We start from the raw sequence: 66,496 nt of genomic DNA, 5'->3' as shown, positions 1-66,496 counted from the left end.
GGTTTAGTAGTTGACATTTGCTGAATATGTCAAGACATAACTGTGTTAGGAGGTTTGGGGGAAGGGGAAAGTGGGCCAGGCAGAAATGAAAACAATATTTTACTATTTGCTGATAAAAACCCTCCCCCCATCAGAGCAGGAGTCAGTAGCCAGGAATAGGAGCCCAGGGTCAGGAAACAGAGTCAAGGGTCAGAGCCAGGTTACCTGGAACAAGGCAAGGCTGGAACAAGCAGCTAACAGACAGGAACAAAGACTTTGAACAACCACCACTGCTCCTGCTGCTGGGAGTAAGCTGATCTGTGGACTCTTCCCACCAATCAGGCAGGGCAGCCAATCAAACAGGCCACTACAGGCCAGCTGTGCTGGTTAGGTTGCCAGGAGACTATGTGGGTTTCCTGATTCCTGACACAAAGTCCCAAAACTATGGCCCTTTTTGGTAACATTTCGCCTTATAGTTAACCTCACAATTGTAATGGATAGTTGAATTTTCCTAATCTATCAGGTTCAGCCTGGAATCAAGGTCTCCAGTTGTGAAACCCTCAGGCCTTTAATTCACTTTGTGATAAGAGGGTCATTACATACTGCTGAGACTCAGAAGCGTCTTCATTGGCTGGATTAGGTGATTGCATTATCCTGAATTAATATTGACTGATGAAAAGAAGCTCAAAGCAAGAGGTTTGTTTCTTGATAGTTTGGCTGATAAAAGTCTCCTTGGTAAGGTTACTAGGCCTTTACCTCCCAATGATCTGTAAACCTACCGTAACTGCATCCCCTACACCAGCTCAGAGCCACAGGGTCAGAGAGCAGCTGCCTTGCAAACAGCTAGTTGCAGAGAAGCAATAGCAGCAGATAGGCCAATACACAAGGGATTCTCTGCCCCTGCTTTGAAGTGGGAAGTGAGAATGAGACCTGGCGGGGGACAATTCCACTTCATAGACTTATCCAGGACTGTGAATTATGCCCTGCCATATGCACTTGAGGACCAGTCCTTTAAAGTAGAAACAAGGCACCAAAGACATGAAGGAGTCTGGGGGCACAGTGCTTCCCCATGTGAATTAGTTTGAGCTTTTACATTTCAACACCTTTCGAGGTCTCTTCCAGTTCTAGGAGATAGGATATCTCCATATATATTTAGAGGGGGAGGGATAGCTCAGTGGTTTGAGCATTGGCATGCTAAACTCAGGGTTGTGAGCTCCATCCTTGAGGGGGCCACTTAAGGATCTGGGGCAAAATCAGTACTTGGTCCTGCTAGTAAAGCCACAGGGCTGGACTCAATGACTTTTCAGGATCCCTTCCAGCTCTAGGAGATAATAATAATATATGGAAATATACCTATTTATAACTTCCAAGAACAAAATAAATAAAATATTAGATACATCTGAAAAAACAGTCTGGAGGACACCCCAGGCCCCCAAGCTTGCTGGCCCAGAATATATTTCCCTGCAGATGCAACCATTGATGCCCTCACAATCAATCTAGTTGTTAACACAGTAAGACCTCAAAATGCCCCTCGCGGCTGTATGAAAAAGACTGAGTTAAAGTCCATTGCCAGACTAGCCTCTATGTGTCCTGTTACAGGGTCTAGTGTTAAAACCAGCATGCTTTAGCACCATCTTTTCCCAGCTGAGGGCAGATATTTCTGGGGCTGGACCTTGCCTTAGTCTCCTTTGAAGATCCCACCCTGTACTAGAAAAAAACCAAAACCAGTCAACACAAAACCACCACAACCAACAATATCCTAGTTTTTATACAACTCTTTTCAGCAGTGGATCTCAAAACACTTTATCACCATAGGAATTTGAGCTTGGTCTGTTCTCTGAAGACCGTTCACCAGGGTTTTGGCTAGTCTAAGTTTCAAATGACTCACTGCGTGCAGTAGCTGACACTGTTGTGTGAGATAGTTGGCGGCAAAGGCATCTTTCATTTTCTGAGGGAAGCATCTGAGGTAGAGGAGAGGAGACAATGGTGCCTGCAGCTGACAGCAGGCTGACATTGCTGTGTTATGTAATATGTTTAAAAAAATAAGGTGGTTAGAAAAGACAAAAATCTTCTTGCCTTAATCAGAACTCCACCACCCTAGGGAAGAGGCTTCCAACACCACCCTCAGGACGCTGTTCCCTAGCGAGTTCAATCTCTCTGCTAGGAAATGGTGCCTGCGATATCGGACTCAGCCTGGATTTTCCATCACTTCATTTCAAAAGCAGTGGCAGAATAAGAGCCTCTCACAGCCTCTGCTGAATTCCTGTGAGAGGTAAATCAAGGCAGAGGATAGGCCTCAGTCTCAAAGGAAAGGAAATCACATACTCTGCCTTCTCTCCCCAGTCTCTGCTGGGTTGCAATAAAAGTGTGACTCACCAGAAAGCTGTGGAAGATGGAAATGTGTTGTTTGGACTCAGTCACCTGACCTGGGTCAATGTCACATGGCTGGGTCAGTATCCACAGTCAAGGAGGCCTAACACTAAAAATACAAGCACTTAGATACCACAATGACAGGGATGGATGGATAGATTAGCTAGAATGATTTTGGACCCCTCTTTCTGTCTGGGAGTCTGTCCAACTGTGTTCAGACCCTCTCAGATCCCCAGCGAGAGGCAGCTAAGTTTAATTAGAAAACCCTTCTCTGTAGCAACATATTTAAACTGAGTGACTCATACTGTGAGAGGAGAATATGAAGAAAACGCCGGCATGTGGCAGTGATTACTGCTAACTGGTTTAAATTATGTGGCCTGCAGCTGGCAGTAGAGGGGGAATGCACAGCATCTTCAGGCTGCCTTTGGTGCTGAAAAGGCTATTGCAATTAATGCCCTAATCTTCTGGTTTGTTAGCTCAGAGTAATGCTGTGGGGGATGGGACTGGAACGACCACTCTTCTTCGCACCCCACAGGGAGAAGAGGCAAAATACCGATTTAGATGCTTCACATTTTTGGCAGCTGGATAGTGGGGGAATTTGGGCTGGATCGTTTTTTGTGATTAATGATTTAAGATGGAAACCTTGAATTTAGATTAATTTGTCCCCATGGAATCAAAGCCTAGAGATCCCTGCAGCATCCCTAAAATATACACACTGCTACTCTTCATTCCACTGCATCTGTCATGGGTCATTTGCGGCTTGTTTCTTGGTTACACTGAATAAGGAAGAAACACAGATGAGCTGGATTTTTGCCCCAAAGGCCAAGAGACAATCAGCTCCTCTGGGCTTTTGTTTGTGATCTCCATTCTTGAACTTCATGCAACCTTGAGGAAAATCATGAATGGTGTGGAGAAAGTGAATAAGGAAGGTTTATTTACCCCTTCACATAGCACAAGAACCAGAAGGTTTAAAACAAACAAAAGGAAGTACTAGTTCACACAATGCATAGTCAACCTGTGGAACTCATTGCCAGGGAATGTTGTGAAAGTCAAAAATATAACTGGGTTAAAAAAATAATTAGATAAGTTCAGGGAGGGTTGGTCCATCAATGGCTATTAGCCAAGATAGTCAGGGATGCAACCCCATGCTCTGGATTTCCTTAGCTCGTGACCGCCAGAAACTGGGACTAGGTGACATGGCATGGAGTCCTGTTCATTCCCTCTGAAGCATCTGGCACCAGCATTGTCACAAGACAGAATACTGAGCTAAATGGACCATTGATCTGACCCAGTGTGGCCAGTCTTATGTTCTTAGGAGTCATTTCCCTTTATTCCTGTAATTTGATCAGACAGGGAACAAAGACATTTGTTTGGGGATTCATATCATAGATACATCACAATAAGAACTGACTGCATCTCCAGGGATGCTAACTGGGAAAATTTAAAACATCACAGAGTGAATAGCCTTTTAAATGTTTCTCTAAGGCACGCAGCAAACCCATCACAAGTGGGAAAGATTTGCCTGACCATCCATCCACATTGACGGATTCTCCCTCCACGTATGAGAGGCTTGTCAGTGCTGGAGCCCAGGATGGAAAGATAGCCCTGACATGTATTACACCGAATAAATACCCGCCCTGCAGAAAGCAATGAGTAATGTGGATTTACTAGAGAACAGTGAGCACATTTTCCCAAGCAGCATTTTTATATTGATTGGAATGCCTGAAGGAAAAGCAGAGGGTATAGCTGGATGGCAGAAATCATACAGTTTCAATTAGGCAAAGGCTTCAAAGCCTCCCCTACAAGGAGTAGCATATGCATCAGCTCCAGTAGCATATGCTTTTTCACACAATGCCCAAGTAACGTGTGGAACTCACTGCCACATGATATATTGAGGTCAAGAGTTTAGCAGGACTAAGGAAAAGGTTGATCCCTTAAGAATATGTGCCAGCTAGTTATGCTAGACTATCTGTTCAGCCTTGTACTTAGCTGTGACATTGAGTGCCTTTTCCAGACCTGAGGAAGAGCTCTGTGTAACTTGAAAGCTTGTCTCTCTCACTAACAGAAGTTGGTCCAATAAAAGATTTAAAAAATTTATTAAGATGTTAAAAAAAAATAGTGAACAGAGTTTGAGCATAGAAGTTTCTGGTTATCAGGGAATAACACAGATTATCGAGGGTGCAAAGTTTAGCTTAAAATCAGGTGGCATGAGGAATACATAATCTGCAATATCCCCGATTGGGGGTAAAAGGTTGATGGGTCAAAGTACAGACATTGAGATATGAGGGTATGAAGTTCATAGAGTGGTTGTGTTCGGGTATGGAGTATAATGAGTGGATATGATGATGAGGATGGATTGACCCTCATTTGGTGAGATTTAATGTTTAGGGAGTTTATGGTTCCTGTTCATATGATCCAACGGAGAAGGTCACTTGGTCCCTTTCTTGTAGTGGGAGAACGATGTCTCCTAATGTCCTGGGACCAACACAGCTACAACAACACTGCATATAAGGAAAATCTTGGACATTTACAGGGATAACAAGAATAACCAGCATTATAGCATGGATTAAAAATAACCAAGACTTGTGGAAGGGCTATAAAGCCTCCTTTTTCAGGGCAGGAGCCTCGACATCTCTCTGTCAAGAGGGTACTTTCCCTGGGGGTAGGTTATCCCATCGCTGACTCCTGAAGGGTTCCTGCACTTCCCTCTGAAGCAGCTGGTGTTGGCTACTGACAGATATGCGATACTTGTCTAGTTGGACTCATAAGCGCCAACTTTCTCCAGTGCCGGTGGGTGCCCGTGCCCCCCGCCCCTTTCTCCACCCCTGGCCCCGCCCCGACCCCACCCTTTCCCCGCCCCTGGCCCTGCCCCCATTCCAACCCCATCCCCAAAGTCCCCACCCTAACTCTGCCCCCTCCCTGCCCCTATTGGATCCCTTCCCCAAATCCCGGCCCCGGCCCCACCTCTTCCCCCTGCGCACCACGTTCCCCCTCCTCCCTCCCTGTCCCGCGAATCAGCTGTTTCACGGCACAAGTGCTGGGAGTGAGTGGGGGGAGAAGCAGGACGCGGTGGTGTGCTCACAGAGGAGGCGGAGGTAAGCCTTCCGTGGGTGCTCCAGCCCCAGAGCCCCCACACAGTCGGCGCCTATGGTTGGACTCCTGGTCTGGCAATTCCCATGTTCCCAGAGAGAGTGAATCGTCAAAATCTGTAATAGGAGTCTAGGGAATTGTCTGTATTACTGTCAGGGAGTCTGGTGAGATGGCTTATCTTCCTGGGTCTAGCATTTGGGCGTGCCTCAGTTTACTCATCTGTAAAATGGATTAAATTATACTGACCTGCCTTTGCAAAGTACTTTCAGATCCTAGAATGGAAAGTGCAAAATCAAATCATTTAATTTGTTAAAAATAAACAGTCAGAAGGGCTGTGTGTGTTAGGAAGTCGGTATGAAGTAGTGCAGTAGAAAGGCGGCATTTGTTCAGAGCAGCATAGACATTTGCTGCAGGGACATAGATCACTATCAGTCAAATGGTCATGTAGACTCTTGGGTGCCATCTGGTGGACACATGAGGGAAGGTTCTTAGATGGAGTTAATTGTCATACAGTGATGACAATGTACAGTGGCCGAAGAGCTGTTCCACAGAGTCCATGTAAAAATTCGCTCAGTGGCATATTTTCTGGATTTAAATCCTACCACAATTAAAATGGGGTTTAATGTGTTTAAATATTGTTAGATCAAAAAATTGTCTGGGCAGATGTGAGCTGCCTTGTGGCTCTTGTTTACTGGAATCTATTTGACAGATTTGCAAAGTACAGAATTCATAAGGTGCAGCCTGATCGCAGCCTGGATGTGTCACACAGGGGATCATAGCTCAGACTGTTAGATTTAGCCTCTTGCTCTCAGGGCGATGGTCTAGGAGGGCTGTGGAGGGAGCACCTGATCCTGTAAAATTCAATTCAAAGGTGAGGCAAGAAAGGAAAATCTTGGTTACCTTCCTCTTCCGGCTCTTGCAGAGCATCTTGACTTATCTGGGTCAGTCCCTTAGATGGTGAGCTCTTCAGCATAGAAATTGTCTTTAATTTTTGTCTTATAAAGGGTTGAGGGCACTGTTGGCACATACCACATAATGACAACAGGCCAACAAACGTCCAGCCAGGGATTTCACAAAATGCTCATTTAACAAACAAGCAGGACACAATGAACTTGTAATAAAGCTCCCTAACACTTACTACGGAAATGAATTTTATTAAAAGATAATTTAATATTCAAGAATACAAAGCAACATATTAACATTAAATACACATCTTTTGAGGCACGATGTGGAGTGAGTGGGTGATTTCCCCCATTTTCTGGCCCAAGCTCTACAACTGCTGTGAGTAAATCCTTAGCGTTTCTTTTAGGATCTTGTTAAGAAACAGGAACAAACAAAAAGATCAGGGGTGGGTTAAGAGAAAAAAGAAGGTGGCCAACTTTATCAGAAGAAAAAGAGAGATGTTGAGCAGACTTGGAGAGATGTAATATTAGCGTTAACCATTTGCCTATGGCTGGGGTGGCCAACCTGAACCTGAGAAGGAGACAGAATTTACCAATGTACGTTGCCAAAGAGCCACAGTAATACGTCAGCAGCCCCACATCAGCTCCCCCCCACACAGCTCCCAGCACCTCCCACCCATCGGCAGCCCCCTCGATCAGCACTTCCCCATTCCTCCCCCCCACCTCCTGATCAGCTGTTTCATGGGGTGCAGGAGGCTCTGGGGAGGAGCGAGGGCACGGCAGGCTCAGGGGAGGGGGTGGAGTGGGGGCAAAGCGTGTGGCAGAGTCGGGGGTTGAGCAGTGAGCACCCCCCGGCACATTGGAAAGTTGGTGCCCGTAGCTCCAGCCCTGGAGTTGGTGCCTATACAAGGAGCAGCATATTCACTTCTGAAGAGCCGCATGTGGCTCCGGAGCCACAGGTTGGCCACCCCTGGCCTATGGCTTCCTGGTTCAGACACGAGTAGCTCAACAGCTGCTCACTATTGGAGAAATTCACCCCTATGCAAAAGTAGCTTAAATGGGTGGCTAGTCCTTGCACTGCCCTCTGCACGGTGTGAATTTCACCCTGTGCATAACCAGAAACCAAGAAAATCCATATCAGTGGATCACAGTATGCACCCTATTACAATAAATCACCCCAAGTAGCTACTCATCATCTTATTTCACGTAGATCAGTGTTAGCTCATTACATAATATTCATGTATCATCTGGGTCCTAATCTTGAGATTTTTACTCAGACAAAAGTCACATGGACTTAGTTTGGTTCTGACACCATCAGAATAGGGCTCCATGGTGAATATCACTGTGCATGTGGGGGTGTCTTAGTGTGATCCTGATATGGAAGATGTTGAGAACCACCAAAATACAGACTAGTCTTGCTTTGGATTAGTGAAAATGTGCCCTTCTGTAATGGGTTCAAGGGATTATGTTTGTGACACAACAGTTAGAGATGCTAGAGAGTGAGGGGTCTGTTGGAAAAGCAGAGAGATGGAATTAAGATAAAGTAACACACTGAGGCTGCTCACTGGTTGGCACAATCTCGTCTCCTTCCTAAAAGACACATGATTTTATCTGTTTATAGAAAATAGAAATTGCAGCAGTGGAAGCCCCAAACCATGTCAATATACACTGCTTCACTGGATTTGTGCTGAAAAATGAGGGATGCCGTGAATTAAACAAATCAGTCTGTAGGTTCAATAAAGTGACCATTTGTGAGTATTTCCTCCAGTGGCCTGATCTTTACAGTCATTTCCTCTCTGCCTAGGTGTCCACAGCCAAGTAACTGTGCTCTCTCTGTACTGCCTCACACTGTGCTAAGCTGTGTATCACACTGAACCCATCCCTTGCAGAAAAACTCCTGGCACCAGTCGCAGATGTTTGCTTTCCATGAACAGAGCTTCTGGACTTATTTCTGAATGCTCTCTTGGAGTTTGCTAAACAGTAAAAAAAGCAAATTCTGGGCTGACCCACAGCCTCCTGATAATTCATAGCAGAGGTCTTTCCTGCAAGCTCCATCCCTAACAGAGATGCTGGGATTGGGTCCTCATCTCATCCCCTTCTCTGTCCCTGCTAGGGTGAGCAAAAAGCAAGTGTGAAAAATCAGGACAGGGGTTTGGGGTGGGGGGTAATAGGAGCCTATATAAGAAAAAGACCCAAAAATCAGGACTGTCCCTATGAAATCGGGACATCTGGTCACTCTAGTCCCCACCATTCAGCAGGCAGGCCTATCTCACTTTCCAGCAGTGCACTCCTCATTGTTCACAAAGGTTTTCCTGGGATGGTGTCCCCAGGTCAGGGTTTGGTTCGGGTTCAGTGCAGTCTATGCTTGTCCTTTCCAGAGAAACTTGAGGGGACCCTGTGGAAGTGTTGTTGGTTTGAAACTTGGAGACGATCCTGGCAGTTTCCTGGGTAATCTCAAAATGTCTGAGTTGCTGTTTTCCTCCAGAACGTCGCTGCAGTGTGCTGGACTCTGGTGAGCTACTCCTGCTGCTGCCTTTCTTCTCCTGGACTTCCTTCGTCAAAGGGCTGCAGTCTGTAGGATTGCCTTCTGCATCAGACTCCATCAGAGGGCTTGACAGAGCAGCAGCCATCAAGGACAAGCTGGAAGGTTTGTGAATGATTGGCCTCATTTTGGCCTGTGCCGGTCGAGGATACTTCACAGGCTGCCGGCTGAAGTACCCCCTGGGTTGCGTCCCTAGAACTGAATCAGAATCTGGATCTGGCTTTTCGTGCACTGATTCCTCAGGGTCGTCCAGCTCAGAGCCATCATTTCTATTCAAATCTGAACAAAACATTAGAGAGTTATTTTAAAAGGCGGTTCCCCCTCAGCCACAGGTTGCCCACCACTGGCCTGGAGCGTGCGGCCTAGCTAATGTGACAAATTGGACGAGTACAAATCCCTGTACAAACACACAAGTGGAGGCCAGTCCCCTGTTCAGTGCTGGGGACTGAGCCGTCTCTCTTAATGCTGGTGTAAATGGTGACAAGTGAGGAGAGACATGGTGTGAAACGGGCACAAGTGAGGGGAGATCAGGCGCTGCGTTTTCAAGTCTGTGAATCCTGCCTACAAAACCTTAGAGAATCGACTCTGGTGGGTAAGTGTAGGCCTCCCGGCCTCTAGCAGCAGGGCTTGTGAGGAGTGAAGGAAAACCCCTTCCTGAGAAGGGCTCATCATACACTGAAACCTAATGGCATGCTAGCCCGGTGGCTGTGATGGAGTGGGCTGCCTAGATGGAGGAAAGTGGCAGGGTGATGCCATGCCTTACCCCATACACAGGGACACATGCAGAGACAGGCAGACACAGAAGCTGTGAAAGTTCAGTAAACACAGATCAAGCCAACCCAAAACCTGCTCCATGACCATGTGCCCCTGCTTGACATTTACCTAGGGGATCTGTGCTCAGGGTACTGTGGGCTCCCTCCATTGTCAGCTCATTGATGGCTTCACTGGAAGATGACTTATCAGACACGTAGAGCTCACTTGAATCATGCTTGAAGGAGAAACTCTGTAGGAAAAAGCCAGGACTGTGAACCTGTTTCGACAGGGCTCTCCTTTCAGATTAATTACGATATGCAGTTCCCTGAGTGCTGCAGTAGCCAAGGGAACAAAGATAATCGGCTAATGGTGAAAATATATTGATCTCCATTTCAGCTTGCCCAGTGCAAAACCACAGTGCTAAAACTGGCAGGCTCAGCAAGAGAGGGAGAGGCCTCTTAGAGCTGGGGCTAGGACCCCGTTTTACTGGGTGCTACACAGACACAGAGTGCGGGACAGTCCTGCCCTGAAGAATGTAACTAGAGAAAGGCTGTGAGGTGAAACAGTGGGGGGAGGTGATTTGCCCAAGGTCACACAACTGGTCAGAGCCGACAACAGAACCCAGGTGTTCCAAGTGCCAATTCAGTGCTCCGCCCTATGAATCATGCTGCCTGCCACAAAAGGCACCTCAGGAGCAGGGGTTGCTTTCTGGCAGGATAAATGAGACCTGTGCTAAGGTTTACATCCATGTATCCTACACACTATTAAAACAGACCCTTTTAGAATGAAGGGGCGGTAATTCTGCCTTGGAGTTGTGGGGAGATCAGGTTCATTCTCTGGGTTTATGGCACCTTCAGAAAACCCTGCATGGAAGCACAGCCCCATTATTTAGAGCCACCTGTTCCTTATGCTCGATATAAATCAGGAATGATCCAATTAAAAGCTTGGTGAAGAACTGATTATGAAAATGGCACTAAATTCATGTCACCTCCCTGGTTCACTCTGCAGGTCATGATGCGCAGCATTAAGGGGCAGCAGCCACATTATCTGTCATGCTGTAGCCTCACTCAGTGATTCCTTTGCCGGTCCTTGTGCAGACGGACAAAGTGGGGGGAAGCAACAGAAACATAACCATTAATTACAGCAAAGTAATTACTATTAGATTGAGCCTGAGATGGCTGCTACAGTGGGGCCTGAACATCATTGCTCTTATGAGCCCAATTCCCCATGGAAGTCAGTGGGAATTTGTTCAGGGATTTATCAAAATCTTCACAATTTGGTTTTATTATTATATTGAGAACTCCTATAGAACTTAATTCCCCCCCTCCCCCCAAATAATTTTTGACCTTTCCTGTAGAATTTATAAAAAGCAACAGAGGGTCCTGTGGCACCTTTGAGACTAACAGAAGTATTGGGAGCATANGTTATCATGAAAGTATTCTTTGAGTCGGAGGCGGCGAAAGTAGGCTTCCAGATCACCACAGAACTGTATCATGTCCGTGGGGGTGCTGGGGCAAAAGGAGAGTCCCCGAGATAGGACAGACTCTTCTGCTGGGTTGAGTGTGTAGCTGGATAAATTGACGATATTGCTGGGTGAGTTAGGGGTACCCCTGTTGTGGCCCCATGTGGCAGGTAGGATTTTAGACAGCTTACGGTCCTTTTTCCTTTGTAGAGAGGTGAAGTGTTTAATGTAGATCTCCTGTCTTATTTTAGTAAAGTCCGTTTGTGTGGAGGGTTGGTTATTTATGAGAGTCTCCAGGTTGGAGAGCTCTTTCTTGATGTTTTTCTGTTTGCTGTATAGGATGCTGATCAGGTGGTTCCTCAGTTTCTTTGATAACGTATGGCATAATCTCTCACTGTGGTCTGTGCAGTATGTAGATAGCAATGGATTTTTCACCTTCAGTCCATTTGGTATGATGTCCATCTGTTTGCATTTGGAAAGGAAGATGATATCTGTCTGTATTTGTGCAAGTTTCTTCATGAGGTTGATAGATTTCCATTCCATACGGCTAAATGCAGTGCCTTGCATGGTGTCAAGTATCAGAGGGATAGCCGTGTTAGTCTGAATCTGTAAAAAGCAACAGGGGGTCCTGTGGCACCTTTGAGACTAACAGAAGTATTGGGAGCATAAGCTTTCGTGGGTAAGAACCTCACTTCTTCAGATGCAAGTAATGGAAATCTCTAGAGGCAGGTATATATCAGTGTGGAGATAACGAGGTTAGTTCAATCAGGGAGGGTGAGGTGCTCTGCTAGCAGTTGAGGTGTGAACACCAAGGGAGGAGAAACTGTTTCTGTAGTTGGATAGCCATTCACAGTCTTTGTTTAATCCTGATCTGATGGTGTCAAATTTGCAAATGAACTGGAGCTCAGCAGTTTCTCTTTGGAGTCTGGTCCTGAAGTTTTTTTGCTGTAAGATGGCAACCTTTACATCTGCTATTGTGTGGCCAGGGAGGTTGAAGTGTTCTCCCACAGGTTTTTGTATATTGCCATTCCTGATATCTGACTTGTGTCCTGTAGAATTTAGTAACCATCCCTGCTGTAGAATTATATAGGATGGTGTGACAGGGCATCTGCCCCGCACTGGCCATGATAGGGTTAAAACCCAGCCTGAAGGGCTACAAGGAAACAGCCAATTCGGGCGGTGGCTGCATGGCTGGACCAGCCAATCAGGGCCCAGCCAGCCCATATAAAAGGAAGCCGTAGGCCAGAGCAAGAGAGTCTGCTGCAGGAAGCCCAAGCGAGGGGATTGGCTTCCTAGAGGGCTGGAGAAACTAGTACTGTGAACAGGGCTGCTAGGACTTGCAGGCCCAAGGCCCTGGGAAGAGGGTGAAGGAGCCAGAGGCAGGAGCCGAAGGTGCTGGGGCTGTGGGGAAGTGGCCCAGGGACTTGAGACAGACTGGTGGAGAAAGAAAGGAGGGGCAGCGGGAAGCTGTTATTTACAGGGTCCCTGGGCTAGGACCCAGAATAGTGGGTGGGCCTGGGTCCCTCCCTTCCTCCCCGCCACTCACTGCTGAAGAAGCGGCCAGGCTACGGACTGCCAAGCCGCTGCGAGGAGCGGCTAGACTGTTGCAGAAGGAATCCCCTGGAAGGGGGAACCTGGATTATGACACAGCCGGAGGGCTGTGCCACAAAGCAGAGGTGGAGAGATTGGAACTGTAGTGGGTCTGCAGGAGGAGACAAGGACAGGAGAGCCACCACCACCGGAGGGCACACCCACTGACCAGAGCTAATTCCCAAAATGGCCAGCAGGAGGCACCAGTGTGGTGAGTGACCCTGTGACAGATGGTTTAAAATAAAACCCCTCCAAACTATGGAAAGGGGATCATGGCCTATTATATTCAGTAGGTTTTTATAAAGCCCTATTAGCTTCACCTCTATTAAATTATATTGGACTTTTCCATATGGGGAATGGAAGTCAGGTGCACTTTCAGATTAATATCTGCTTTCAGCTGGGATCACAGTCCCTATAATTCCCTTAGGCCTCAGTGACTAGGAACCATGGGGAAAGCAGTACCACTGCCCAGCAGACATGAACGTGACTATTAAGAAAACAAAGCCACACGCACTCTCTCGCTCTTCTCCCCACGCCCCTTCCTTCTTGGTGGCCTGTACACAGGACGGGGAGACAGATACTGATCATTCACGCTTCGACTCCCCCTGTGACCTTGGGAAAGTCACTTTCCCTGTCTCTGCCTCAGGTAATTCAGCTATAAAATGTGGGTAACACCCCTGACATAGCTCCCAGGAGGTATTGCCAATTACCTCAAGTTTTAAAGTGGTTTGAAGAGGAAGGGTGTTAGGCATTATTGTGAGAGAAGTGTCGGGCAGATGGGGAGGGCTGGAGAGGTGTTAGCACTCAGCAGCACAGAAACACAGCCTATCTAGCAAAAACAACAAGGAGGCCGGTGGCACCTATAAATCTGTTAGGCTACCAAGTATCTGGGGTAGCCGTGTTAGTCTGTATCTACAAAAACAACAAGGAGTCCGGTGGCACCTTAAAGACTAACAGATTTATAGGTGCCACTGGACTCCTTGTTGTTTTTGTAGATACGGCTACCCCCGATACTTGGTAGCCTATCTAGCCACAGCTGAACTACGCCTCAGAGGGAGGCAAGCCCAGCAGGTCTGGGCTGGGGATCCTGCTGTATCCTTCTCTATTTATACCATCATCTATTCCATGAGCTGTAAAACTTTCTACTGAGAGACACAGCAACGTCCTGAGTAACGTAGTCTGGAGAAACCCACGTCTTTTCTGTAGGAATCGGACTCTTTAAAATGTGCAGCAAAACATCCTTCAGAGCTGTCTGGGGAGCTGCTGAGGGATCTGTAGCTTGGAATTTCTTCCAGTTCTCCCATTCCACAGGAGTTGCCCATCTGCTCTTTGCTCTCTGAATAACCCATGGATGCCAAGTGGCTTCACTTTCTGTAAGATCCTGTTTTCCTTGCTAATCCAACTCCCTGTGACTATAACAGGGTCACAGGGCCCAGCTCAGTGTCTCCGAGCTGTACCTCTGTGGTCACACCCTGGGCTTTCTCAGTGCTCTGCTTCTCCTCTTTGTCCTTCTCTGCCAAGGCTTCTTGCGAAGTGTTTTCATACAAAGATGGAGGCAAGTCATCCATCCCAAAGACCTTCTCGTAGCTCAGAATGAGAAACTCCACAATCTGGGCCTGGTACCCAGAGTCTACAAGGCATGACATGGAGACATCGCACCCTGAGCCGGGCCGGATCAGCGTTGGCCCAAAGATTATCCCCAGGTTGTTGGGAGACATCTTGTTCTCTTCGTATCTCTGAGCCACCCTGGGAAAGGAAAACATCATAGTTAGGGGCCTCTCAGCCCCATTGCAGCGCGTGGGAGGGATGGAATGGGCGGTTAGTGGGGGAGCTGATGGCACCATTTCCTGGTACAGATATACATCCTGACCCTGGCAGGAACTGGATGTGTGAGGGAGGTGGACAAGGTTCTGGTTTCCAACGCTCAGACTCCACTGAGACCCAGGAAACTGCTCTGAGCTGGGTGAAAAGTCCAGCTCTAAGGGAAGATGCTTGGTCAGCGCTGGATGAAAGGAGCTTGGGGCCACAGGCCCATGTCTCCCATTGCCCTAATGGGGATTCTGGCTCTGCACCTGGTTTAACTGTGAAGCGCCATCAGTTAAGGAGCGACCAGACAGCTTATCTGGGACCAGGGCTTTTTCCTTCTCCCTTGTTGGGAGCTGCGAGAGTCTCACCTTTCTTCTGAATGGGCTTTTCCCTCCTCATGGCTGTCCCTTTTGCTAGCGAAGGAGGCTACAGACATGTCTGCACTTCGAGCTGAGGGTGTAATTCCCAACTCTCGAGTCAGTGTGCTAGACACAGAATGTGGGGCTGTGGCAGTGTGAGCAGTAGTGCAAATGGCAGGAGAGGCTAGCTGTCCTGAGCCAGCAATGCCACACGCATCCTTGGGGCAGCTGGCCCCTCCCACCACTTGCGCTGCTGTGGCTACATGCTATTTTTAGCATGCTACCTCCAGGACAGCTAGCTCGCGTCTGTTTTCTCAAGCTGGAAATTATACCAACTCCAAGTGTAGATGTGTTCTAAGAGCTTCTTCTGGTACTGACCTGCCACTGTGCCAGATGCTCCTCTGGGGAGCGAGATCTCTGCAGCAATCTAATAGACCCCCTCCCCATCCAGGTGACACTAATCAGCAAGCCAGCCACTTGTCCCCGTCACCTGTACAGATGTGCAATGAGGTGTCGCAGGGTGTTGTAGTTAGTCCCAGGCAGTTTGCTCAGCAAGTCCTTCATGCTTTGAATGGGATCTGCTGAGAACCCTGAGCTGTCTCTCTTCCCTTCCCCAGGTTTCTGCAGGTCCTTGGCAAGCGCGATTAATTCATCGTAGAGCTCATACAGGAGCACTGGCCCTGACAGCTGTGGTGAGATGAGGGAGATTGTGTTACTGCAGCCTGCCTATTTGATGCTGTGGGGAAGTCCCATGAAGGACTTTGCTGGTGTCAGTGGCCTCGCAGTCCTGGCCCACCTTCAGCCGCATGTTCCCAGGCTCATACCAACTCTTATCCCCATCATGTGCAGGCTAGTGATTGGCTCCCTGATTTCACATGAACTTCTAGGTCCTGCAGAGAAGCCCCAGGCCTCGCCAGAATTGCCGTTCACATGAAATTAATATTGGGAATCTCAGGAATAACCCAGGCCTGCTACTGCTCAGGGAAGCATTGGGTCTCATCTGCCCTTTATCACTGCAAGCCATGAGCCCTGGTGGGGTCAGGGGACTTCACAGTGACCATCTTCCCAGTCACTCCCATGGCACCAGAGAAGGTGGAAGTTAGGAGATCAGTGCCTGGAATTAATCCCTAATTCTACAGTAAACAAACAGACATCAACACATCCCAGTGCCTCAAAAACCCAGCTAAGAGCAAGCCAGGAATAGGGGTTGCCATCCTCTCAGAGATGCACCAGAAACTGAAGCCAGGAGACTGCAAGTAGCCAGGACCAGAGACTGATCCTGGTTCCTCCTGGGGATTTGCTACCCACCTCCTTCAGGAAATGCTTCAGGACGCCAGTGATGTCATGAGGAGAATGTTCTGAGAGCTCCACCAGCTCCCTCCCGTTTTCAAATGCCTGGCAGAGCTTCTCCACCCGGGCCTTGGCTCCACTTATCCGATAGATCCCCTGCATTGTTGAAATGGGGAAAGGTCAAGGGATCCTGGTTAGAGAATCTGAGAAGAGTGGGGTGGGGGCCAGGAACTAACAGGACAGCTTAATTTCTGCAGCTAAGGCCAAGAAGGAATGTGACATTGTGTCTTTTCCTCTGTGGACAGGAAACAAAGGGTGATGTGCAGAGACTCATACCCAGCTACCTCCATGATGGGATATTAAAAATACCAGAGCTAGAGGAAACTAGAGAGAATTTTAATTAGTCTGTCTTGATGCCAGGTGACCTGTGTCAGCTGCCCTGGCCACCGTCAATGGTTCACTGGGGAAACCCCCTTTGTGAAGTGCCTTGAGACAAAAGTTACCAAGTAAGGGCCTAATGTGGTTCCTGTCAAAGTCCAAGGGAGCGTAATCCTGGTCCCCAGCAGGAGCAGGACCAGGCCCTGTGCTGGACTCTACCCCAGGGCTGCTCACCTGCACTCCGAGGGCACGTGCCTCGATTTCTGAGGTGCATTTCACAACTATGAACGGAACCTCTTCCGGGAAATCCCGAGGGACCTGTGTGAAGTCGATGCCAAAGAGGGGCACTCGGCTGGGGAGCTTCTTGTGGCCGCAGGTGATCAGGAGGTTCTCCAGGCACTTCCTGTGGCAGGTCAGGTAGCACTGCAATGGTAGGACGATATTGCAGTTAGGCATTAATTACAGTTCAGCAAGGACAACTCCAGAAGCTGGGGAAAGTGTCTCCCCCTGGGGCACATCACAGGCTCTCCCTTCTCCTGTTCCCTCCATTCACTGTTCCATATCTCTCTGCAGAAGCGCCTCAGTGGGAGATACGTTCCCCTTTGCCTCCCTTTCCTCAGCTGTTATGACAGAGCAGCCTGGGTGAGGGACAGGGAGATGGTCATGCACTGAATTATTGGCCTCACAAAGAAAGGCCCATTCACATAGTTTTGCAGGGGGGACATGCCTGCAGTGAAATACCTCACACAGGGGCCAGGGGGAGCTGGTTATCTACAGTCCAGGGTGTTCTGAGCTCTCACCTCTTCACACTCGGTGCCACTGACCATAAAGGTTTCACACTCCCTGCACTTGGACGGACCCCGCAATTTCCGCAGCCGGTGGGTCTGTGCTGCACTCGACAGAGATATGTTCTTAAACTGACACTGGGATGATCCATTTTCTGGTGCAGCAACCATATAAATAACAAGGAGACATTACTAAAAGTCACTCATGCCATCTAGAAATGCAAAAGAATTAGCAGCCCATTTCTCTAGACAGCTGGGCAGATCTCTTGTAGCACTATCTATTTGAGATGATAAGAGGTTCTCAACATAATGACTGGTGGTTATTGGCTGAACGGGAGGGGCCTGAATTAGAATTTGGGACATTGCTGCCAGTCATAACTGAGCAGCAGTAGCACTAGTATACTGAGGTTCAGGGCTGGAATACCATTGGGGGTTGTGGATTGGGAGGGACTTCAACAGAGCTGCTGGGGGGAGCCCAGGTTTGGAATAGCAGGGGCCTGTGATTTGGGATTGAGGAGCATCAGCAAAGCTGTGTATGTTGGGTGGGGAACCCAAAGATGGAATAGCAATGCGGGGAGCTGCAGGTCCAAATTGAGGGGCATCAGCAGAGCTGTATGGTGGGTGTATGGAAAGCTCCCTTTCATAAGCATAACAGAATGGGGGAGCACAAGAGACACAGGATGCTCTCCTACTGTTTCTTTTTATCAGTCACGCAGATTTCTTTATTGCTCACCATTTTCATATATTTGACATGAATCTCTCTCTTCAAAATCATCCGAGGAGGACATGGTGCCTGTGGATGAAGCTTTTAGCAACTTCCTACTTTGGTGCCCTGGAGACAAGGAGGAAGGTTTTACATTATACAAAATACAAGATGTACTTTATTTATGTATTGCACATTATAGAAAAAATTTAAAAAGCTCCAAATCCATGTTTAATTTCTATTGAAGTTTTTTGTTAGTATGAACATTAGGCAGAAAGTGCCATTCTTTGAAACACTGGAATGCGTTACCTAGGGAGGTGGTGGAGTCTCCTTCCTTGGAGGTTTTTAAGGCCCAGCTTGACAAAGCCCTGGCTGGGATGATTTAGCTGGGAATTGGTCCTGCTTTGAGCAGGGGGTTGGACTAGATGACCTCTTGAGGTCCCTTCCAACCCTGATATTCTATGATTCTCACCTGGGCTAGAGGTGGGAGAGTCCAGGGACCGGGATTCGCAGCTCCCACCCAGGCTTTCTGTGTCACTGTAGAAGGATTTGTTTGCACCTGTAAAAGGCAAAATAAATGAGACGGATCATCCCAACACACTGACTAATGTCTCAGCAGAAGTTGCTAAATGAACCCATGCTCATCTGCTGGGTTCTTTACTCTTACTGACAATGCCTCAAAACAACTGACCTTTCTGCTAATATCTTTTAAAACAGAAACACACAAGCACGATGAGAGCCTGATAATCCAAAGAGCAATCTGGAGGCATTTTTGCTGAATCATGCCATGCTTTTTAAAGACCTTTAGGAAATGTCCTTTTGTACCAGAAAAGTTTAATGACAATTATTTTCTACTGCAGTGAGATGATTTCCAAAATGTCTTTGAGAGAAATTGTAAGATGGTGAAAGGGGTGTTAAACCTGCAATGACATGCGATGCTCTGTGGAAAAAGGATGTAAAACTTGAGAATACACTATACCATTCAAGGGACTGAGCTGTAGGAATAACAAGAAAGTGCATACAGGCTGCACTCCCCGTCACAGCCCATTCTAAGGTGGTTTTCATATACAGGATAGTCAAGCATGGGGTTAAATCAAAACATGGGGTTATAAAAGTGATGCTGCAAGTAAAGGGGTTTGAGGGTACACAGGATGTCCCCAGTCCCCAGACTGCCAGAAAATTTGTAAATATTTCCACAGGACAGAGAAACAACAAAGTTTCAGAAAAAAATCTCCATTTCAGGTCACACACCAGGAGATGAAACAAGAGCTTCCAGCGCATTAGGGCATGAACCAGCTTATTTGTACCTTTATTAAAATGCTGTAAGGCTTATGTACCATGCAAATAGACTACACCTGCTTTATCCATGACAGCATCTCCTGGTTAAAGCTCAGAATGACTTTCACAGCTGACTTTTTTCCTTTTGGAACACACCTCTTGTCTAAGATGCATGTGGATGGGGAGTGAATAAAACCTGACACTTTGTGAGATAAAAGTAAATTTTTCTGATTCAATCAGGGAACAAATTTTCATGAACCTGAATCCCTTTCTATAAAATTGCAGCAGCCAAACCACACACAGTCCCAGTCTGGAGAAAGTCCTGGGCTCTGACTCCAGAGGTTATTAATAACCTAACCTCTCCTTGCTACTCTTGGCTACATACATATATGAATCAAGCAGCAGTGACATACCAGAGAGTTAACTTTTCCTTGTTAAATTAAACCTACTTTGTTCACTGTTTGTGGAAAACTGCTTTCCTGATGCATCTTCTGCGTAGGTGCTCAGATCAGCTGCAAAGGATGAGATGCAGGAGTATTGCACTGCATTCCTTTTTCTGCCACTAGGAGGAGACCTGAGAATGAAATACACAGAGAAACAAGAAGAACAGGAGTACTTGTGGCACCTTAGAGACTAACAAATTTATTAGAGCATAAGCTTTCGTGGACTACAGCCCACTTCTTCGGATACAGGATACAGACTTTTTGCGGATACAGACTAACACGGCTGCTACTCTGAAACCTGTCATTATGCAAGGCACAGAGAAACAAGGTAGATGAGGAAATATTTTTTATTCAACCAACTTCGTTTTGTGAAAGAGACAAGCTTTTGAGCAACACAGACTTATTCAGGTCTGGGACCACCATGACTACAACAATGCTTCAAATGAAATACACAAGAAGGGGGCATTTGTGTTTTGTTTTTAAAATTGTCTTTCATTAGTTCAAATATTATTGCCCCATAGATGTACATGGTGCTTTAGAGACATATAAGATGACCAGGTCCTCGCCTCAGGGAGTTTACAGTTAGTTGTAGGCTGGACTTTTCAAAGAAGCCTAGGGCAAGTGCACACCAGATTGACAGTCAATACTAAGAACATAAGAATGGCCACACTGGGTCAGAGCAATGGTCCATCTAGCCCAGTATCCTATCTTCTGATAGTGGCCGGTGGCAGATGCTTGTGAGGGAACGAAGAGAACAAGGCAATTACTGAGTGATCTGTCCCCTGTTGTCCAGTCCCAGCTTCTGGCAGTCAGAGATTTAGGGACACCAGAGCATGGATTGCATCCCTGACAATCTTGGCTAATAGCCATAGATGGACCTGTCCTCCCTGAACTTATCTAATTCTGTTTTGAACATAGTTATATTTTTGGCTTCCACACTATCCCCAGCAATGAGCTCTGCAGGTTGATGGTGCATTGTGTGAAGTACTTCCTTAGGTTTGTTATAAACCTGCTGACCATTAATTTCAATATAACTAAGTTTAATATAATTTCCCTCATATTTTCGGTCTACAGGAAATATATAAATACGGGTAGTTTGGAAATCAAACATCATACATATGAGATAATGAAGATCAATACTTTAAACAAGTGGGAGAAACAACTCCTGACTTGGGGCAGACAGCTGGACCAAGTTATCCTTGGTCAGGCCCTAACACTTACTGATCATCACAAGGAAACCAAATGATCTTTGGGAGTCTGTTCTCTGCTAATATTAATGGAAGCTATGCAGCGTCCTCAAGGAGAGACCAGACCCTTTTGGACTTTGGCTTGTGGTACTTCTCAAAGTTATCAACTAGCCCATTCCATGTCTTCTCAGCATTAATAACCCTGCTGCATCACAAGTGATTTTATAGCGTAAAATGTTTTAAATGAGTCTTTTTATTCAGCTTATTATACATTTCAAGCCCTAGAGCCACCAGCTCTGGTTCTACATTTCTTTACCTCTGTCCTGCAGGAATAAATGCTTCAAATTCAAACACCTCCATGGGGATCTCTTTCTTCTGCAGCTTCTGAATGAATTCCAGATATTTCTCACCCATTCTGTAGGGCTTGCAGTACTCAGTCATGTTCTCGTACCCCACTGGAATCTTCTCTGCCTGAGTCTGCTGCAACTTGAACATCCTCAAGGTGACCTTATGGAAATCCCAAAAAGCATGAAACACCCCTAGGCCTAGGTGACCCTCTCTTTCCCTTGAATCTCAGGTGTGTCCCCCAGGCTCCCAGGTCAGTTTGTAAACAAGGCTCTTGCCCAGGCGCCACACTTTCCTGCTTATTGATATAGCTGCCTAGCATTTTAGTTTCACCTTATTAATGAAATTACTCAAAGAATTGCACTTAATTTAAATAAATCTGCATATAAGCCCATTAGCCAGTGAAAACACAGACCCCTACCCCATATCCAGCTGCTATAGGAACTGTACTTCAGTCACGGTCATTGGTAAAGCTCGTGTTGGCTCCTCTGGGCAAGCCAAGAGAGGACTTCACCTCCTCTATGCTGAATCATATACAGGATGAGCTTTGCTCACTGGCTCTGAGCCTGCTCTCTAGCCTCTGTTTTTGTCTCCACATCATCTGTCACCAGATTCAGCCTTGTCCCACAGACTCCCATGATACAGTAGGAGGTTTGTGGTCACCATAGCTATGTATGGGACCACTGATCCTTGCAAAGTCAGCACTAAAGCGATGCTCAGGGTGTGATCTGGGTTCCGATTGCTTGAGAACCATCACATTAATTATCTGTATAGTAGAGAAAGATCAGGTGGCTCTATCCTGAATGATGACATCCCTGAGACTGGAGCAAGTGGCACAGCAGTGTCATACTCACCCGTGTCAGCACCTCATCTCCTTGGTAAATGAGTTTCCGGATATGGGAGACAATTCTCTCCCGCACCTTTTCCAGCTCCTGCCGACGAGAGTTGGCATCACTGATGCACATCTTGTAAGAAGCTTCTGTTTCCTGAACCTGGGTGCAGCAAAATAAAGAATGAAGAAGCAGCAATGCCAGGCGGAGAACCTTGGAAATTGCGGGCAGGTGATCACAGTGCAGCCATGAGTGGGGTGACACGTGATAACACAGAACACAATGGGAGATGAGCTGAATGGGGCTATCGGCTTGTTTGTTAAGCATTTATATGAAGTCTTAGTGCTGATTTTCAATACTTTTGTTGATAATTTAAAAAAATCAAAGATGGGACAAATATTTTTGTGAAACATTAAAAATTTCAGTAATATCAACAATTTTTCATGAAAAAAATTGTTTTGGAAAAAAGGCCATTTTTAAACAAAACAAAACTTTGCATTCAAAAAATTTTGGTCATCTAACAGGCTGCAAACTCTCCATAAGGCTAGTGAATTCAAAACCCGTCTGTGACACTGGAGCATTCTGCGTTGCTCTGCAGCACATTCAGTTGTAATGCTAGGTGTTCAGCCTACAGGGGTATCTAGCCCAGCATGGCAAAGCCACTGAGCACTGAATATTCCTCTTTACATGAGGAACAAGCTACGTCAGGGTCCCAAACTCTTCTGGGCACAGGTGCCTTTGTGGGTGCCAAAAATGGGAAAGAGCAGAGGATATCCAAAATGATTAAAGCCTGAAAACTCAAGACCTAGCCCTGCTCAATCCCACATCCCAGCAGCAAAGGATAAACCTAGTAGCCTCATAATATTTTACTTAGTGTCCAATATTACAAGTGGCTTCTAGTTCATTGAGTCTGTTTTCAGTTATCTGTATAAGAGAGAAGTGATACAACCCCATCACCTTCACTTGTGCCTCCTCACGAGAGCGGCGCCGTTTCTCCAGCTGCTTGTTGGCGCTGCCAGGGTGGGTTGCTGCTATGCTCTGGTACTCATCTTCTGCCTTGGCACTCAGCAGCTTGGCTTTCTCCAACTCCTCGCAGCGCTGTATGTAGTGAAGGCGGGACTTGCGCAAGGATGACAGTGAATCATTCTGGAATCCAAGAAGGAGGGCATTTAGGGCACATCGTCAGACTGGAAGGAGACTGGGACCACAAGTCTGCTAGCCATAAAAGCATCTGTTTTGTGGGTGCCGAGTGTCACTTACTCTAAGGCCAGTGCTAGCCAGCATCAGACTGTGGAGAGGACTCTATGCAAGCGTCACTTACAATACCAAGGAGTAGGACTAGAATTCAGCATCTCCTGGCTCCCACCGCTGTTCTCACTCCTCCTGACCACATTGCCCTGACTCATCACCATCTTTATTGCACACCTCCAACTAATTATTTACATATGAACGATGATAGTCATTAGGCTTTAGAACATGTGCCCCATTGAGATGGATGGGTATCTCTCTACTGCAATGAGACACCCATGCTGGCCCATGCCAGCTGACTAAGGGTCATGGGGCTTAGCCTACGGGGATGTTGAATTGCAGTGTAGATGTGAGGGGTCAGGCTGCAGCCCAAGCTCTGGGACCCTCCCACCTCGCAAAGCAGTGTAGGCCAGGGTAAAGGGTTCCCAGTAAGGCTGCTGTTAGCACTTCTCTCTCCGTGTTCGGAGAGGCCCCATGTTCTCAGTGTTCTGGGCCTGTAGCTGTCAAGATGGCCTGGCTCTCTCACCATTTTCCATCTCTTGGTCTCTTACCATTCTTTTCTGTTCCTTTAGCCATTGATCTTTGAATTCTTTCCGCCACTTCTCAATTTCATTCCTCTTGGCTGTGAGAGGCTGCAAGGGAATAAAGGTGCAGGTGAAAACAGCTTAGCTATACTCTAGCTCAGCCAGAAGCTATTGGGCTTGATGCAGACACCACTGAGAGCCCTATGTTAGACAGGAAGTCACATGAAATGGTCACAATGGTCTCTTCTGGCATTAACATTTCTGAGCCCCAAATGTGATCCCTCACTTTGTCTTACAAAGGCTGGGGCTGGAGCTGTTTAAGGATCAGTGTCAGGATGCTAACCCTACCCCTCTACTCCTGCAGCCTCTTTTCATACCCACACCAGTAAAGAGTTACATTAAACCAAGTCACTTCATGTCATCAAGATTGCAAGAGGGGAAAGTCTGTAGCACCTGCCCTGCCTCGGCCTGAGTAACTGGGCAAACCAGCGGGGAGGCAGAAAAACTCCTTCCAAGTCACTCAGGGTATGTCTACACTGGAATTAGACACCCATGGCTGGCCCAGGCCACCTGACTTGAGCTTCAGGGGCTTGGGATATGGGGCTGTTTAATTGTGGTGTACGCGTTCCGGCTGGGGCTCCAGCCTGAGCCTGGACATCTACACCGCAACTAAACAGCCCCATAGCCCAAGTCAGTGGGCACAGGTCGGCTGTGGGTGTTTAACTGCAGCGCAGACATACCCTGAGCTGCAGCCTAAAGCTAGACTAGGTTCCAGACTGTGTGTGTCTCTCTCTCCCTCCCTCGCACATGCACACCATTGAGAGGAACGATGGAGTAGGTACAGATGCTCCCAGCCCATTTAGCTCCCAATGAGCTGTTACACACAGATATGCCAGGAACCCCTGCAGAGTGGAGCTCCATGCTATAGTATGTGATCCCCCTGCACAGGTCCTCCCAGTTCAGCAGAGCAGAAACACTCTTCACATGCATGGAAGAATGGGCAGGATGGATCGCGGCGAGGTCCTGCTCTGGAAAGGGACTGTGTAAAGGCCCTGTGTGTGTTGCCTCCCAGCAGCTCCAGATCACATGTGTGCAGTTCTCTAGTAAGAAGGGACAGCAGATTCCACCTGGCCCCTGAGAGGCAAGCTGGGGTCTTTCTGGCTCTCTCACCGTCACTGTTGACCCGAGACAGCTGAGGTACCATATGGATGCTGGTCATGGGAAGGTGGAGAGAGACATGGTTTGAGGACAGCACCAGCTCTGGCAGCTGAGGCTATGACATCAGAAACCAAAGCTCCCAGAATGCTGCTCTATTGGGAAGTAACTTCCTTTCCCCAGAAGCTGGGTGTGGACTTCCTTCCCTTTTCTCTCAGTCAAATCAGAGAGAGCATCTAGCTCTGTAGCAGGGTGGCCACCCGCTACTGCCAGGAAGGGCTTGAAATCAGCTCTGAGAGAGCAAAGCCCACCCACTGCTAAAGGACCTCCCCCAGCCTAAGGGGGGATCCACAGGACCTGGAAACCAAATGATTCCGGGGGACAACTAATGAGATAACAGGGATGAGAGTGAGGTCAAAGGGTCAAACGAAGGGGACCTGACGGGGACACCGAGCAGAGAACCCCGGACAGTGCCCACTGCTCCTCGAACGAGAGGGCTGCTGCTAGGAAAAGCAGCAAGCCTCGGCTGATTGGGGAACCAGCCACAGATGTGGCCATGCCCCAATCAGGGCCCAGCTGACCCTTATAAGAGGGCAGTGGGCCAGGAGCAAATGCTCTCTCTCTAGATGTGGAGAGGGATAGGCCTGGCTGCTAGGAGCTAAGCAGGGTACCAAGACTGGAGCAGGGCTGGGGGAAGGCTAGAGGAGCTGGGGAGCTCCGGCCTAGAAACCCCCCAGGCTGCAGGCCTTGTTAAAGGCCAAAGAAAGGTACTGGGGTTGCCGAGGGCAGCCCAAGGGTAGGCAGAGGCAGCAGGTCCAAACCCCCCTTGCCTATGATGAGTGGCATTTACACTGCAGTCTGCCCCAGTGAACGGGGGCTAGTTGATGACTGGCAGTGGCTATAGACTGAGGCGAGGTGGGGATAGAGGGGGGGCAGGGGAGACCCAGATCTGTGAGGGTACTGCCAGGGGGCAGCACCCCGGCCTGAAAGGGGCACTGGGGTCCAGGAGGGACTCGGGCCAGTGGCAAGCGAGAGCTAATTCCCTGGACGACCAGCAGGAGGCGCTGCAGGGGTGAGCTCCCAAAAGATTAATGGGCCCTTGAGCTACCCTGGCTGCTGCCTTTGGCTAACCAGTGAGATTAAACTGTCTGACCTAAGCAGGAAATACAGTACCTGGCAGTATTCTCTCAACTGCAAAGCCCCTGCAGTCTCAATGGCTAAACTCCCAATCTTGATGTCATGTTCCAGGATCATGGCGTAAAGCTGGTGGAGTGGCATGTAGACCTGGAGAGGCAGAGAGTGTGCATCGGAAATACCACGTAGTCACAACAACTTCTCCAGGTTAAAAGAGCTTTTGCTTATTATGCAATGAAATGGTTGTCCATGTTGATTACAGCCCTAACAAACACACACTGCACATCACAAAGCAGCATCAAAGGGAGTTTTTATTCTATGTTCCACTCCTTTGACATATTAAAAATGCATCCCTTTGTCTACTGCATAGAACAATTGTTGTTCCCTTTATAACCATATGGAAGAAAAAGGGAATTGTCCCAGCTCTGAGGGCTTTATTAACTATGACAGTTAATGCTAGATAGAGCTTTTGGAAGGAATATAAAACCTCCTGCTTCAGGATTTAAACCAATCTCTAACTATTAGGAGTTAGGATGAACTTTCATAGGAAGCAGATTACCCACAGCTGCCTACTATGCAGTTTCTTGCACCTTCTCCTGAAGCTTCTGGTATTGGCCACTGGCAGAGACAGGATACTGGGCTAGATGGATAATGGGTCTGATCCAATCTGGGAATTCCCATGTTCTTATGTTATGTCGGCCTTTAGAAAAACCTTAATGCCCTTGCTTAGACTTGTACACAGCAAATTACTGAACTTATTTGCAGCATTGTGCTTTTAACAAATGGGAAATTGTGTCCTATAGGCCTCAGCATGATTCAAAACAGATCTGATTTGACTCCATGAGTGGTGTATACACAGTGGCACAACAAACCCTCTTGTATAGTGAAAGCAATCCAAGAAGGAAAATCCCAAAGAAATTATACCTGTTGTTTAATGGTATATCGGCCTGATTCGGCTATCTTCACAATGCTTTTGGCAAACTCTATTTCTGTGAAAGGGAAGAACAGGTTAGTCTCTAGCTCTTCAGGGCAGAGGGATGTCTCCCAGGAACAGAGATATTGCTCAGCCAGTATGTGATTTGGCATCATCCTAGAGGAGGTTCTAGGACTAGAAGAACTTGTAGCCTGGCCTTTTCTGCTAAGAAATGATTCTGCATTTTAATATCTGGTTCAGACCCAAGTTAGAAGAGCAACCTTCTTGTTAGCTTATTTGAATCCACTACTGCCTGCAGTAACCCCCTCCCCCCTCCCCGCAGAGAAACACCAAGCTATGAGAGTACAAGGTCTTAAAGCTGGCCCTACTTCACCCTTATGCAATGAGATAATTTGGTATCATAAATGGAAGCAGAGGAGAGATTATGGTTTCCATTAACGGGACTCACCATAATTCAGACGTTTATCAATCCAGCTCAGCAGTTCTTTGACATATTTACACCACGTTTTGGCATATTCAAGGGCTGCATCAACACCACCTTCGCATTTTATCAGCATCTCATCAGCCTCTTCAACTGCAAAAATAAATCCAGATTCAGAAGGGCTTCAGAGGACAGGCAGAGGCTCCCCCATGGTGAATCTCTCTGATATCTTGGCTTGTGCCATCTTCAGATAACAGCTCATAGAAGAGATCTTTCATGGAACAACAAGGCTATACTAGCCTATTTCACAGCAATCTCCAATCTCACACCAACTCCCCAGCACAGCCATATGAGTTTTAGGCAATTTAGATGCATTTGGTCCCCAATAAAATGTTTTATTAAGTTTATTTTTTGTAAATCAGAAGCCAGAGCCCATTGTGTGATGATGCTGGGAGTGGCGAACTGCAGTTATGCTCCTTGAGGATGCTGAGACAGACTCGCAGCACTGAAATCAGCAATTCTGAAAGAACTTCAAGCCAAAATTGTCGTCACACAGATTAGAAAATGGCTTCTCTTCAATGTAAGATTCTCATGAGGGGAGACGTGGCTTTATATGGGACTTTATGATGCCAGTGATGAATACAGAACTGATGAGTCTATGAAAAGTGAGCAACAACAGCATTTCAAATACAGTAACTGATTTTAATTATTGGGCAAATATTTATTGTACTAAAAATTGTCAGGCAGCTATAGTAATATAGTGAATTAATGGCTCAGTGCTCAAAAGTCAAAGTCAGTGTATGAAGGTAGGATGTTAGTGGGATAACAAGTGAAAACAGGTGTAAACAAGGGGCTCAGAGGAGGTATGAGGGTGTTCACCCCACACTTGCCTGGAAAGGGTTAATATAGATTGAGAATGGGGCTAATTAACCCAACAGGCCTCAGCTGAGGGGAATCAGGTGGCTAAGTAATCCCCTGACTACATGAGGCAGCCCATGTGAGGAGGAAGGAGCAGGGTGGGTCTATAAAGACAAGTAGCCCACAGTTATTCCCTGGGAGTAGGCAGTTGGGAGGCTGGCAAACTCAGAGAGAGGGAAGGTAGGAGACGGTTCAGGGAAAGGTGGCAGGGTCTATGAGGGAATAGACTTTAGCTGCTGATTAGAGGGTCCCTGAGCTAGAACTCAGAGAAGAGGGTGGGCCTGGTTCCCTACCAGCCACTGAGGGAGTGGCACCAGGGGTGGTGAAAGGGAAGACTGCCTGAGACTGCTGGTGAGAAGGAACTTTGATACACAAGCCTGAAAGGGACTGGCTGGAGGGCTGAGTCATGAAGAGGCAACTCCTGGAGCAAGAGAGAGGCTGCAGACCAGACAGAGAGGATGGAGAGATGACGTGCAAGTGTAGAAAGGGGTGTTGGCCTTGTAGAGCTAATCCCCAGAGTGGCCAAGAAGAGATGCCGTCCTGGTGGCGAGTAGAGCACCCCATCTCATGGGGTTATAGGGAGCAATGTGAATACTGAGCTTTAGAGCCCCAAATAGACATATGTGACTATACTCATCTCTGCTGGAATCTGCCATGACAATATAAGCTAATTGCAACCAGGGGACATCTGAATTGTACATTCTTTTTCATAGGTGGGGTACAAGAGCCAATGACAGAAAATGGAGCAACTATTCTTGAGTCATCTATATATTTTACTTTGCTTCTCTTAAGTTACCTGTGATGTTTGTCTGCACCTGCCCCTCCAAATTGCTTTTGCTCTTGTAGAAACTTTCATCCACCTATGAAACAAAGAGGAAAAATATTATCCAGATGTTTAAAGGAATTTACCAAGAGCTGCTCTTAGAGTCTTCTTTCCTGGGAAGTTTTATGTAGTGAGGAAGGTGGCCAAAGAGTTGACAGAGGGCTAGTGGCATAATATAAAATTCCACAACTTACAGGAATGTGGGGGATTGTGACAGGGTGTGCATACCCCGCACTAGGACTGCAGGGGTTAATTCCTCTCTTTAGGCTGAGGAGGCCTCGCCCCTGCTGGGCATGCTGTGGTTGGAGGCTAGGTATAAAAGGGAGCAACCCAATTCATTTGGGGCTGACCGCTGGAGAGGAAGGAGGTGTGCTGCAGACTCCTGCTGAGGCCAGCCAGATGGCAGTTACCCCCAGGCTCCAGATGCCACAGAGGGAGGAAAGACCGGGGGAACCCTAAGACCCCAAGCTGCAGAGAAGCAGGTAGGAAGTAACCCAGGGCGCCTTTGCAGGGAGGTGGTTGGAGACCCGGAGACTAGCTCAGTGTGTTTTGGCTAGATCCCCGCTGAGCTGGTGGCAGGCAACCCTGCCACCGACAGGGCCCTGGGTTGGGACCCAGTGGAGAGGGAGGGCCCGGGTCCCCCTATCCTGGCCGCCGCCCACCCTGGAGTGGTGGCCTGCCTCACCAACCCTACTGATTGTGAGGGCTGCTCTACTGACTTGGGCCGCTAGGCTACACAGCCTTGATTGCGAGAGCAGGTAGAGTGACTTTGGTTGTTAGGCCACATTACTCCAAGACCCAGAGGGGTCATGCAGACTTGACCATGGGCCTATAACAACCCGTGCCCCATCCCAAAAGGGGATGAGGTGTGCGTGATCCCTGACAGGGACAATTTCGCTTCTAACCCTGTTGGCTCTGGAGAAAAGCCTAAAAACATAACATGAGTACAGCCCAAAGGCTCAAAAACCTGAAGGCAAATAAAAAGAACCCCAAGTCTATTTTCAAAAATCTCATGGTTTTTCATAGATTTGTAGAAATTAAGGCTAGAAGGGAACATTAGATCATCTAGTCTGAGCTTCTATATGTCATTAAATGTCACTGAGACAATAATTTGCATTGACTAAAGCAATTCTTTTGAGCTTTTAAGCAAATCTCATGATTTTTTGCTGCCTGGCTCATGATTTTTGAACGCTTTGGGTTGACAGCATTGCCAACTTGTCGGACCTTTTGCGTAGCACAGGTCCTAGAACTTTACCCAGTGATTCCTGGCACGGAGGAAATTACTTTTCCTTAATCAGCAAGAGTGAATCCAAACTGCATGCATCTGAAAATTCCGTGAAGTATTATCAGTTCTTTAGTCCCCAAAATAAAATTAGCCACGCTTCTCATTTTTTATTATATACAGATTCTTCTAACACAGAGCTGGGTAACCTGCAGCCCGTCAGGGTAATCTTCTGGTGGCCCGCGAGACAGTTTGTTTACATCGACCATCTGCAGGCACAGCCATCTGCAGCTCCCAGTGACTGCAGTTCGCTGTTCCTGGCCACTGGGAGCTGCGGGGGGCCGTGCCTGCAGACGGTCGATGTAAACAAACTATCTCGCGGCCTGCCAGCGGATTACTCTGATGGGCCGCAGGTTGCTCACCACTGTTCTAATACCATCATCAGTGTATCTGTGCACCTAGCATCTCTCTTTCTCGCCTTTGGTAAGAATCCTAACCAAAACAACTTCATTTCCCTTGCTAGAATAAATGTTACTTAATAATATCTCTATTGAAAAGGGTTCTCTCTCTTCACTTACCGGGAGCATCTCGCTCTCTGGGGTCGGGTCTGTGCTCTCTGTGTCATCAATGAACATGTCAACTGTCCTGTAAAGTAAATAAACTGATTAAATAATAAAGACTTAAAGCTATCTTGGAAGCTGCAAAATGCAGGACTAGAACCATGGCACTTAATTTATTGCTGAGCCCATCTCTCCTGGGGTCTAAGATGCAGAATATGACTAGGCGAGAGGTCAATCTATAACCAGCTGGTTTTTGACCTGGCTTAGTCCAAATAATTTATATTATTTAAGAATCTAACCAGAAATTATAATTGTAGCTTTTAGCGGAGTTGGGGGATCCATGTCTCAGCTGAAGGTAGTCATTAGAAAGATAGATGCCCAAATTCTGCTCTGTTAAATCCATTTAAGCTCCATTACTTCATTGGGTTTCATGGATGTAACTGAGACCAAGCTTATGGGGCATACATAAAGGAGGGTTTTTAGTGCAACTATAGCTATTGCACACCCAGCTGAAGCCATCAGTGGGTGTCTGTGCCTATCCCAGCGTTAACTAGAGCAACAGTACAAACATGCCCAGCAGAATGAGCTCTCCACCTTTTATCTGTTTGAATTTTAACTGAACTACTGTTGTTATAATTCCCGCCATTTAATATGCTACAAAGCAACAGAGATTCTCAATAAACTCTTCTCTGCCACCTTATCTGCTTTTGCAATGGGCCTCCCTTTATTTCATATGGATTTCTTTCTTTTACAAATTAAATAGTTTTATTTGAGATAGTACACTTTAGCGGGCAAACATAAAACACTTGAGAGAAGACAGACATTTCCTTCAGTGTTTGATTATCTAATATAGGGCCAAGTGTGGAATTTACACTAGTGAGCACTGACGCACGCAAGTAGCCCCATTCACTTCAAGTGGTCACCATCACAGGTGAGGATTCCACAGTCAGGCTCAGAATGTGTGTTGATTAAGGCTGAAAGACAAGAGCTTCAGAGCAGAGACTGTCGTTAGCTCTGGACAGCACCTAGCACAATGGGACCCTGAATCAGGTTGGCCTCTAGGTGCTACTATGAGATACATATTAAATGACAATAACAACAATGGGCCAGAGTCTGCTCTTACTGGTGTAAATCCAGAGCTCCCTGAAAACATCCTCTAGTAAGATGCTGCAAAGTTCAGAAGAAAGGAAGGTGATTGATAGCCTAGGAAGCCTGGAAGATAGTAGTTAGTAAAGTAAATCCAAATCATAGGCAGAAAATCTCTAACCTAGAGAAAAAGAAGCAGGGAGGGGATTTTGATAATTTTTCTAAACATGAAAAGGGTATTAATAAGCAATGGAGGTAATGAGTCACAAAGAACATATAGAGTGAATGTGTAAACACTGTAAAAGAAGGAAAGGGAAAAAGCAGATATGGATGGTTAAGGCCCCATGGAACCAGTCCCATCCTATTTGTGTACATACGCATTTCCAAGCGAGATTTCTAAGGCATCCAGACTCCGGAAAATCTCACTGTACCGCTTCTTGTTTTCAGACCCTCTCACTTGATGGTTGAGACCTGGAGGTAAGTAGGAAAGAGAAACAGTTTTGCTAAGTATCGGGGGGTAGCCGTGTTAGTCTGTATCTACAAAAACAACAAGGAGTCTGGTGGCACCTTAAAGACTAACAGATTTATTTGGGCATAAGCTTTCGTGAGTAAAAACCTCACTTCTTCGGATGCATAGAGTGAAAGTTACAGATGCAAGCATTATATACTGACACATGGAGAGCAGGGAGTTGGAGAACAGGGAGTAACTGCGAAGTAACTCCCTGCTCTCCATGTGTCAGTATATAATGCCTGCATCTGTAACTTTCACTCTATGCATCCGAAGAAGTGAGGTTTTTACTCACGAAAGCTTATGCCCAAATAAATCTGTTAGTTTTGCTAAGAAATCCCAATGGGCCTGATCCAATGTCCATTGAAGTCACTGGGAGCCCTGTGCATTGCAGTGGGCTTTGGATTAGGTCCAATATACAGAGAACGAGCTAAAATAAATGAGAATGGTGAGGTAAGTAGAAAACCATGGTGGGCCAACAGTGGGGTGATAATGGGAGGCCACGGGTGGGAGGAGATAAAATTGTGGGAAAACCGGACATTTGCCAAGGCTGCTTGGGTGACTCATAGACTCATAGACTATTAGGTCAGAAGGGACCATTATGATCATCTGGTCTGACCCCCTGCATGCTGCAGGCCACAAAACCGTCCCTACCCCATCCCTTGACTCTGCTGTTGAAGTCCCCAAATCCTGTGTTTTAGTGACTTCAATTGGCAGAGAACCCTCCTGCTAGCGATCCCTGCCCCATGCTGCGGAGGAAGGCGAAAAACCGTGACCGAGCCCCTTGGAAATAAGAAGCCAGATCCAGAGTCCACTCATGTAAATAGGAGTCTTTCCACCAGCTCCAATGGGCTAGGGAACAGGCCCAAGATCAGATAGGTAAATTAGCAAGAACTCTTTTGAGAATAGGCGCTGAACTGAAATAGCAGGTGCATTGTGGGTCAGTGCTAATGTGCATTGGAGCGCTATGTATGAGAAGCTTGCACATAGTACCTGTCTGCACTACACTTGGATCAAGTTAGTAATTGGCCTCTACTTTGGAGCTCAAGTCTTGTGTATCAGTTAGTGGTGCATATGATTTGTAATGTGCATGGCAGAGGGAGGGGTGTGTGTGTGTGGGGGGGGACACTGCAGATTGGGATCAAGATGCATGGGCAGGGCTGAGTTGTAGAAGTTGTTCATTGCTTGAACAACACATGCTATCCTGTGTTGCAATGTGTTGTGTGTAGTAACCATTTCTCAATACCATACATGCTTATTTCTGGTGATACTCTAGCTGATGAAATATTATATCTGCTTTATTCCATGACAAGCATTCATAACACAACAATAAATTCCCGTCACTGATTTTCCAAAGGCCTGAGTATATTCTACCAAAAATTCCACAAACAGACGGATGGTCGTGAGCACATGTGTTTTATGCAGGATTTACAATAGGCAAATCTTGCTTCCTACTCAGATACATTCAGTTAGGACTATGGACAGAAACTAGACCTGTCACTGCAGAAAAGCAAGGGCATTTTTAAAATAGAGAACTAGGCATATTTGGTATAAACAGAAGTGAACTACGCTCTTTTATTTTTTTTTGGTCCCCCTGACATTCCAGGAAACAGGATGTGGTTGACCTAAATCAAGAGTTGCTTCACTTTGTAGCTGAGAGGTGCAGTCAGTGAGCAAGCGCTTGCAAATGTCACTTAATGGTGCTTGATGGAAAAGTCAGTGTCTTGTCTTGTTAATCTGACTACAACTGGTCTGTGTCACAGCTGAAATATGCAGATTTTCAAGTCAGGTTTTGATTAGAAGGTTGGCTGCTCTGGCAGCTCCTCAGTGAGGAGTGGACTGTGGAATCCATACACAGCCCACACAGTAAGGTCCATTGCAGAGCCTCACTGTCCCTGGGGAGTCCAGGGAGTGGGGAATTCTGCCTATCTGAACACCCCAGTGTGCAGGAGGAAGGCACCTACTGTTATGCCCCTCCAGGGGTGCTGTATACTCCCCAGTGCAAACCAACCTTTTTCCTTAGGCTGATACAAAAGGAGATGGGGTCATGGCCTGTTCCTTTCCTCTCACCTTTTAGGGTGGCCTGTGCCTGCAAGATCATAGCTCGGTTGCGAGACTTTCTTTAAATCTGAAGCAGAATTGTCTGGCAGGAAGTGAGGAGGCTGTGAAGGTTCTGGACAGAAGCTTTACAGCGAAGCAGAGAAAGACAGAGCAGCTTTAGAGATAATCTTGCTTCCATATTCTAATAAAGCTCCTGGGTCAGGTGAAAGTGACTCTCTGTGTCTGTCACGTTGTGTCAGAGGCCAATTCATTTTAAAGAAGCATCATTAAGAGTAAAGGGAAAAGGCCAATGCAGCCCACCCCAATCCTGTCAGTTAGGTGGGCCATGGAACAGTCTGTGTTAAAGGAGCATGGCCAGTTTCCGAGCTGCAATGAAGTTCAACACAATGTACTCCATTGCATAGAAGAGGTGCCTGCAAAGATGGGAACGTTTATAACTTATTTGCTTTTGCTGAGCAAAAAAATGAGATTAATGGTGACATCATTCTTCAAAACTCTGAGCATTTCATCCCAACAGAGAATGTAACCCAGGAGTAGGTCTGCTTTTCCGAAGGCCTGGAGGAAATGTAGAGGTCATTTGAACTTGCCTGCCAGTCTCATGAGAGAAATTAGAGCTGATTAAAATCACCATTGATGCTAATACAATTTACAATGGTGTATCCTATTGCTTGCCCAGTGACCTCTCAGTGGTCCCACATCCAGCCTGTGACTTCCATCTCATGAGAGAGGAACTCTTCAAAGGTGAAAAGTCTGATCACCTATAGCAAACCTATTGTGGCCCTGCAAGTACAATTGGGTTACATGTTGGAAGGATACATGAGTAACACCAGAGCCCATAAACTGCCAGGAGTGAGCCCGGATGTTAATGAGTGGTCCCAACAGACAGCAGGACCTAAAATGCAAGGTAGAATCATGTTACTCTTGCAGAATTACCAGAAAGAGACAACCCAAAGAGTCTAATTTACACAGCTTCATCTGTCCACCTTGGGAATTGTGAACTAGACCACTGCAAAGAGAAGGGGCACATCTCTCACAATCATTGACTTTTTTATTCTTTCTAGATTTATAGAAATTCTGCTCCTCACTAGACCACAACTCAATTGGTCTTAAGAACATAAGAATAGCAATACTGGATCAGAATAACAGTCCATCTAGCCCAGTATCCTGTCTTCTGACAGTGGCCCTTGACTGATGCTTCAGACGGTGAGAACAGAAGAGGGCAATTTATCAAGTGATTCATCCCCGGTCATCCATTGCTTCTACCAGTCAGAGGTTTAGGGACACCCAGAGCATGGGGTTCTATCCATGACCATCTTGACAAATTGATAGACCTATCCTCCATGAACTTATCTAGTTCGTTTCTGAATCCAGTTATACTTTTAGCCTTTACAATATCCCTTGGCAATGAGTTCCACAGGTTGACTATGTGTGTTATGTGAAAAGCTACTTCCTTATGTTTGCTTTAAATCTGCTGCCTATTAATTTAATTGGGTGACCCTGGTTCATGTGTTATGTGAAAGTGAATAAGGAAGTGTTATTTATCGTTTCCCCACATCATTCATGATTTTATAGACCCCTATCATATCTGCCCCTCAGTTGTCTCTTTTCCAAGCTGAACAGTCCCAGTCTTTTTAATCTCTCTTCATATGGATGCTCTGTCATATGCCTAATCATTTTTGTTGTCCTTTTCTGTACTCTTTCGAATTCTAATATATCCTTTTTGAGATGGCGTGACCAGAACTGCATGCAGTATTCAAGGTGTGGGCATACCACAGATTTATCCATTTCCTAATGTTTCCTAACATTGTTAGATTTTTCTTTTGTGTGCTGCACATCGAGCAGATGTTTTCAGAGACCTATCCATGATGATTCCAGGATCTTTCCACGACTGGTAATAACTAATTTAGACTCCATTTTTTATGCACTGCTGGGATTGTTTTCTAGTGTGCCTTACTTTGCAATTATCAACATTGAATTTCATCTGCGATTTTCTTGCCCAGTCACCCAGTTTTATGAGATCCCCTTGTAACTCATTGCAGGCTGTTTAAGATTTAACTATCTTGAGTAATTTTGTGTGGTCTGCAAACTTTGCCACCTTACTGTTTACCCTTTTTTCTACACCATTTGAGTATGTTGAACAGCACTGATCCCAGTACAGATCCTTGGAGGACCCCACTATTTACCTTTCAATTGTGCAAACTGACCGTTTATTCCTAACCTTTGTTTCCTATCTTTTAACCTGTTAATGATCCATGAGAGGACCTTCCCTCTTATCCCATGGCTGCCTACTCTGCTTAAGAGCCTTTGGTAACGGACCTCATCAAAGACTTTCTTAAAGTCCAAATACACTATATCCAATGGATCACCCTCATCTACTTGTTTGTTGACACCCTAAAAATTCGAATAGATTGGTGAGGCATGATTTCCCTTTGCAAAAGCTGTGTTGACTCTTCCCCAACATAACGTGTTCACCTGTGTGTGACTGATTCTATTCTTTACTACAGTTTGAACTAATTTGACTGGTACAGCAGTTAGGCTTACTGGCCTGTAATTGCCAGGATCACCTCTGGAGTATTTTTTTTTTTTTAAATCAGAATCACTATCTGCCAGGCATGTGGTACAGAGGCTGATTTAAGTGACAGGTTACATACCCCGGTTAGTTGCAACTTTATATGAGTTCCTTCAGAACTGTTGGGTGAATGCCAGCTGGTCCTAGTGATTTATTACGGTTTGATTTATCAATTTGCTCCAAAACCTCCTGTGACACATCAATCTGAGATAGTTCCTCAGATTTGTCACCTAAAAAGAATGGCCCAGGTATGAGTCTCCCTCACACCCTTTGCAATGAAGACCAATGCAAAGAATTCATTTAAACTTCTCTGCAACAGCCTTGTCTTCCTTGAGTGCTCCTTTAGCACCTCAATTGTCCAGTGGCCCCACTGCATGTTAGACAGACTTCCTGCTTCTGATGTACTTACAAACTAACAGCAACATTTTTGTTATCTTACTAGTTGCTCTTCAAATTCTTTTTTGGCCTTCCTAATTATATTTGACTTGCCAATGTTTATGCTCCTTTTTATTTTTCCTCAGTAGGATTTGACTTCTAATTTTTCAAGGGTGTCTTTTTGTCTCTAACCATCTCTTTGCTCTGTTTAGCCCTGGTGGCATTTTTTGGCCCTCTTGCTTTTTTATCTATGTATTTTATTTATTAAATTGGGAGTATACAGTTAGTCTGAGACTCTATTGTGGTGTTTTTAAATAGTTTTCATACATCTTGCAGCCATTTCACTCTTGTGACTGTTCCTTTTCATTTCCACTTTAACTTGCCTCCTTGTTTTTGTGTAGTTCCCCCTTTAAAGTAAAATGCTACTGTGGTGGGTTTCTTTGGTATTTCCCCTCTACAAGGATGTTATATTTAATTACATTATGGACGCTATTAGCAAGCACTTAAGCTACAGTCACCTCTTGGACTACGACTAAATCAAGAATAGCCTGTACCCGTGTGTGTTTCACAACTAGCTGCTCCAAAAAGCAGTTATTAATGGTGTCTAGAAATTTTCTCTGTATCTTGTCCTGAGGTGACATGTTCCCAGTCAATATGGGGAGTTAAAACCCTCATTATTGGGTTTTATGTTTTTGTAGTCTCTCTACACTTCCTAGGCATTTCACCATCACCATGCTGGTAAGGTGGTTGGTAGTATATTCCTACTGCAATGCTCTTGTTGTTCAAGCATGGAATTTCTATCCATAGAGATTCTTTGGTACTGTTTAGATTTATTTAAGATTTTTATTATATTTAACTCTATGCTTTCTTTCAAAAATAGTGCCACTCCCCCATCAGTGCGACCTACTCGCAGTCCTATATATTTTGTACCATGGTATTACCGTGTCCCATTGTTTATCCTCATTCCACCAAGTTTCTGTGATGCCTATTGTAGCAATATCTTCATTTTAATACCAGGCACTTCAGTTCATCCATCTTAGTATTTAGACTTCTTGCTTTGTATACAAGCACTTATAAAAATTGTCAATATTTAGTTGCCAACATAATTGAAGGGAACTCATTTTTGTTTGATTGTTGCCTCACTTCCTACTGCACTTTATCAACTTCTATCCTCTTCTTTTCACTAGGATATACAGTATTCCCTTTAATAAATCCTCCAGGGATCTGTCCAAACCATGTGCTTCCTCCGTACCTGTCCACTTTTCTCCAGCCCTTAGTTTAAAAACCCCTTTGCTGGCATGTACAATTAAAGGGTTGTACTCTGGTTCCATTTTGGTTTAGGCCAAGCCCATGCTTCCTGTATAGCTCCTCCTTTCCCAAAAGATTCCTCGCTTCCTAATAAACCTAAATCCCTCTTCTAAACACCATCTCATCCAAGCATTGAGATCCTGCAGTTCTGCCTGTTTCACTGGCCCTGCATGTAGAACTAGAAGCATCAGAGAATACAACCAGAAGTCATAGACAAGTTAAAAGGCCTCTTTTCTGATCTTGGCATTCTGGGAGAAATAGTCACTTTATAAAGTGAGGCACAACATATCTAACAAATCATCTGAAACTGGAAAAATTAGAGTCACAAGCTGTCTTTAGGAATCTAACTTCCTAACCAGTCTTGTTTTCTTTCTTGAGTGGTCACCTTCCTTTCTCCTTTATTTACGGAGATATATAGATGTAGAAATAAAAGATATTGTAAAACAGGAGGAAGTGATTCATCAGTGTGTGATCTACAATAGCGATGGGCAAAATTATAGATTATGCTTTTGAAAGTGAGGATTGATTGGAAGGGAATATAAAATAGAAATAACCTCAGTCACTCAGGTTCTTTCACCGTATTTATCATTAAAATTTCATTTTAAAGCAGAAAGAAATTGGTTTATGACGTTTTCCTGTCCTAGCAAATGCCAGCTCCATTAAGCACCCTGTTGTGTACTCAAAACATACATTAATAGGGATACAGGTAGGCGTTGCTGCTGGATAAGAAAAGGACTATCTGTCTTGACCGGCTGTCAGCCTCCAAGTGGCCTTTCAGCACATAGAATCATAGAATATCAGGGTTGGAAGGGACCTCAGGAGGTCATCTGGTCCAACCCTCTGCTCAAAGCAGGACCAATCCCCAACTAAATCATCCCAGCCAGGGCTTTGTCAAGCCGGACCTTAAAAACTTCTAAAGAAGGGGATTCCACCACCTCCCTAGGTAACCCATTCCAGTGCTTCACCACCCTCCTAGTGAAAAAGTTTTTCCTAATATCCAACCTAAACCTCCCCAACTGCAACTTGAGACCATTACTCCTTGTTCTGTCCTCAGGTACCACTGAGAACAGTCTAGATCCATCCTCTTTGGAACCCCCTTTCAGGTAACTGAAAGCAGCTATCAAATCCCCCCTCATTCTTCTCTTCTGCAGACTAAACAATCCCAGTTCCCTCAGCCTCTCCTCATAAGTCGTATGTTCTAGCCCCCTAATCATTTTTGTTGCCTTCCGCTGGACTCTTTTTTCCCAATTTTTCCACATCCTTCTTGTAGTGTGGGTCCCAAAACTGGACACAGTACTCCAGATGAGGCCTCACCAATGTCGAATAGAGAGGAATGATCACATCCCACAATCTGCTGGCAATGCCCCTACTTATACAGCCCAAAATGCCATTAGCCTTCCTGGCAACAAGGGCACACTGACTCATATCCAGCTTCTCGTCCACTATAACTCCTAGGTCCTTTTCTGCAGAACTGCTGCCTAGCCACTCGGTCCCTAGTCTGTAGCAGTGCATGGGATCTTCCGTCCTAAGTGCGGGATTCTTCCGTCCTAAGTGCAGGACTCTGCACTTGTCCTTGTTGAACCTCATCAGATTTCTTTTTGCCCAATCCTCTAATTTGTCTAGGTCCCTCTGTATCCTATCCCTACCTTCCAGCGTATCTACCACTCCTCCCAGTTTTAGTGTCATCTGCAAACTTGCTGAGGGTGCAGTCCATGCCATCCTCCAGATCATTAATGAAGATATTGAGCAAAACCAGCCCAGGACCGACCCCTGGGGCACTCCGCTTGATACCGGCTGCCAACTAGACATGGAGCCATTGATCACTACCCGTTGAGCCCAATGATCTAGCCATCTTTCTATCCACCTTATAGTCCATTCATCCAGCCCATACTTCTTTAACTTGTTGGCAAGAATACTGTGGGAGACCATATCAAAAGCTTTGCTAAAGTCAAGGAATAACACGTCCACTGCTTTCCCCTCATCCACACAGCCAGTTATCTTGTCATAGAAGGCAATTAGGTTAGTCAGGCATGACTTCCCCTTGGTGAATCCATGCTGACTGTTCCTGTACCTTTCCTCTCCTCTAAGTGCTTCAAAATGGATTCCTTGAGGACCTGCTCCATGATTTTTCCAGGGACTCAGGTGAGGCTGACTGGCCTGTAGTTCCCTGGATCCTCCTCCTTCCCTTTTTTAAAGATGGGCACTACATTAATCTTTTTCCAGTCATCTGGGACCTTCCCTGATCGCCATGAGTTTTCAAAGATAATGGCCAATGGCTCTGCAATCACATCAGCCAACTCCTTTAGCACTCTTGGATGCAGCGCATCCGGCCCCATGGACTTGTGCTCATCCAGCTTTTCTAAATAGTCCCGAACCACTTCTTTCTCCACAGAGGGCTGGTCACCTCCTCCCCATGCTGTGCTGCCCAGTGCAGCGGTCTGGGAGCTGTCCTTGTTCATGAAGACAGAGGCAAAAAAAGCGCTGAGTACATTAGCTTTTTCCACATCCTCTGTCACTAGGTTGCCTCCCTCCTTCAGGAAGGGTCCCATGCTTTCCTTGACTTTTTTTTTTCTTGTTGCCAACATCCCTGAAGAAACCCACCCTTCTTGTTACTCTTAACATCTCTTGCTAGCTGCAACTCCAAGTGTGATTTGGCCTTCCTGATTTCACTCCTGCATGCCTGAGCAATATTTTTATACTCCTCCCTGGTCATTTGTCCAATCTTCCACTTCTTGTAAGCATCTTTTTTGTGTTTAAGATCAGCGAGGATTTCACTGTTAAGCCAAGCTGGTCGCCTGCCATATTTACTATTTTTTCTACACATCGGGATGGTTTGTTCCTGCAACCTCAATAAGGATTCTTTAAAATACAGCCAGCCCTCACTATTAAGGGCCCAAAAGCAAGCTATTCCGCTGGTTAGGAAGATAGAAAATGTGGCAAAAGACCACCTTGGCTTTACCACGAGATCTTGCCTGATCTAAAAAATAAAAAGGAGTCATATAAAAAATGGAAACTAGGACAGATTACGAAGGATGAATATAGGCAAACAACACAGGAATGCAGGGGCAAGATTAGAAAAGCAAAGGCACAAAATGAGCTCAAACTAGCTACGGGAATAAAGGGAAACAAGAAGACTTTTTATCAATACATTAGAAGCAAGAGGAAGACCAAAGACAGGGTACACCCACTGCTCAGTGAAGAGGGAGAAACAGTAACAGGAAACTTGGAAATGGCAGAGATGCTTAATGACTTGTTTGTTTCGGTCTTCACCGAGAAGTCTGAAGGAATGCCTAACATAGTGAATGCTAATGGGAAGGAAGTAGGTTTAGCAGATAAAATATTAAAAGAACAAGTTAAAAATCACTTAGAAAAGTTAGATGCCTGCAAGTCACCAGGGCCTGATGAAATGCATCCTAGAATACTCAAGGAGCTAATAGAGGAGGTATCTGAGCCTCCAGCTATTATCTTTGGAAAATCATGGGAGACGGGAGAGATTCCAGAAGACTGGAAAAGGGCAAGTATAGTGCCCATCTATAAAAAGGGAAATAAAAACAACCCGGGAAACTACAGACCAGTTAGTTTAACTTCTGTGCCAGGGAAGATAATGGAGCAAGTAATTAAGGAAATCATCTGCAAACACTTGGAAGGTGGTAAGGTGATAGGGAATAGCCAGCATGGATTTGTAAAGAACAAATCGTGTCAAACCAATCTGATAGCTTTCTTTGATAGGATAACGAGCCTTGTGGATAACGGAGAAGCGGTGGATGTGGTATACCTAGACTTTAGTAAGGCATTTGATACGGTGCATGATATTCTTATCGATAAACTAGGCAAATACAATTTAGATGGGGCTACTATAAGGTGGGTGCATAACTGGCTGGATAACCGTACTCAGAGAGTTGTTATTAATGGTTCCCAATCCTGCTGGAAAGGCGTAACGAGTGGGGTACCGCAGGGGTCTGTTTTGGGACTAGTTCTGTTCAATATCTTCATTAACGACTTAGATATTGGCATAGAAAGTACGCTTATTAAGTTTGCAGATGATACCAAACTGGGAGGGATTGCAACTGCTTTGGAGGACAGAGTCGTAATTCAAAATGATCTGGACAAATTGGAGAAATGGTCTGAGGTAAACAGGATTGAAGTTTAACAAAGACAAATGCAAAGTGCTCCACTTAGGAAGGAAAAATCAGTTTCACACATACAGAATGGGAAGGGACTGTCTAGGAAGGAGTACACCAGAAAGCGATCTAGGGGTTATAGTGGACCACAAGCTAAATATGAGTCAACAGTGTGATGCTGTTGCAAAAAAAGCAAACATGATTCTGGGATGCTCACAACACACCTGTTAATACAAGACACGAGAAGTCATTCTTCCGCTCTACTCTGCTCTGGTTAGGCCTCAACTGGAGTATTGTGTCCAGTTCTGGGCACCGCATTTCAAGAAAGATGTGGAGAAATTGGAGAGGGTCCAGAGAAAAGCAACAAGAATGATTAAAGGTCTTGAGAACATGACCTATGAAGGAAGGCTGAAAGAATTGGGTTTGTTTAGTTTGGAAAAGAGAAGACTGAGAGGGGACATGATAGCAGTTTTCAGGTATCTAAAAGGGTGTCATAAGGAGAAGGGAGAAAACTTGTTCACCTTAGCCTCTAAGGTAGAACAAGAAGCAATAGGCTTAAACTGCGGCAAGGGAGGTTTAGGTTGGACATTAGGAAAAAGTTCCTAACTGTCAGGTGGTTAAACACTGGAATAAATTGCCTAGGGAGGTTGTGGAATCTCCATCTCTGGAGATATTTAAGAGTAGGTTAGATAAATGTCTATCAGGGATGGTCTAGACAGTATTTGGTCCTGCCATGAGGGCAGGGGACTGGACTCTATGACCTCTCGAGGTCCCTTCCAGTCCTAGAATCTATGAATCTCCTGGACTCCTTTCCCCCTCATGTTATTCTCTCAGGGGATCCTGCCCATCAGTTCCCTGAGGGAGTCAGTCTGCTTTTCTGAAGTCCAGGGTCTGTATTCTGCTGCTCTCCTTTCTTCCTTGCGTCAGGATCCTGAACTCTACTATCTCATGGTCACTGCCTCCCAGGTTCCCATCCACGTTTGCTTCCACTACTAATTCTTCCCAGTTTGAGCAGCAGGTCAAGAAGAGCTCTGCCCCTAGTTGGTTCCTCCAGCACTTGCACCAGGAAATTGTCCCCTAAACTTTCCAAAAACTTCCAGACCAATCTATTTACATGCCTCAAGGATCTCTGATAAAGCAACTTCATCCCATTTAAACATAAGTTACTTGTATTCACTTTCAAGGCTCTTCATGGCCCATCACCAATCACAGTCCACTTTTGCAAAAAAGGCAAATGTCATTCTGGATGTATTAACAGGAGTGTTATATGTAAGACATGGAAGGTAATTGTTCCTTTCTCTTTGGCACTGGAGTCCTGTGTCCAGTTTTGAGAATCACACTTTAAGAAAGATGTGCACAAATTGGAGAGAATCCGGAGGAGAACAACAAAAATTATAAGAGGCTCAGAAAACATGACCTATGGGAAAAGGTGGAAAGAATTGGGCATGCTTGGTCTACAGAGGAAGACTGAGGAGACACTATACAAATCTTACATTATATGGTTGTTGTTAAGAGAACAGTGATCAATCTCCAGGATCAAAGATAGGCTGAGAAGGAATTGGCTTTACAGCAAGGAAGATTTAGGTTAACTATTATCCTTTCTAACTAAGGATAATTAAGCACTTGAACAGCTGTCCTAGAGAGGCTGTGGAATCCCTATCATTTGGTGGTTTTAAAGAACAGGTTAGATAAACACCTGTCAGGGATGGGTCTAGATATACTTTTTCAGCACAGGGGAATGGACTAGATGACCTCTTGAGGCCCCTTCCAGCCCTACATTTCTATGATCGTCTCTCTCGCTATCAAGATGTCAATTCCCACCTCCAATTGCCCCATGGTGCCAGCCTCAATTAGCCACTTGTTAAATTTCTAAACAGTCATCCTTGTGCTTTCTCCCATGTTGCCCCTCATAATTTGAAGTAGCTCCTCAGAAACATCTACAAAGCTACCTCATTATACTTCAAATCGCTCTTTAAAACTCCTTTACTGTAAGCCTACAAAAAACTTGACAATAGTTACGCAATGGGTGCATTGAGGCTACTGCCCAATATTGTCTCACGGTTTTCTAGCACTTCCACGTCAGTCTGTTTTTATTCACCTTTTGTCTTTTACTGTAACCTCTTTGGGGCCGGGACTGCCTAGTTCTGTGTTTGCACAGAACTTAGTACAATGGGCCTCTTGTCCACTACTAAAAAGAACAGGAGTACTTGTGGCACCTTAGAGACTAACAAATTTATTTGAGTATAAGCTTTCGTGGGCTAAAACCCATTTCATCGGATGCATGCAGTGGAAAATACAGTAGGAAGATATATATATATATATATACACACACACAGAGAGAACATGAAACAATGGGTGTTACCATACATACTATAACGAGAGTGGTTAAGGTGTTAAGAAAAAACTTTTTTTCTCTCCTGCTGGTAATAGCTCACCTTAACAGATCACTCTCGTTATAGTGTGTATGGTAACATCTATTGTTTCAGGTTGTGTGTGTGTGTGTGTGTGTGTGTGTATATCTTCCTACTGTATTTTCCACTGCATGCAGCCGCTGAAGTGGGTTTTAGCCCACGAAAGCTTATGCTCAAATAAATTTTAGTCTCTAAGGTGCCACAAGTACTCCTCTTCTTTTTGCTGATACAGACTAACACGGCTGCTACCCTGAAACTTGTCCATTACTGCAACTCCTAGGTACTGGTACTACTAATCCATTAATTTGTGTAGCCATAAACTATCTTGAGTCTTATAAGAGATCTTAACACTATATAAGTAAACAAACACACTGGTCAGTACCAGAGAAGAAGAATAATTTTTCACAAAGAATACTTGTTCTGGGAAAAAGAATAGTGGGCTAAAGGTGAAACAGGTGAAATGTCATTTAGATACTAGAATAATAATGTGTTGCTCTTCTGTGGCACCTTCCATCTGAGGCCCCCAAAGCCCTTCACAAATATTACTTAAGCCCCATAACTCTCATGTGAGGCAGAGAAATAAGTATTATCCCTATTTTATAGATGGGAAACAGAGACACCACGTGGATGATCAGGGAGTGCAGTAGTCTGGTAACAGAGTGATTATGGTGCAGTGAGGGCCTTCATGAAGAAGTTAAATAAGTTTATGGGGAAGAAAGGTCTTTCATGCCTGATGCAGAAGGCTGAAGTAGATTTGTGAAGTCTCTAGCAACCTTATTATCTAGAATATCCTTGCACATTCAGGGTATGGGATGGGGCTCTGGGCTGGGGTAGGGGGTTGGGATGAAGGGGGTGAGGGGTTTGGGGTACAGGAGAGGGCTCTGGGTTGGGGGGGGGCTCAGGGCTGAGCCAGGGGGTGGGGCAGCTCCCAGTCAGTGGCACAGCAGGGCTAAGGCAGGTTCCCTGCCTGTCCTGGCTCCATGCTGCACCCTGGAAGCAGCCAGCAGGTCCGGCTCCTAGGCGAGGGGGCCAGGAAGCTCTGCACGCTGCTCTCGCCTACAGGTACCACCCCCGGGTCCCATTGGCTATGGTTCCCAGCCAATAGGAGTGTGGAGCCGGTGCTCAGGGTGGGAGCAGCATGTGGAGCCCGGTGCAAAATCGGACCCCTGGCAACCTTAGTCTGCTCCATCACTGCGACTGAGACAGTAATGAAACCCTTCCAGTACCAACTATGCATATTGGTTTACAACATGCAGGCTAAAGAAAGGGGACTGCTGTGTAAGGCTAATGTTGGGGCACAGCTGTCCAACTCTCAAGGGCTAGTGTGAGCAAAGGCCTGTCACTCTCCTGGCCTCCAGAGATAACTAGACCAAGAATCATCTGATCTATGCCTACCCTGCAAAAGGCCCATTAGCCTCGTTCTCCATTTGCTTTTGTTGCGGGAAAGGCAGGCTCCCCCAGTAGTGGGTGTGCAGAGCAGTATGGATATTTTTAGAGGGGGAAGTTGTTGCTCTACAGAATGGCAGAAGCACCACTTCCCTTTCAGCCACTGATGCCTCATTTCACAGTAAGTGTATTTTCTCAAATCCTAGAACAGCTGACTCTTCAGTTTGGTACCAGCCTTCCAGAGTCTGAGGCTGCTGCAGGAATTCGCAGTGATGCCTGCCTCTTTCCCTGCTCTTGATACTGATCACAGCCTCAAAGAACTATTACACCTCTACCCCGATATAACGCAACACGATATAACACGAATTTGGATATAATGCGGTAAAGCAGTGCTCCGGGGTGGGGGAGGGAGGGGTGCGCACTCCGGCGGATCAAAGCAAGTTCGATATAACACGGTTTCACCTATAACGCTGTAAGATTTTTTGGCTCCTGAGGCCAGCATTATTATCGGGGTAGAGGTGTATTTCCTAACAGATCACTTCTCCCTTTGGCTGCAATACAGTTTGCAGAGTTGGCCCAAGCACTCCAACTGCACAGGGCCTCAGTTCTCAGTCCATGTTCATCTTTTAAGTATCACTGGGAACGGAATCTTCTCCACATAAGGATATATGAATCTCAGGGGCAGTAACTCAAAATCCACTGTTTGCACTGCAGAGTCTGATTCAAATTAGACCAAATAAACTAGTCTGAAGCTCTCTCAAGTCCTGCTACTCTCCTCTGTGAAAGCTTCTCTACTTTCTGTAACCTAGACATCTCCTCACACTTCCTCCTCCTATTATTAACAGAAAAAGCAGCTCAAGCTGCCACTTGTGAGAGGGAAGACTGAGCTGAAGTTCAGAGAAGTGATAAACAGAACTGTCCTTAGGATTTTGGGGGCCCTACGCAATAGTATTAAACTGGTGCCCCTATGCTTCACTGAAGGTGGGCCCCAGCCAGGACCTCTGACCCCAGTGTGTCGAGGGGGAACAGCCACCACCCCCCCCCCGTGGGCCCCCCCCGAACCCCCCCCCCCCCCTTACTGACACACACCGAGCTTGTACATAGCAGATGCTGCGGCAGTGGCTCAAGGCAGGCTTTGTGCTGTCACATGGGGGCTGCATCTTGCCAGAGCCCATGGCCCTCCTGGAGCCCCTAGCCACTCTTGGCTCACCACAAGCATTTTGACAGGAAGTACCAAGCAGTAATAACAATAATAATACAAGTGTGTGTGTTTGTGAGTGTGTGAGAGCCAGTGTGTGTGAGAGAGCCCGACGGCCAGTGTGTGTGTGTGTGTGTGTGTAAGTGTGTGTGAGACACTGCATTGGGGGACTGTGACTTGTGAGAGGCAGAGTGTATGTGGGTGTGAGAGCCAGGGTGTGTGTGAGAAACTATGTGTGTGTGTGTGTGTTAGGGAAGTGTGAGAGACATGAGCGCACTGCCACTTTAAGTCCCTCCCTCCTTCCCCCGCAAGGCCTGGCTCCCCCCACCCCTCCCGCTGACTCACATGGAAGTTTTGCTCCTCCTGTCCTGGCCCCAACCTGGCCCCCGCCAGAGACCGAGTGGCGCAGGCAGGACGGGTCCAGGGAGGGACTCTGCTCTGGGTGGTGGTGGGCCGAGCCGCTGTGCTGCCAGTGACCGGCCACGCCACTCTGGGGCGGCAGAGCCTGAGGCTGGAGTCCTCAGCTGGTCTGCTGAGGAGTGAGTGAGGGAGGGGGTAGGGTCGGGGAGAAACCCGCCGGCCCAGCATGGGGGAGGGGCCTGAGACGATGGGATTCCAGCTGTGGCCCGTGAGGGGAATGGTGCCCCAAATTTTCGGGTGCCCTATGCAGCCGTGTATGCTGCGTATGCCTAAGGACGGCCTTGGTGATATAGGTAGCAACAATAAGCTATCTGCTCAAACTGTGTGTGCCTGTAGGACGTGCGTTGTACAACACAATGCTTCACAGATTTCTTGGAAAAGTCAGAACCAAACTGTTTTACAGACACAAGACCATTTCCTATAATCTCCTCCGTATTTCTCACATTCTCCACCTACTTTCATGTGTGCATCACCCCAAGCAAAAGCACTAAAGCAAACCATACATAACTGATAGGAAACAGAGGACTGGCAAAGTCAAACTTTCTCAGCAGGGGTGAGATACCTGATAAGAGTATAATATAGCAAAAAAAAAAAATTGAATAGACAAAATTTTACTCCAGTTCCAGGAAGGTGACAACCCTTTTAAGATACCGTTAGGGCCCAAGCCTCTGGGGAGAGGCCACGATGACAGATATGGGTGTAATACAGAGAAATATTGAACAGTTCTGCAGAAATTCAAAAAGCAGGCAACTTGGTCAAAATATAGGTAACACAGCTAATGTGCAGTACCCAGAGTAATGTCAATACTACATCATAATACTGTGCCCTTTTCTGAGGTGTTCAAAGTGCTTTATGAACGTTAATGAACTTAGACTCACAACCCCCCATGAGATCTTACCTATCAAGGTACCTACATGGCTCCCAGTACCTGAGGTCAGTATAATTATCCCAGTTTTGCAAACTGGAAAGCTGAGGCACAGAGAGAGGTGACATGAGACGTTCAAGGCATCACAGAGTCAGCTGCAGATATTGTAATAGAACCCAGGAGTCCTAACTCCCCACCTCCTGCTGCAACCACTAAACCCCCTCTCTTTCTGAAACTATTTGGGTCAGGCTTTCAGTTGCATGGAATGACGCTGGGTTGCTGGCTAATGTTGAATTAAATACTTGTGACAGACTTGGCATTTCCAGCCTGTTTCCCATCAGGCAGAACTGCTCCTCTCTAGTAAAAGCATCACTCACACACACACACACACACACCTCACCCTCAAATCACAACAATCAGCAATACTAGCATGTTATACCACAAAGAGCATTTTTTTCACCCTAAAGATCTCTTCATACTATTAATGGTCAAAAAGTCCCTATAGGCTCAAAATGCTGCTGAAATCTTTAATGGTGGAAATTGAGCACGTGTGCAATCGCCTGTTTGCAAAATAAAAATAAAGGTAATTGTTCCATTCTTTTCTTTCTCTCTCCAATTAGCACAGCTTTGTCTCCCTGAATGGGAAGTCACCTGGAGTGTTGCGTTTGGTAAACAAAGCTGGCCCTTTTTTTTTTAGTTAGGAAAAAGCATGTGAAACCTTGAACTGGTTATTTCTGCACTATTAAAAATAGGAAAATGCAGTGGGGCCTGAGGATGTTTATTGTTGAGGAAGAGACTCTTAAAAATAGGGGTTATAACAAAAATGGTTTAAAGGACCTCAACCTAGAAGAGTGGCACTGTGTACTGCAGGAGACACATCCACATTCTCAGAGAGAACACTGGAGCCTGTGACTCCTGACAATGGAGGCTCTGCATTCTTTTCTCTTACAAGAGTCTAGCTTCCACTGCAAACTAACCCACAGCTGAATCTGGCGGAAAGAAAGAGCTGTAGTAAAGCGCATGGAACAGGCCAGGTCTTCATGAAAAGGCAAAGACACAGGAACGTTAATTTACCATTGATCTATCACAGCCTGCTAGGCATTTCAGACTGACACAAGAGATGGCCCCTATCCCATAGAACTTACATTATAAACCCTTCACAAAGTTATTTCAAATGCCATCACATACCACTTGGTTCAGGATCTCCCATGACTGGGTCTTCTGTGTTTTGGTCTGAAAGCATCAGGGTCCCAGTTTACACAGCTCTGAATCGCAGCCCAGTTGAATAAAACACAAATCCTTGACCAATTCTGATGTTATCGGGTTATCCAGAGAGTCCATATGAGTCGCATGCTAAGGGAATTGACAGAGAAGCCCTGGTCTAAGTGCAGCCGCTTTAACCAATCTACTTCCTGCAGACACATTTCCGTGTAAGGAAACTGTGCGCAGTGTACATTTGTTTGATCGTGCAGTTTGCATACATTCAGATCTGTCTGTGAACAAAGAAGGGCCCATTTTACAACTCCATTGGCTTCAATGCCTACAGCAGCACAAACGCTCACTGTTCTGAGTTCTTGTATACAGGTAACCTTCACCCTAGGAAAACATAACCCACAATTCCAAACTCCTGGGGTATATGAGTCTGTGCACATTTATGTGGGAACATGCGAGTGGTGCTTCTAGGAATGCTAGGTTTTCCCATATTTATACAATATATTACCATAGATGCACAGTGAATGTGGCCATTGGTTTAAAAGACTCTTCTTAAAATATTTCAGTAGAGCACCATGTAGCAGCACTTATTCCAGAATAATATATTCAGTCATACCAAGAGAAGAGAGATTGGTTTCAGACAGCAGGAGAATAGTAGAAATTGACCAAAAACCCACACTTATCTGAACCTCTTGTTCCATGCTTTGGTGGTTTGGACAAACTGGAACTGAGACACTCCCCACCCCACCCCTCAAGATTTTGGTTTTGCAAAACCCAAACCTGACCAAGTTTTTTCCAAGTTGAGCTCTGGTTTCCCCAGCTCACTTCTAATATGACACAATCTGCTCCTTGCTCAAGTCAGTATTTCTTAGGGTATGTTCACCCTGCAAGCTGGGGGTATAATTGCCAGCTCAAAGAGACATACCCACACTAACTCCAGTTGCGCCAGCACACTGAAAATAGGCTAGCCACTATGGCTCAAGCAGCAGGAGGGGCTAGCCACCCCAAGTATGTACCTGTCCAAGCTAGGCATGTACTTGGAGGAGCTAGCCCCTCCTGCTGCTCATGGAACTTCAGCCAGACTCTATTTTTAGCATACTTGATCAATTGGAGCTAGTGTGGGTATGTCTCCTTGAGTGGAGAGTGTAATTCCCAGCTCAAAGTGTAGACACACCCTAAGACCCATGAGGAGGTTTCTCAGATTGAAACCCATTTTGAAGACAACTAAGCTTCGCTTGAAGTCTTTACATCAGGATTGGATGTCTTCCTAATAGATATGCTCTAGATCATTAGCAGGCTATTGGGCTTAATGCAGGAATCACCGGGTGGAATTCTATGGCCTATGTGATGCAGGAGGTCAGACTAGATGATCATAAAGGTCCCTTCTGGTCTTAAAACCTACGAATCTCACAGAAACACTTATATGGTTTGAAAACCAGTGATACAGGAAATGTAAGACACATTTATTCAAAAGCTATGGATTTATCTACAGTCAGAGTAAACTTCAGTAGCTTCCCCTGCAATTACTGATCATAATATAAAGGTGAACCAGTCTCATGGCATAAACATAGGTCTCTCATGCTTGGCAGTGAAACAATTAATTTTCTTTCATTGATTTACAAATAATTCTTTATAAAAGACACAGTTGTTTGCTCTATATAACCAGAGAAAGGCTCTTGCCTATAACTTCAGCCTCTGTCAGGTGCCACAGATCACAAACACAGGTCTGCAGGATTGGTGAGTGATAGCCATACCTTCACACCACTGCAAGGTTGGACAAGAGAACTGCAGCTAATATTTCACAACCAGAGGCTACATTTGCTGACTCAGTTGGGTCAGTTGACAGCAAACTGACTGGATACCACTTAATTTTACAGCTTCCTGTTCCTGCACCACCTTTTGTCTGAGCAACTAGTCTCTTAGGCTGGTTGCTGCCCAGACCCCCTGGAGAACAAACTCCTGCCACCCAAGCCAGTCTTCTGACCTGGCTGTACACTATCCTGCCATGCCCAAACCTGGATCTTCCTGCTACCTACGCTAACCAGACTGCCCCTGCACCCAGGGCCAGCTTTAGGAAGTGCGGGGCCCAATTCGAACATTTTCGGCGGGGCCCCAGCAGGGATGACTAAATATATATATATATATATATATATATAAAAAAAAAAGCCTTTCATTTCTTAGCAACCGGTTCCCTATAAAAAGTTCTGATTTAAGGGATGTGCCACAGTATGTATATTTTGTACCAATAGGGTTACCATACATCCGTATTTTCCTCCCGGACGGCCATTTAAGAACCAAAAAGCCTGACATGTCCGGAAAAATACAGATGTATGTTAACCCTACCTGAAGTTCTTTTTGAAAAAGATGGGTCTGAACTAGAACTGAACTCCGTTTCACATGTGTGGGTCCCTGCCACTCCCTGGGGGTGTGCTAGGGTGACCAGATGTCCCGATTTTATAGGGACAGTCCCGATTTTGGGGTCTTTTTCTTATATAGGATCCTATTACCCCACCCCCCGTCCTGATTTTTCACACTTGTTGTCTGGTCACCCTAGGGTGTGCACATGTGTGGGTCCCAGCTGCTCCCTGCCCCCCTCATTGAAGCAGGTGTGCAGGGTTACTGCCCTAGGAACTGCAGGACACCAGTGGACATGGGGCTGGCTGGAGGCCAGGCAGGGGCTGACTTGGAGGTAGGGTCTGGCTGCAGGCAGGGCAAGGGGTGAGGGACTGAATGGAGACAGGGGAGTGTGGGGTGGGCTGGCTGTCTTCAGGCAGGGCCAGAGAGGGGTGCGGCATGGGTTGGCAGGGCTGGAGACAGAGGAGTGCGGGACTGGCTGGCTTCAGGCAGTGGGGTGCGGTAGGGGTTGGCTGGAGACAGGGCAGGGGGTGTGGGGCTGGTGTGGGCAGGGCAGGTGGTGCGGTAGGGGCTGGCTGGAGATGGGCTGGCTGCAGGCAGGGGGTGCGGGGCTGGCTGGAGACGGGCTGGCTGCGGGCAGGGGGTGCAGGGCTGGCTGCAGACAGGGGCTGGTGCAGGCAGGCCAGGGGGTGCGGGGCTGGTGTGGGCAGGGGGTGCAGCAGGGGCTGGCTGTGGGCAGGGGGTGCGGGTACAAGGGGTACAGCCCACCCTGTACGGTGAGTGCCCCCTTCTCCTCCCTCCCCCACCGGGGTAGCAGCAGCAGCCCGGGACTCGGGGGCTATTTAAAGGGCCTGGGGCTCCCCTGCTTCTACCGCCCCGGCCCTTTAAATAGCCGCGGGAGCCCTGGGGAAGCGGTGGGGCTCCAGTGGCTATTTAAAGGGCCGGGGCGGTAGAGGCAGCGGGAGCCCCAGACTTTATAAATAGTCCCAAGAGCCCCGCAGCCCTACCCCAGGGCTCCAGCAGTGGGGCTCTGGTGGCAATTTAAAGGGCCTGGGGCTCCAGCCCCTGCTGGGAACCCCAGGCCCTTTAAATTGCCCCTGGGGAAGCTGGGCCACCCCGGTACAGCGCACCTGCCGGTACACCGTACTGGGACTTGGGCGCGGGGCCCTCTTAGGGGCGGGGCCTGATTCAGGGGAATTGGTTGAATTGGCCTAAAGCCGGCCCTGCCTGAACCTTGCCTATGCACTGATTACCCTCCTCCCACCAACTAATGTCCTGGCTGCTGAACTTGCTGCACCATGGACTATGAAACTACCCCCTGTGATCTTTCAGCAAGGCCTGGCTGCTGCCGACCACGTGCATCAACACGTGATCAGCAGCCCTGACCTCAAACCTCACGGCTCTGCTTGCTCACAGCAGGCCATGACAGCATCCCAGGTTCAAATGTGTTTGAATCACGATAATAAATAATCTGATTTTTTAGCTTTCCTCATGAATATGAATTGATAGCTGAATCTCAGAACTCTGGGGTTGTCAGACTAGGGAAATTAAGGGACTTATTACCTGCTCCCATGAGTAATACGTGCTAGAACCAATCGCTTCTCCACTTTCCAGAGTAGGCAGGATATATGCCACCTGTGTGATGAGGTAACCAGACCCGATAAAGAAGTTCAGAGCTGCTCACTTATTTCTATTCATGTGGCTGTTTCTGGGTGGGTATAAAAGGGCATCCTGCAGCTATGAGCATGAACATTATTGGTTGCGAGCTTTAGGGTAAGTGGTGTTGACAAGTTTCTGTGGTTTAAAATGCAGAACTGTGACACAAAACATTTAATTTCCTCTAACTCATCAGCCTTCTTCCTTGTTCTGACTCAGTCTTGTGATCTCTCTCTCAGTGGGTTGACTCTTCAAGACCAATACAGTAACTAAATTCCTGGGTGGGAAGCCTGATCCAGAGTCACTGTGACAATGTACAATGCTGGTTGGAAAAGCAGCTGTTGCAGGCACTCCAGAATTTTTGTGGCTTGTGGTTCACAGAAGCCACAAGAAGCATGATTTCCCTTTCACCACTCTCTGCCAATTGCTATGGTAATACAGTCCGTTAGAATTCTCACTGCAGCTGCATCATTGTTCGTGTGGCAGCCTCTTAACCACAACTACAGAACCCTGTCTCTCCTACCGCATACACTACCCACAGAGAGTCAGGATTATAGCATTGCTGGAGGACTTATGAGAGCTAAGGCCACGGCAGCATTTCCATTCTAAACAAGTGTCTTTTATAAATATATAACCTAAAAAGAATATTACCTTTTGGGTTGAAATTTTTCAGTCTTATGTGAACATTGTGTGTTCATTATTATACAGGTACAGAAATGTCTGTCATATTCATTTGGGGTTTGGGATTGTTTGTATACTGGTAATAAAAATGGGTCTGAATCTCCTCACACGCACACTGGAGATACAGTATTGACTTCAAAGGAGTTTCTCCTGGTTTACATCAGTGCAAACAGCAGAAGGAGAAAGAGCATGAAAAGCCAGGTTACAAGTGATGGAAGGGCTTGGCTGGATACATGTGTGTGGCTGCTCACCAGCTGCTTAGGCATCATCTGCACAAGATAGGCCTAAACCTCAACATTTGTATTTAGAAACCTTCAGCATCTGGGGTATTTGAACTGGGGCTCAGGTCCACCTCTAATTTAAATAGCTATTTGCGGGGGGTGGTTATTTCATTAAACAAAGCAGTCACACTGAAATCTCCCTCTGCTGAAAAAAACTTAACCAGAACAGGCTCTCACGAGCACCTTCTATCACTAATGCCAGAACTCCCTTTGGTTCCACCCCATCTCCTTGTATCAGTCAAACATGAAACATCTCCAGATATGTGAAACACAGGTTGGAAAGCTTTCCCTGTTTCCCCATATGTACCCACATGCCCAGATGCCTCACTGAGCCTCACACTCATGCAATCCTCCTATGAAAGAAGGGCCTAAACTGCAAAGTTCGTGTGCAGATCAAGGTCTACAAAGCTTGGAGGTGCTCAGAGCTGGAGTGGAGATAAAGGCCCATCTCTGTCTTCTATACCCACCATTATGTGCCCCACAGATCTTTGCCCACATACAAAAGATGAAGTACTAGCACATATAGGTCAGAGAGTTCTCTAGTTCAGTGGTTCTCAACCAGGGGTACGTGTACCCATGGGGATACTCAGAGGTTTCTAGGGGGTACTCAAATCATCTAGATCAGTGTTTCTCAGCCTGGGAGTTGCATCCCCCGGGGGGGTCACAGGATGGGTTATGGGGGATTGCAAGTGCAGGGCTGGCATCAGGGGGTGGCAAACAGGGCTTCAGTCATGGGCAGCAGGGTTTGGACTTCAAACCAGGCTCAAATATCACAGATATATACGTACAATAAATATATTCTAATCTATTTATTTTATTTTTAAATTTATTTTATTGTGTAATTATATGGTAAAAATGAGAAAGTAAGCAATTTTTCAGTAATAGCATGCTGTGACACTTTTGTATTTTTATGTCTGATTTTGTAAGCCAGTAGTGTTTAAGTGAGGTGAATCTTGGGGTACGCAAGACAAATCAGACTCCCGAAAGGGATACAGTGGTCTGGAAAGGTTGAGAACCACGGATCTAGTTCCTCAGTGGAGACAAAGAAAGCCTTAGGCCCTTGGATTCCTATGCTGGTGGCTAGCAATTCTCCCTCCTCCTCCTGGTGCCCTCACCAATATTCAGCTCTCAGTCACACCTTCTCCAGGCAGTCTGTGGACGGTTTGTTCTTATTTTCCCTTTTCTCCCTAATGTGGAATTACCTTTGTTTCCTGAACATTTTCCCCTTTTTCTACCTAAAAACAAAAGCTCAGCTTCAGGATAGCAGCAGCAGAACAACTTCTCTGCCTGTTTGTGGTGGCAACAGGTTCTGTGCTTATTCAGAACAAATTCCAGAACTAGAGAGTTTTAGACCCATTGTCCAACTTTTCTGATAAACACAACAAAGGAACAGAGAAAATAAACCAGTATCCACATGTTCTGTTTCTTTTCTAAGGTCTGGTTTGCTGTTTGGTGGAAGTCTCTTGACTTCAGATTCATACCCCTACATCAGTGACTAGAACACAGGACTGAATTATATTTCCAATAAATGTACCACTGACTCACTGTGTAACTACTTAACCACTCCATGCCTCAGTTTCACTCTGTTAACTGGGGATAATTATACCTACCTAGCTTTGTAAAGCATTTTGATATTTATAGATAAAAAGTGCTATTGAAGTGTTTTATGTTGTGCAAAGACATTTATAGCAAACAGGGCTATAATGTGATACAACAGATAAATGCTAATAAATCTTAGGCACTGCAGAGACTTTAATTCTTAGGAAGTTCCCGGCACTATAAAAGTTCTTAATATAACAACAAGGCTGCTTTTGAAACCAATTAAATTCATTCATGGTGTCTCCATCATACAGTATAAAATAGTGCCCAATAGAAGTTTAGATCAAATTTCTAATCTGGATTAAGTGTCATATCCTTCTCATGTTTTAAATGTGATTTCCCACACTCAGGTATCTGAGCTATTCACTGCAATTATCTGGATATCAGTGCCTCCAACTTCAAATTATTTGGATTATTAGTAGAACTTTTCTTAATCAGGACCTATTGTACCCAATTCAGTCAGTCCCCATTAAGCTCTTAGTGGAAACATCACACCAGAGATCCCAAAATCCCTGATCTCCTCTCCCATCTCAGCCAGTCAGAGGGGAGAGGCGTGTGCTTTGACTCACTCTGCTGCCAACTCATTTCTGCCTTCCACACCTAGCAGTTTCTGCACACCTCCCTGTTTCAACACCAAATGCAGGCTCACTACCAAGACTTTTCTAAATAAATCACTTTGAAATGTACAAGCCAGTGGGTGCAAAGCCTGAGGAAACTGAACATTTTCAGAAAGGAAAAACTCACTCCACAGATTTATTGGAAGCAAGATCATTGCAAGGAGCTGTGGGAGATATAAGCTATTGAAAGTTTGGGTAAAGTAGTAAATATTTCCATTAAGCGTATTTCTGAATTCACATGCCTAGAGCCAGCGGCTGTATCTGACCCTGCTACTATAGCATTGGAAAAACACAACATATATGGCTATTAGACATGGATTCCAAACTAGAATCCCAGATCCAAGCTAGGGTAACCAGATAGCAAGTGTAAAAAATTGGGACAGGGGTGGGGGGTAATAGGTGCCTGTATAAGAAAAAGCCCCCAAAATTGAGACTGTACCTATCAAATCGGGACATCTGGTCACCCTAATCCAAGCAGAATGAACTTTGGGGAAGTTTGAAAATTAAATTTGCAATTCAGGCCTATTCCAAATTTCTTCAGGACTCCAAAAGGAGCTAAACTAGGAGCATCAATTCTGAACTGGCAGCTTCTTCAGCTTATTTCCTTTAATTACTAATTTCTGCATGACCTTTACCAAACAGAAGTAGTGAGGGACAGGTGATTAGATAATGAAAACATTATTTCCTATTACAATCCAATTGTTTTCAGTTACTCTTCTAGAGGGGGAAGAGCAGTGTTCCAGGGGAGAGAAGGCTAGCACTGGGGAAGGATTGTTTGACTGTTCAGATTTCATTCTTAGCAAATCTGCAATTCCTAACTATGTAGAAAGAATACAAGGAATATTTCCAGGAGGAATCTAATCCCCATGTGAGGAACTCTGCAAATAGTGGTTCAAATACACCAAAAATAGGGAAGGGAGGTACCCCTTATTTCAACCTAGTGTAGAACCCAGGAGTCGGGACTCCTAGCCTCATGAGTTTAACCACTCAGCTTTTCTTACTGTATTGGTTTTGTTAAAGCACAGAAAGCAGAATCCTGAGCTTTCTTTGGGCAGATGCCCACAAAAAGGAAGTATAGGAATTCTTCAGAAATGGATCAGCTTCTACATTCATATCAACATACAGGGAGTAATAGACACTCATGCCCCGTAGACATTTAATCTCATAAATAGTCCCTGTCTCTCCCCCAATCCCCCATTTGTAGTTGAAGCAAGATTATAATTTATCCCTAAAGCAGAAAGCCTTTTCATTTGCACCCAACACTGAGATCTCCTACAAGACAGTTGCTACATCTCCTTATTGCTTTTCTAATGAACAATGTACATTCAGTGACTGCATTAGAAAAAGTTAAGTGCTATGTTGTGGAGCAACCTCTTCTATGTTTCCTGTTAACCTTTCCCATAGGGAAAAGATTTGGTCTTTTTATAAGAACTTTTTTCCCAGCACGCCACCCCCGGGGGTGGGGAGTAGGCCTTTTAAATGTGGCAGAGAGGCACAGCTGCTGCTTTAAAGTAGCTAGCTGTTGCACCTTCCTTCCTTCCCAATGGGGTGAATATCCTTAGGTTCCTGGGGAGACAGCATGGCATGTTCTCCTGCACATGTTCCTGAATTGCATTTACAGTTTTAAACTAGGAAAACACTGGGTTCTTCATCTTCAAACAGATTTTTTTTAATCCTAGCACTCTGCTAGCAAAAGTATTTGCCTGAAATACAAAGCTGCTCTTAAGTAGGGTCTAACTCTTCCCCTGTGGTACGGAAGGCTGTGGTTTGGGTTCTGTTCCTGTGTGGTGTAGAAATGACCAGGTGGTAAGAATAGTCAAAGCTACCATCATCCAATCTGAACGGAATCAAGCAGGCCGCCAGGATGCAGAATAGTCAGAGCTGGTATGGGACAGCCTGAGAAGAGGCCCTAATGAGGTCTGCTAGTCACAGCTTGTGGGACCCTGAGAGGCTCCCCAACCCTCTGCAAATAAAGTTTTCTAAACTCCTGCTCTAAAAATTCCCAGTCTCTCCTTCAGTACTCTTGCTGAACTGGCCTCAGAATGAAAGAGCTGTAGTTAGTGGCTCAGGCATGGGACTAAGTACTAAAACTAGCATGTGATAATCCTGGTTCTGACAATTACTATGCTCCCTCTGTAACCTTGGGCGGGTCACTTCACCTCTCAGGCTCTCTGCTTCCCTAGCTGTAATGTGGGGATAGTTAGTTACCTCCTCACAGGGGGGGCGGGGGTGAGAATTAGCTGTTTAGGAAGCTCTAAGAACAACATTTGTTGTGGAATTGACACTGACAGTGAGGGATTTGCAGGCAGCTGCATCTCACATGTTTTCTTTTCACAAGGAAGAAGCAGAAGAAAATGCAGTTTAAAAAAAAAAAAAGAATGGCCATAATGACTGAGCAAGTGTCCTTGCTCCTACCACAGGAAGGGTGTGACAGGAGAAAACTTATACTCTTGTGTCTGGGGTCCACTGTGCTTTGCTATTCCCTTCTAAGTGAGAGGGAGAAACTAGATGTGAGCCAGAAGTAGAATCTAGGCATCCTGATTACTGTTCCCTGGGTTAACCATTAGACCATGGCTCCTTTTTAATAGTGAAAATTACAGTGGGGGGAGGGGGGGAAAGTGATGTCAGCAACATGTTAGTGTAACAGCAAAGTTAAATAAGGAGCATATGCCTTAAACAAACTGTACTTCAGAGAAACAAATAAGACATCATCTACCAGCACAGTACGAAAATAAACAGCAGAAACTGGTGGATGCCCTAGGTGCCTGCAGATATGGGAGGATAAAGAAAGAAGATGCCTCAACTCTGAACTTTCCTCCCTTTATAAGTTTTAGCAGCAGCTTCTCCCCCAAAATGGGACTTTTAATTGGAATAAATACAGACAATTCCTTACTTTCTGCTTCATAACATCTGTAATAACATACATTCTTCGCATGCACAGATACCTGTCTCCATATGTGCAGCACCAGTACAATGAGACCCTGATCCTGACCGGGGATTTTGAGCACTACCCCAGTACAAACAATAAATAACACACATTTCTGACTCTTTCAGGTTGGGGATTTACCATTCACACTGGTGATGAGGGCTGATATGGCAAGCTGGATAACTTCACAATTCAAAGCAGGATACTTGCTCAGGAGGGAAGAGACGGCCTGCAGCAAATCTGCCAATTTAGCTTCAACAGCTCCTGAAACAAGAGCTCCTGAAATAAGAATAGTAATAAACAGTTGTAAGTAATGAAGGCTATTTGTTTAAAAAAGAAAAGAAAGCATCCCCATGATTTAATACTGAGGGATAATAATAATAAAAAAAAAAGGTGAAAGGGGAAAAATCAATGACTAGTGTTTCACTGCATAATTTCCCCCCTCCCTCTCCACAGTAAGTATCTCTGCCACCAGACAGAACTAAATCCCCTCTGTGGGGGCACTGACATCTTATTGCTCCCACACACAAGTGAAGCATGCAAAAGAGAAAAGAATTAACATCCAAGAGAAAAGCATTTCCCCCATATATGAAAACTTCAATGTACCAGGTGGAATGGAATCAGGAAGTAGACCCTTGGAACCGGACCCAAATCCAAGGTTTGCCCACACCTTGAATAGTGGGTGCTTTACTGACTGTTTATTCCTACACTTTATTTCCTATCTTTTAACCAGTTACTGATTCATAAGAGGACCTTCCCTCTTAAGAGTCTTTGGTGTATGACTTTTTCAAAGGCTCTCTGAAAATTCAAGTATGCTTTATCAACTGGATCACGCTTGTCCACAAGCTTCTTGACACCCTCAAAGAATTCTACTAGATTGATGAGGCATGATTCTTGCAAAAGCCATTTTGACTTTTTCCCAACATCATAGGTTCCTTTATGGGTCTGATAATTCTGTTCTTCACTATTGTTTCAACCAATTTGCCTAGTACTGAAGTTAGGCTTACCGGCCTATAACTGCCAGGCTCATCTCTAGAGCCTTTTTAAAAATCACAGTAACTGTCCTCCAGTCATCTGGAACAGGGGCTGATTTAACATGCCACTGTTAGTAGTTCTGCAATTTCAGATCTGAGTTTCTTCATCATTCTTGGGTGATACCATCTGGTCACGGTGACTTATTACTGTTTAATTTATCAATATGCTCCAAAACTTCCTCTAATGACACCTCAATCTGGGACATTTCCTCAGATCTGTTACCTAAAAAGAATGGCTCAGGTGTGGGAATTTCCCTCACATCCTCTGGAGTGAAGACTGATGCAAAGAATGAATTTAAGCTTCTCCACAATGTCCTTTTCTTCCTTGAGGGCTCCTTTAGCACTTCAATCATCCAGTGGCACCACTGATTGTTTGGCAGGCTTCCTGCTTCTGATGTCCTTAACATTTGTTTTGCTGTTAGTTTTTGTGTCTTTTGCTAGTTGCTCTTTAAATTCTTTTTTGGCCTTCCTAATTATACTTGATTTGCCAGTGTTTATGCTCCTTTCTATTTTTCTCCATAGGATTTGACTTCCAATTTTTAAAGGATGTCTTTGTCTCCAACCACCTCTTTACTCTGTTTAGTCATGTGGCACTTTTTTGGTCCTCTTACTGTTTTATTTTATTTTTTTTTTATTTGGAGTATATGTTTAGTTTGAGACTTTATTATGGTGTTTTGAAATAGTTTACATGCAGCTTTCAGGCATTTCACTCTTGTGACTGTTCCTTTTAATTTCCATTTAACTAGTGTCTTTGTTTTTGTGTACTTTCCCTTTTTAAAATTAAATGTGACTATACTGGGTTTCTTTGATATTTCCCCCCATACAAGGATGTTAAATTTAATTGCATTATGGTTGCTATAACCAAGTGCTTCAGCTATATTCCCCTCTTGGACCAGATCCTGTGTTCCACTGAGGACTAAAGAGTTCCCTCTCCCCTTGTGGGCTCCAGCAGTAGCTGCTCCAAGAAGCAGTCATAAATGGAATCTAGAAATTTGATCTCTGCATCTTATCCTGAGGTGATATGGACCCAGTCAATCCCCGATTATTATTGGATTTTCTCTTTTTGTAGCCTCTCTAGTCTTCCTGAGCATTTCACAATCACTGTCACCATCCTGAGCAGGTGGTCGGTAGTAAAATCCTACTGCTATACTTTTATTATTCAAGCATGGAATTTCTGTCCACAAAGTTAAAGTTTGATTCATTTAAGATTCTTTTTTGCTATATTTGACTCTATGCTTTCTTTCCCATATAGTGCCACTCCTGCACCAAAGTGACATACTCTGTCACTCCTATATATTTTGTACCTGATATTATCATGTCCCTTTGATTATCATCATTCCACCAAGTTTCTGTGATGCCTATTATATAAATATCCTTGTTCAATACCAGACACTCAAGTTCACCCATCTTAGTATTTAGACTTCTTGCATTTGTATATAAGCATTTATAAAATTTGTCAATATTTAGTTGTCTGCCTTCATGTGATGTAATTGAAGGAGACTCCTTTTCATTTGACTGTTTCTCTTCAGTTCCTACCTCTACTTTATTAACTTCCATCCTCTCTTCTTCACTAGGATATAGAGTATCCTCCTCTAAGGGATGTCTTGTACCACACTGTTTGCTCCTGCACACCTGTTGGCTTTCCCCCATGCTGATGTGATATGTCATTAAACAAAGTCACTTTGCCATTTAGCATAAATGTAGATAGGACCCTCCCTGGATACCATCCATCCCTATGCAGGATATAGTTAGACAATGCTGCTGTTAGCAATGCAGGCTAGATTTTCAGCATCTGCTTCCTTTTAGTGGGTTTCATTGCAGTCACTAACACTACTGTTTAGAACGGCTGTAAATCAGATTTTTCATCCACCAGTAATTGCAGGTGCCATCTATAGCACATAGGAGCCTTTGCTTTTCATTTGATGAAGCAACTGGGTTCTTATTTGCGGAAGGACTATAAAATGTGCTTGCAGTTATTTATAGATGCAATAAATATGGGTGCAATTAATACAAATAAGAGTACACATTATTAAGTGCCTGCTAAAAAGGGAAGTAGGCATTGAAAGTCTGGTCTGAAAGGTCTGAGGGTCATCTGACTTCATTGTTTTTTATATGTAGTGTACCAAAGAATGCTGGCTGCTTTATAGAACAAAGACCCTGGGTCCTGTCCAGACCTTTTCAAGTCCAGCCCAGAATTGGTATGATGTTAACTTTTATGCTAGCCTTTCTTGTAAATGAACAAACATATGTAAATTTTAGACATTTACCTTCTCTTTGGAAAAGCTCCCGGAGGCTCTGGAATTTGCCATCGATGTTCCTCAGATGTCCAGTTACGTGCAGCAGCTTGTTGGTACACAGGTCCATTTGACCAAGGCAGTTACCAGAGGTAGGTTTCTGGACTGAAGCCCAAACAGCGGTCAGGAACCCAGAGTCATGCTCAGAAGTAAAGTGCCCACTGTTTGGTGATTTGCCGCCAATCTGAATGTAACTGGCATTGTCCTGTACTCCTGTCCGATTCATGGTAATGTCAGAGGTATTAGTAAGCACAGAGTAGAACCTCTTTGTCACAAATCATGTTTTCTGGTACACATTTCTGCAGTCTTACAGACTTCTGCACAGCTTGCTGTCCCTAAAATAAGTAGAAGAAACATTCTATACAAGGCCTCAAAATTCAATACAAAATGCCTGGAATAATTGAGGATTTGAGATTAATTCTCAAGAATCATTTCTGTGATCATTTATTTAAATATAATTTTCTAATTCTGTTGCTGCTGCCTTTTGACAGTCTAGCAAATGAGACTTTAGTCACTTCGAATGTGTAGTAAATACCATTACGAAAACTCCTCCTCCTGCACATTTCAGCAAATGGAGACCCAAGTTCAGGAAAGACTCGGGTTTTCCTCAGAGAGACTGATATCAAAGTGAAACTCAAACATCCACATGCAGCAGCACTGTGTTTTCTTGTGAGCTCTTTTAATACAAGTCAGATTCTTTAAAAGTAAAAGTATTTGTGTTCAGGTGCACTGCTAGAATGTTATGAGTCACCTTCATTCTCCTTCCCTATTTAAGTCAGGGGTAGGGGGAAACAAAAATGACAACCTGTTTGAAAAACCAGTTTGCCGAATATCCCATGTGTAAAGGCACCTCGCTCTTGGCTGATAAAAATGGAAAATCAAATAGTTGTCCTGACTCAGTCCTTTGTGCAGCAATAGCTCTTGATGTTTGCAGCTTCTGAACTCTCCTGATACGCCCCTCAGTCTGAATCCTTTCAGAGGGCACCAGTCCTGGAAGTCTCACTACCGTGTTCTCTGTGTGGGATGAGTCTCTCAAACTCCAGACAAGTGTCAGGCTATGTGGATTTTCCACATTCCTGCTTGGAGTTATGAAATCACTCATTTCCCAGAGTATCTATACCATCTATAGGAGCAAACTGATCCTGCTACCACTCTTTTGTTAACCCCTTTACTACCTGAAGATCTGTAAACTGCCTTCATAGTAAAAATTATTAGCAAATTGAATTACACAAGCATAACAAGATATTTTATAGGAAGATTAATGTATAGTTCAAAAAGGAAAATGAGTTATGCAGACAAGCCAGCAGGTGGAGAGTTTGGAAAATGAATTGCTCAGAAATGTATTATTACTTGTATTATGGTAGCACCTAGATGCCCCAATAAGCGATTGGGATGCCCAATGTGCACTATACTCACATAATAAAAAGTTTAGTTTATATACATATTCACTCATATAATACTCAGTATTTTATATAGTGCTTTTAAACTTAAAAAAAGGGTTACAGACATTAGGAAATCAATCCTTGCAACACCCGTGATCTGGGTCAGTCAGACAGTATTGTTATCCTCATTTCATTGATGGAGAATTGGAGATGCAGAGAAGTTAAGTGACTTGCCCATGGCCACAGATGGTGCGAATATTAGAGCCAGCATTAGAATGCAGGAACTCCCTGCTTCTAATCCTGTGCTCTAGCCACTAATGAGCACTGCTTCTAATAGAGTACTTATATGCTATGTGTGCTGACAATACTAAACTTCTGTAATAATATATTTAAAGTATTCAGTGAGCACTTTATAGGGGTACAAAGCATACCTAACCCTAACCTTTCTCCCTCTCTACTGACTGCTTTTCTCATCATACTTCTAGACTACAGTACTGTCTTTTAAACAATTTAGATATCCAGACCTATTTGTACACAGTGCTATTCCAGTGTTGAAGGATTTACCCAAATAACACTCCATCTTAGTTGTACAACTATTTCATACAGCATTCTTCATCATTTATATTACCAATAATATAAAAAAGCCTGTCAAATGGGTGCACTTTAACTTTGAGTATGTGGCCAGATCCCTGGTGCACCCTCAGTAATTGGTGCTTTTGGCACTTAAGCTTCTTTTTGGCCCACTGTGGTAACACAGAACTAGGCAGCACTGGATCTGACATCTGTATACAGCTGGTGACTTCCTTCACAGAGTTTTTGTACCCTTGTTGTCTTTTTGGATCCTGAATAGCTCACTCCTCAGAGCCTGTCACAGAAAAAGGTTAGAGCAAACAAATGACTTGTCTCTATTTTTCAGCATGCCAGCACTTTGCCTTTTGGCAGATTCACTTTGCTTTTGTATAGTTGTTCCATTTCCCCTGTTGTACTTGTGGGTCTTTCAAAAAGTAACAAAGGTAAGAAACATTTTTTACAAATAGGAAAATATGATTGTAAAACCACAAAAATTAGCAGAGGGAGTCATGAGTGGGTACAGCACTTGAAAATGGTTATTACTATGCTT

General features: G+C 45.4%; 1 protein-coding gene across 3 annotated transcripts; it reads right to left on the bottom strand.

Annotated features, from left to right (window-relative positions):
* Nucleotides 1–7,194: 7,194 nt before the first annotated feature.
* Nucleotides 7,195–64,965, bottom strand: GMIP (GEM interacting protein). 3 transcript variants are annotated; one of them, XM_034792698.1, is made up of 23 exons: nt 64,800–64,965; nt 63,968–64,329; nt 60,808–60,945; nt 32,495–32,588; nt 31,050–31,116; nt 29,223–29,286; nt 27,536–27,661; nt 27,078–27,142; nt 26,193–26,303; nt 23,892–23,972; nt 23,050–23,238; nt 22,117–22,254; nt 21,234–21,424; nt 19,737–19,861; nt 18,482–18,568; nt 18,040–18,138; nt 17,322–17,461; nt 16,756–16,944; nt 16,162–16,299; nt 15,344–15,540; nt 14,146–14,434; nt 9,766–9,886; nt 7,195–9,162 (listed from the first exon to the last, which is right to left on the bottom strand). In XM_034792698.1, the coding sequence occupies exons 2-23, from the start codon at nt 64,218–64,220 to the stop codon at nt 8,633–8,635; spliced, it is 3,432 nt and encodes a 1,143-aa protein (XP_034648589.1). In that variant the 5' UTR covers nt 64,221–64,329; nt 64,800–64,965; the 3' UTR covers nt 7,195–8,632. The 3 variants fall into 3 exon arrangements, with proteins under 3 accessions (XP_034648589.1, XP_034648590.1, XP_034648591.1); XM_034792699.1 differs by lacking the exon at nt 64,800–64,965 and having other exon boundaries at nt 63,968–64,438; XM_034792700.1 differs by lacking the exons at nt 60,808–60,945; nt 63,968–64,329; nt 64,800–64,965 and adding an exon at nt 50,528–50,729.
* Nucleotides 64,966–66,496: the final 1,531 nt, after the last annotated feature.

Source organism: Trachemys scripta, chromosome 16 (assembly GCF_013100865.1).
Source record: "Trachemys scripta elegans isolate TJP31775 chromosome 16, CAS_Tse_1.0, whole genome shotgun sequence".
NCBI lineage: Eukaryota > Metazoa > Chordata > Testudines > Emydidae > Trachemys > Trachemys scripta.
This window is presented reverse-complemented; position numbering and strand designations above follow the sequence as displayed.

What these genes read in the sequence shown, in the direction of transcription:
- GMIP (XM_034792698.1), bottom strand. Translation starts at nt 64,220, where the DNA reads ATGAATCGGACAGGAGTACAGGACAATGCCAGTTACATTCAGATTGGC. An exon ending in CCTCATCACCAGTGTGAATG is followed by an intron (nt 32,589 to 60,807) that starts GTAAATCCCCAA and finishes ACTTACCTCCAG; the next exon opens with GTCTCAACCATCAAGTGAGA. An exon ending in GGTGCAGACAAACATCACAG is followed by an intron (nt 27,662 to 29,222) that starts GTAACTTAAGAG and finishes TTATTTTTGCAG; the next exon opens with TTGAAGAGGCTGATGAGATG.